General features: G+C 39.5%; 1 long non-coding RNA gene across 1 annotated transcript; it reads left to right on the plus strand.

Annotated features, from left to right (window-relative positions):
* The first annotated feature begins 414 nt into the window (after positions 1 to 414).
* Positions 415 to 27,495, plus strand: LOC130541420 (uncharacterized). The gene is made up of 2 exons (XR_008955474.1): positions 415 to 549; positions 25,904 to 27,495. It is a non-coding gene; the product is annotated as an uncharacterized LOC130541420 (long non-coding RNA).
* Positions 27,496 to 72,089: the final 44,594 nt, after the last annotated feature.

Raw genomic sequence — 72,089 nt, forward strand, 5'->3', positions numbered from 1 at the left:
TTCCTTAAACTGCAGTGATGCAGCCTTCCTCTGCCATCATGGCTCCACTGAAGATGGCCTCCCTGTGATTAATGAAGAACTAACTGCCAAATTCACCGGACGCTTTTTAATCCTTATATTATAAAAATCAAACAATTGTAAGCATTGTCAAACTCTTCCTCCTACTTGAAATTCCTCTTGCTGAATTCTGCAGTGGCATACGGCAGTTTCTCAAATAATGTTGTTTAATTCAACAATGTTTCATTATAATGTTTATGAAAAAAAATTTGATGCCCAGCTGGGGCCACTGTCTGTGTGGAGTTTGCAAGTCCTCCCCATGTCTGTGTCTGCCTGTGTTTTCTCTGAGTACTCCAGTTTCCTCCCACACATCAAAGCTGTGCACATTAGGTTTGTTGGTGTGTCTCAGTGGTCCTAGTCTGAATGAGAGTGGATGTGGGCATGAGTGTGTGCTGTGATGGGACAGCATCCTGGCCAGGGTCGGGTCCCACTTGGCTCCTGAGCTGCTAGGACAGGCTCCAGCCACCCAAGATCCTGCACTAGAATAAATAAGTAAATAATTATCTAACTTGTTTTTATTATTTTTTCTTAAACACATGCATATCTCACATTTATTTCAATGTTTAATATTAGAAGTGTTTGGAGTTTCCATTTAGAAGTATAATGATGTTTTTCTGACCAGAATATGGAGTACAAACTTAAGTCTTGTTAATATCAATTAGCCTATGGTAAAACTGGTTTTGTCACACTCACACATTGTTTTGTTTAGAGTTGCCATTTCCAAAAGCCTATTGACAATGTTAAGTGAGAACTTCCTTCACTGTCATACTCCCCCTGCTTCTCTAGCAGCTCCTCAATTTTCTCCATCTCATTCTCTTCTTTAGTCCATTTTTAAAATGTTAGTTCCAAGTATTCCATTGTGGTCTCCATATTTCAGTCTATACATTTTCCCTGACTGACCACATTTACACACTCAGTCTCATTTTCCTCCTCATGAATGACCCACAAGTGTCCAGGCTCAGCTAAGACCCCTTCCAGGTGCAGATCTGAGTTCTGCCTACGTGCGGGACAGCTCCCTCTGGGTATATCAGCAAGTACCCCCCCCAGGATCTGCTCAGAGCCCGTGAGTCCTTCTTTGTCTGTCATTAGCATCACTAAGCCTGTGGTTACTCAGGCCAGAAACCCAAGACAGCTGCTTACCTTCTGGGCAGTGAGAATCCTGTTTTCCTCAGAGGGTTGTTGTGGGACTAAAATGAGATAAGCAATACAAGTCAATTTAATACATTATCTAGCTTTTAGTAGGTATTCAGAATATGGTTTTTTTTTTTCTTTTTCTCTCTTAAAACATTATCATGGAAGTTCATTGAGTCAGAGATTAGTTACAGATGGGAGTTTTCAGACATGACTTCAGTAAACAATCAAAAAAATTACAATGTTTAAATAACAAATCAGGAACAAGGACTGTCTCCATAGCACATGAATTCACAAAGCGATTCTACAACACCTCCATTACTGATGCTCAGAAATCTGTGGTATTGGAGGACAGGAATTGTATTTTCTACTTTGTAGAAAAGGAAACTGTGCTTCTGATGGATTCAGTGACTTCACCAAAGTCACCCAGCTGGCCAGTGGCAGAGCTGGGAGAGAAATAATCAGAAAGATCAGAATCCAGTTTAAAGAGTGTATTCACATGAAAAGCTGGGAATGGCCACCTGGAAAACACAGACATCAGAGAAGTGAGGTCAGTTCTTTGAAGTTAAAAGTTAAGATTTTGCCTATAAAGGAAGAAAACAAACAAAAAAATTTAACAGGATTACAACATTTTCTATACAAGGCTGGTTTATGAGTTACAACAATTTAATTACAGTTTTTCTTTTCTGTACAACTTTTCATTTCCTTTCCAATTTAAAAGAGTATATTTAACATTCCAGTAGACTAGACGTCCCCAAGACCTGGGCTACAGATCAGTGGTCCTGGACCACTCGGCAGGAGGTGAGAGTGGGTGGGCAAGCATTACCCCCTGAGCTCTGCCTCCTGTCAGATCAGCGGTAGCATTAGATTCTCATAGGAGCACAAACCCTATTGTGAACGGTGCATGTGAGGGATCTACGATGCGTACTTCTTGTGGAACAGTTTCATCTCAAGGAACAGTTTCATCTCGAAACCATTCCTCCCACTCTACCCCTACCCATGAAAAAATTATCTTCCATGAAACTGGTCCCTGGTGTCAAAAAAAGTTAGGACTACTAGATTAGATAATGTGACAGCTGTGGTGTTTGTGTGAGAGAGGTAAGAGGGAAGTTACTCTATAACAAAAATCAACAATAAGAGGGTAGGGGTCTTCCCTTCCCTGGTGCCCTTTAGTCATTTACATTTTATAAAACAATATAGGTGAAGGAGGAGGCTAATCCATAGTAACAGAAACAAAGTTTACAGCTGCCTATGTTACAGCTGCCTATGTTGCAGCTGCCTATCACCTGACTCAGGCCCTGTGATCTTATTCCTTTAAGGCTCAAAATAATTTAAAGTTCCAACAACTTAGAGTTGGAATTACTTATTTTCACCCCTCCCAAGTATGTGTTCCTTCTGTTTCCTGTGGCCTGCCAATAACAAGGTAGGTAGGTAGTGTCTCTCTACCAAGGTAGATATTGCCCAACTGGACAGACTGACAGGCGACCATCCATCTCTGAGTTCAGTGGAGGGGGCAGTGGCTGAATTAAGAGGGTCTAATCACCGTAAAAGTCCTTGGTGGGGTTGAAGTTTATGATAATTTTTAAGACAGGGACATAGATTTGGGGAGAGAAGTGTTAGGGACTTACTAAGCCTGTGATGTGAGACATTGAATGAGACAGATGAAGGAGTAGTTTCAGGAGTATAAATCTGCCAGACACATGATGTAGACTGTTTTGCCTGTCTATGAGCTATCATTTCTGAAAGAGTGAATACAATGCAGTGCCAGGTGCCAAGGCAATTCAAAAAAAAACTAACTAAGCTCACCATTTTATAGTCCATGAAGTGGAATCATATATGTGATCTGATGTGAACCTTGCAACCACCCTTTGATATTTTAATTATTATTATTATTATTATTCCTCTTTTATAGGTCAGGAAAGTGCAAATCTCAGAGTAGAGAATTTGTAAAAGGTCATGTTCCAAGGTCAACTACCAGAGAGACAATAGACAAAAATCTAAGGCTATAGACCTAAAATCTCTTTAACTTGTTTACCATGCTACATCTGGGTCTTAACCTTTGCTCTCTCATCTTGGGCAGACGCCTGAACTTAGGTCTGTCACAAATGCAGATACTAATAACCACTCTACCTACCCCATGCCATTGTTTGTGAAATCCAGATTGATAATATATGTGGAAGCGCTCTGTAGCATCCAATGTAATATTATAGACCTGGAGAGTATTGGTATTAATGAGTTCCCATTCCTGCTGCCTTTCTGCTCCATGGCTTTCAGCTTTATCTCATGGAGGGAGGTACCATTTTCTTTGCTGGCAATACAAGGCTGGTCAAATCAATGAGCCGAGCCTTCCTCAGCCATCAGGACGATGTTTGTTCCATTCCTGCACAGGAGGCTCTGGGCTGTTTGCAGTGCTGCCCTCGTATCATGGATGTCAGAATGTCAGTGTGAGATGCCAGATACCACAGGGTAATCTCCTCTTTCTGCAGAGGAGGGGACACAGGACTGCAGTGGTGAAGTGCAACATACCCAAGGTCACTCTGATGGTTAATGGAAAAGCCATTTCTAATAAACCATCTGTGATTTTCTTTTTGAGAAGTTTACCCTCTCTTTAGGCCCTTTCTATCCACATCACTGTATTCAAACGAAGAAAAAAAATAGGCCTTCTCAGCCCCCATGTTCTACTTTCTGCCACTTTCTGTGGTCTAGTTCCAGGAAGTGGGTGATGGGGAGGGAACACAAATTAATCCTATCACTTCTTGGCAGAGTGAGCTGGCTAAAAGGTGATTTTGTTTTTATGGTATCAGCACTTTAGCAAATGTAATAGGCTTCTGATTATTTCTGTGAAAGAAGAAGACTAAAGGAAGGAAAAAGAAAAGAGGTGAACAACAAGGTGTTGATGCTTTAAAGGAATAGATGAAAGTGACAACAGCAATAATAACAATGTTAACTAACATTTGTTGAGCACTCAGTGTGTGCCTAGATGTGTGCTTACGACATTTTAATTAATCCTTGTGAAAACACTATGAAACAGTTATTATTGTTATATTTACAAAAAAAAAAAAAAGGCTGAGTCTACGTGAGGTTCAGTGACTTTGGATAGCATGACAAAATAGTAAAAGGATAGGTGAAATGTGAACCCTGACCATCCAGTGGCAGAGGTTTTATGCCAGGGCATTATGCTACATTAAAGGTAAGATAGTGAGAAGCATTCCTGTTGGGGTACCAGGATTTTCATATGACCAAGATATCCATGATGTCTGGGTAGTCTACCCCTAACAGGTAGTACACCCCTCCAGGGTACTACTAACAAGTACTACAGATACTATCTGTTAGGGATAAAGGTAGCATTATAGAGGATGATTCAGAGGCCTCAGTCATGTGCTCATTCATTCACTTTTTTTTTTTTCATTCAACAGGCATTATCCTATTGGGTTAGACATTTTAAGCAAGTGAAATAGTGCTCCCACCTATACTTGACATTTGTTGTTCTTTGGCCTTTGCTGTGGCAGGCAGAATTCTAAGATAACCTCATTGACTCTCACCCTTTTCTTATTCGCTTCCCTTAGAGTATGAGTAGAACCTGAAAATGTGATGAATGTGAGACTAGAGAGTGGACAGAGTAGATTCTGAGTATGCTTAAGATTCTTGATTGTGAAAAGATGGGAAGAGAAAGGGTGATCGCTGGGAGTGGGGACATCAGATACATGATGTGTCGGAGATACCGAAGAGAAAGGGAATTTCATGAAACAAAATCCCATAAAATTAGCAGATGAGGTGGTTACCATGGGATGGGAGTAAAGAAGAGATTACCCATGAACAGAAGTCTTACTGCCTTGTCTGTATTCTTTCTAATAAGTAGGAGTGAAATGAGGGAGAATCTCATTTGCCTAAAGAGAATGGGACATTGTAAGCTTTGTCATAAAATCTGGGGGTTTAATGTTGATGCACGTATTCATATACCTGCCACTCATTAGCCTCTATTATAACCTTAACTTGAGGGTATGTGCCTAGTAGACATTCAAACTCCTCAAAGTATTATAGTTTCTGGGTTTTTTTTTCTGGGCATCTTGTAAAATTGCACTTCTCTCTTCCCTTGCAGTTAGGCATGGCTGTAGGCGTTGCTTTGCCCACCCAGTTAAATGCCAGGCTATCTCTTTCGGGAAAACACCTTAGAACCAGTTCTCAATCACTATGTTGTCTTCTCCTCTGCCACAACAATCTGCAGTGATTTCGAGTGGGCTGTTCTGCCAGCCTGGGCACTGAAAAGAGAAACAGTACAGTTTCCAGCTCATCCATAATGAGAATTTCATGACAGTAAGAAACACATATTTCTTGTTTTAACGTATTGGGGTTTGGGAACTTTTGATTGTTACTGCTGCATAATCTAGATCATCCTGACAAAAGCAACACACAAGGAAAAAACACTTGGCTCCCCATTATTGAGATATTCCCTAAATGGATGAATGACACCATGCCATGTGCCGAGGACCATTAGAACAACAACCAAAAATGGCAACACAACAACAACAACAGCAGCAGCAAACACAATTATGTCTCCATGCGTAGCCCTCTGGGCTTCCATGGCAATTATAGTCACTGGGAGGGTTGGACTAGCTTTTCGAAGAATTCACTGCTCTCTAGAAGCAGGGACTCTCTATCAACATTTCCCATATCATTTCTCCACAGCTTGTCCTTAGGGTGAAAGAACAAGGGCTTTTATAACACATTCCACTGGCTGGGTTTATGATGCTCTGCCTCACTCCCTCTGCCCTGAAGTAAAGCTGAATTATAAAGTAGGGCTGGTCTTATCTTGGGCAGCCATGCAACAATGGTTTCTGGAGGTGAGTGTTGAAATATGTCTTGGGGCTTTGGGAAATGTTTTCAATTCAACATTCTGTGATCCTTGTCCAAAGATCCTTGATAGCATCCTTTAGGCATCACTGAAACAATCAGCACACACACAAAAAAAAACAAAACAAAATCTTTGCATTCATATGCCTTAAACTAACAAGTAAAGAAGCAAATATCTAGATAATATTTTGTAGACTAAGTAAAAATATGACTATAATTACATATATATAAATAATAATAATGTAGTCATGTACATTCATAGATAGTCATATATATTAGGGTTCAGAGTCTTTGAGAAGAATATTGCCTAGGTGTCAGAAGATCTGGGTTTTAGTCCAAGCTCATCATTAACCAGGAAACCTAAAACAAATGGCTTGGCTTTCTTTACATTCCCTATTTATATAATAAAAGCATTGACTATATAAACTAATTGTTCTCTGAGGGCTGTTAAAACTCTGACATTCTAGGATTTTATGTATTATTATGCCACAACCTCATCTAATCATAATAACAATAGCTAACATTTCAATTCCAACAACTATGGCGGATTGTTGGCAAAAATAGTGACAATTATTCCCTTCCCTTTGTCGTATGAGCTTGTAGTTCTATCAAGTGGTAGAGTCTAGGCTGGCCTTGTGGTTTTCTTTGACCAATAAAGCACAGCAGAAATGGTGTTCTACCAGTTAGAAGCCTAGGTGTCAAGAGTCTTGCATGCTTCCACTTTCTCTTTTGGAACACTGCTGCTACCTTATGGACAAGTTCAAGGTAGGCTACTGAAAGATCTGAGACATGTGACCCATTCAAACTCCATCACCCTAGCCAACAGTTATCCAACTTCCTGACAGTGTAAATGAGAACACCCTAGAGAAACCAGCCCTCAGCCCATCCACCAGCTGACCTCGGACTCATGAGCCAGTCCCGCTGAGATCTACCAATACTAGTTCAGATCAGCAGAGCCATCCAGGTGACCTGTAGACTCACACGCAAAAAGACATTGTTGTTTAAAGCCACTGAATTTTAGGTTGTTTGTTACATAGATGTAGTTATAGATAATTTATATACTATGTCAAAAATTAACTCATTTGATCCTTACAAAAAAACAATAAAGGGGTATTATTATTTTTATTTTTATAATACTCATTCTACAGAGGAAAAAACAGAGGCAATTTACTTGCCCTACTAGTGAGCAGATGAGCTGGAATTTTAACTCAGATTGTCCTGCTCTAGAACCTCCATTTTTCCTATGATAAGCACAAACTAGTAAATAATTTCTGCCAATTATAAGAAATATCTGCCACCCATATACATCTGTCTGCCAACCCACACCTCCATGTTAAAGTGAAATAAAACACATATAAAATTGCACAGTTTACATTCACATTACACATCTTCATCCACATTGTCTTTGAGTTATGGATGCCAATGATAATTTCACTTGTTATCTCTAAAGACAGTCTTTACAAATCTCCCTTACTTTCATTTATTTCAAAAAAGTTCTTGAGAAGGAGCAGCAGAAATAAACGCTTTCTCACCCAGAGAAGTTTTTTTCTAGAGATCTGGAATCTGAGGTCACCCTTTCAATGGAACACTCCTTCACTTACCCTCACCTCATTAAAGGTTGCTCTTCTTAAAGATGTTTCATAGACATTTCCACCAACTGCTGCTAAGGGCAGAGACAAGGGAAAAACTATTTCAGTGGGTGTTTCTGACCACAGCCCAAAGTGATCCCTTGTGTATATTGCATTACATAACAGATTACCACTATAACAAACCTGTATTATCTCATCGTTTCCATGGGGCTGAAATCCAGGTACACCTTAACTGGGGTCACTGGATCTCTTACAATCAAAGGGTCAGCCAGGGTTGCAATCATCTCAAGACCGGAATACAGAAGAATATGCTTCCAAGTTCATGTATCTACTCATTGGCAGGGTTCAGTCCTTGTGGATAGTCTGACTGAGGGCTTTAGTTCTTTGCTGGCTGTTTCTGCCCATCTCAGTAGGGCAGCTGAGAACATGAAAACTGGCTTCATTGGTGGGATTAAATGAGAGGAAAGAGAGAGAGAGTGTGAGAGTTTCTAGTTTTTTCTAACCCAAACTTGCAAATTTATTTCTATTACTTTTGCTGTATTCTATTCTATTCTGTTTTTTTTTAATATATACATTCATGGGGTGTAAGTGCAATTTGGTACACTGATATATTTCATTGTGGTGAAGTCAAGGCTTGCACTGGAGCAACACACATTGAACTCACCAACTGATCTCCCATCATGACCCCCATCCCACCCCAGCACCCCTCTGGGTTTTTATTGTCCATCATTCTACTCTTTGTTTCCATGTTTACACATTCTTTAGCTCCCACTTATAAGCAAGAATATTTGGTATTTTTCTTTCTGTGTCAGAGTTGTTTCACTTAAGATAATAGCCTTCAGTTCCATGCATGTCACTGTAAAAGACATTCTTTTTTATGAATGAATAGTATTTCACTGTGTATATATACCTCATTTAATCTAATCTTTCATTGATGGATACTTAAGTTGATTCTGTATCTTTGTTGTTGTGAATTGTGCTGTGATAAATATACCAGTGCAGGTATCTTTTTGCTATGATTTTTTTCCCCTTTGGGTGGATGCTCAGTAGTAGAATTGCTAGATTCTATGGTAGTTCTATTTTTAGTTGTTTGAAAAATAGCCATGCTGTTTTCCATAAAGGTTGTACTAATTTGCATTCCCACCAGCAGTGTATAAGAGCTCCTTTTTCCCCAAATTTTTGCCAAATCTGTTATTTTTTGTCTTTTTAGTAATAGCCATTCTGATTTGCTTAAAAAGGTATCTCATTGTGATTTTAATTTGCATTTCTCAGATAATTAGTGATGTTGAACATCTTTTCATATGCTTGTTGGCTATTTGTATTCTTTTAAAAAGTGTCTATTGATGTCTGTAGCCCACTTTTTAATGAGATTACTTGGGGCTTTTTGTTGAGTTGTTTGAGTTTCTTGTAAATTCTGGATATTAGACCTATATTAGTCCATTCTCACATTGCTATAAAGAAATACCTGAGACTGGGTAATTTATAAATCAAAAAGGTTTAATTGGCTCACAGTTCGGCAGGCTATAAAGGAAGCATGATGCTGGCATCTGCTTGACTTCTGGGGTGACCTCAAGAAACTTTCAATCATAGTGGAAGGTGAAGTGAGAGCAGGCACTTCACATGGCTGGATCAGGAGGAAGAGAGAGAGGGGGGTGGTGTTACACACTTTAAAAATGACAAGATCTCGTGATAACTCACTCACTAACGTGAGGACAGTACAAAGAGGATGGTATTAAACCATTCATGAGAAACCATCCTCATAAACAACTCACCTTCTATCAGGCCCCACCTCCAACATTGGGGATTACACTGTGACATGGGATTTGGGCAAGACACAGATTCAAACCATATCAAGACCCTTATTGTATGTATAGATTGAAAATATTTTCTCCCATCCTGCAGGTTGTCTGTTCACTCTATTAATTATTTCTTTTTCTGTGACTAGGGTTAGCATATACTCAAAGGACAGGAAATGCAAAAGGATGTAAATACCAGGAGGTGTAGATCATTGAGGGCCATCTTAGAAGTCTGTCTATTATACCTTGCAAGCCAGATATGTCTTTGAAGCTTTGTGATTTATCTTTAAAATGTATGAATATTTACATTATATGCAAAATGATTATGTCTACATTTATTTTAACAGAAAGATAGTATCTGAATTATTTATTATCAGGAGATGATGCATATTGTCTATTCTGTAACTTTCAGTATGCCAGGTTGCAGGCATAAGCTCTGTTTGGAGAAGCATTGCCTGGGTCATTTTCTTATCTTTTCAATTCAAATCAATCTCGTCATTTATATAAAGGAGAAATATAAGACCCAGAGGGGACAGTGAAGGTCACCGCTCTCCAAGGCAATGACAAAGTTGAAATTATATCCTGGGACTCTGGGTTTGGGGCCAGAATACTTTTTTCAAGACCTTGCTTTAGTTGTGTCTGAAGTACACCTACTAGCACTTAGCACATACTTAATTTGACTTTTCCTAACAGTACATGGCATGTGTGGCTTGTTCTCCCTGTGATGCTGTAAGGTGTTAAACTCAAGAACCAAGCCGCATTGTTCCTGGCACATTGATAGTCACATAAGACGTATTCAGAGTCCATTCCGTTTATTCTTTTTTTCTTAATGTGGGAAGTCTTCATAATCAGGATACTGTTATCTATCAGAAAACATTTTTTAATTAAAATCTCTTAGGGTAATTGCTCACACTCCCCTCATGGCTTTTCCCAGGCCCTCATCTTGCTGTCCTGATTTATGATAACAAGCTCCAAACAAGTCCTCTGACTCCAAGTTCTTCATTTCTATACATTCTCCTCCCTTCAGCTTCTATAGGGTTTTGAAAGCAGATCTTATTTTCCTGCTAAAAACACACCAGTCCTCACATTTTCTTCAAATATATATCTGATTCCTTAGGTAGACCAAGTAGGGTCTTCATGTCAGGACCCTGGCTTAGCCTGCAATTTCATCTCATCCCTCTCTTTGTCATGGGTCCTACTCTTCATCCCAACGACACTCCTTAGATATTCCCTAAAAGGCGGAGTTGTTTGTGCCTCCATGCCAATATCTATATTGTGTCCTCAGCTTTGAATCACCTTTCCTTGAGCCTCTTCTCTCTCTTACTCATTCTTCAAGATTTATTTTAAGCATCTCTAGCATTGGAAGCCTTTTATGTGTCCCTCCTCTCCCAGTCTGCACTTCCTACGAAAGCTCTAAGACATTCACTTCAGCTATTATCATTCCTCCTCTTTACATTTTCAATATCACACCCAGGCACCAATAACTACAAGAGTCACAACAAAAACCACACAGCAATGAGCTTTTTTTCACATCATTTACTAAGCTCTTCTGACACATTCAAACACTGTGCTATGTATAGTGCATGTTATCCTCTTTCTTTTACAGTAACTTTAAGAGATCAGTGTGTATAAGCTTTATGAGTAAAGTTATCTCAGAGAAGTTAAGATACACATGGTCAAAAATAGATCTCGGATGCCAGTCTAGGTCTGTCTTGTGTTCTTTTACTATACTTCTCAGATTTATATTATTGAGGCAAATTATCAGGTAAAACTGAATCAGCATGACCTTTAGGGCATTGTCTCTGCAGTATTCTTGTGAATACCCTTGTGATTGATCAAATTTATGCAACATTTGCTAAAAAACAGCAATGTTTGCTTTTCCTAATTGAATTTGAGAATTAATTTGAAATGACTCCAGGAGGGTGGCTACTAGCAGCATGGTATAGGTATCACACAGAACTGTTCTCCTGCTTGACTCCATAAAGTTCTCATCATTGCTTTTGAAACCCTCAATGATCTAGTCCATGCATCTGGATTTTGGGTGTCAGATGTTCACAACAGTGCTTTTTAACCATTAGCATGAACCTGTAGTGCTTGATAAATACAGATTACCGAACCCCACCCCCAGAGCTTCTAATTCAGTGTTCCGAGGTGGGCTCTGAGAATTTGCATGTCTAACATGTTCCCAGGTGATGTGGATGCTGCTGGTTTAGGGACCATGGATCATCTATTGAAAACAATAAGTTTACAAAAATTGTCTGGGAATGCTAGGGGAAGGGAGCCAATGGTCACACTCCACAGAATGCTTAGGCTGGTTACTGTTCCGCCCACTTAGAGAAGGTAGCAAGCACTCTGCATTCCCTCATGACAGCCAGCCTGCTTTCCTAGCAACTGAGAGTGAGTTTTTATGGTCATTTTCAGATAATTCGATTCACTGTTTCACATTATTATTAAATAAATCTGGATATATTTCTTCTTAAATGAGATAATAAGTATCTTTCTTGTTTAACCTGTTTACTTAGGACATTTATTATTTGCAGTCTAATGCATCTCAAGTGATATGGCCCTTTTATATGAGCTTCTAAAAAGCACCATCTCACCCTCCAAGCCCCACTCCCTAGAGGTGTGATTATACCTTTCTTTTTACCTTCTATACACTGAAAGAGGGTCTCGTTCTATCTATGAGTTTTAGTTCAATTTCTTCCAGCCTTGATGTTCTTATTTCATCATTGAATCATTTTAACACCTGTTCCATCAGCCTCCCCCTCTTTGTCTTGCCCTCTTTGGCATATAAACATGCTCAAGTTTTCTACTCTTAACATGAAATGCTGAGGATGCTATTCTTTACCAATTCAACTTCAAGACTAAAGACACATTTTGGCAAAGGATTCTTTACAGCCCAGGTATTGTTGACGTTTCTGAAAAGAGGTGCAGTTATTGTGGAGAGCCCTAGTGAAGCTCTGCAATGGGATTTCAGACACAGCAATATTGACCTCTGTCTCCTGGAAAGAAACAGAAGAAGTGTCAGAGTCGCTAATGTTGGGGAAAGAGAAAGAAACATGCTATTGTTTACATGAGCTGTAGTTTGTAGCTGTACACAGACCATACTTTAAGATATTGCCAGGGACTTCAAGAAGAGGAAGAGAGAGGTCTATGCATGTTCAATTTCCCACTGTAGAATTTATTCAAGAAAGTCTCACTTGTTTAAATCAGAAATGTTTTTTGTTTTAAAAAGCAAATATATGAACAGGTAAACACGCTTCTTTAGAGTTTGATTGAGGCCAGGCATTGCTTGTGCATTTTACAAGCATGGAATGATAAGGTACTTCTTGAAGGAAATGCGATGGAATGTGAATTAAAATTCAGTTGCCTTGATCCAATGAGTCATGTCAATCATAATTCCCATCTCTCTCCCCCTTTCAGAAAGATTTAACAATGTAGTGTCTCCAGTTTTGATGTCCAATTTCAAATTTGCGGCAATACATTGTCAATCCACAAAGGCAGCACTGACAGCCTTGGGACAATTCAGAAATTACTTCTTAATTGTGAAATTCAGTAGACTTACATCAGTTCCTCATTTCACCTAATTTATCTATTTCATTTGACACTATTGACTCGTCTCTTCTAGAGAAAACATTATTTCCCCTTTTCTGTTCCTCTTCTCCTTTGGCCTTGAAACGGTTCTCCTTCTGTCTGTTTCCAGTCTTTTCAGGATGTTTCTTACCATTTCCTATTTATTAAATGTTTGTATTTCACTTGACCTTGTCCCTGGTCTTTTATTATTCTTTCTGAACTTCCTGGGCAATCTTGCCCACTCTGTGGCTTTTACTCCACCAATAAGCTACCTCCCAGTCCTGGATACTCTCTAGGGCAATAATTTACCCAATGAGGCATTTTGAAAATTTGGGGAGTTTTTTTTTATTATTATGATGAATGACAGAAGGGGCCCACTGGTGTTTGGAGGGCAGGGCTTAGGTAGGCTCAACGTCCTGTAATACATTGTATAGTCCCTCCCATGAAATAGATAATTATCCTGTGCCCCACATGATTTTGAATGGCCAACCTGACACTCATGTAAGTAAAAAACCTGATTATAATTGCATGGGCCTAGAACATATGTCTAGTTTTTATAAAATGCTAAAGTATTTTTTTTTTGCTTATTTTTATTATATGCTTGAATTCCAGAAATGCAATGTATGTACAAATCAATAAGCAATTGTTGTTTTAGTTTTTCAGAACTTTACTAGGGGTAGTTGATCCAAATGGCATTACTGGATGTGGTGGTTTCTGGACACCCACCTATGACACTGCAGTGACTGGTCTCCTGTCTGGCCTGAAGTGGATCTGGACCCCACACAGTCCCCATGTACAGCTGATACCAGGGTGAAATGGATCAGGAGGCTGAGGAACTAAGCCAGCGTCAGGTGGTGCACCAGGCTGCCCAAGTAAGAGGCCCTACACATACAGGTAGGAAGGCTGTACATGGCCTTTCTTCCCTTCTGATGAGCTTGGGCGAAATATGTGGATATATAACAGATATAGATCGCATAGATGTGATCAGTGGGGCTGACAGTTCATGAGATCTGACCACCTCAGGCAACACCAAAGGATTCATCAGCAGATGCCAAGATCTTCAGATTCATAGGCTGATAATGAAGAGATGGATGGTCCTCCTTCTCCTCGTCTTTAGGACAATCTCTTCTCATTTTGGCTTCTCTACCTTCTCTTTGGTAGGTGGAGGCTTAGATGAACACAGGATGATTATGGAGCAATACTTGAAGCCCAAATGAAGCTCTGAACCCAGAGACTTCTCAAAACCTGTCATCAATGCTCTAACTCTTCTGCGGCCACCTCCTTCTACTGGAGTTTAGCCAGGTGGGAAGGTAGGGCACAGTAGAGATTGGGAGCTTCATTAAAAAGCTCTTTATCTCATGTGCCTCTCAAGCTTAAAACCCTTTAGTGACTCCTTTACCTGCTACATAAAATTCAAGTTATTTATCTTGGTCTTCCACAGTTTCCAGAGCCAGACAGCACTCAAATCCTTAATAAGCATGTGACCTTGGGAAAGATCTTTGATCACTATGCCTTGTGTTCTCTTCCAGAAAATGAGAAAACCAATATTGGACTGTACTGGACAGGAAATATGTACTATATCAGATTCTCCCTGGCCACATGCATAGAGTCTCTGTCTTTTCCCACCACTTTAAAGACATTAATAAAATGCCATACCACAGGGCATGAGATCTGGCATCCCAAGTTGCCACCAGCAAACCTAGAAGTGTGGGTGAGTTAATACTTATGGGGTAAAATTTGACTAATGGAAAATGGGAGATAGCTAACTGCCAGGCAGATAAATTCCCCCTTCTTCCCTCCCTTCCATGAATTGCTGCAAAGCATCATTTCTCCAAAATAACACAGTCTATGGGGAGACTTCCCAAGTAGCAGGTGGACACAACTGCTGTCCCTCCTCAAGGCTTGTCATGAAGCAGTGCCCAGCCTGGTAATACATCATCTTGTATTACTTCCCATTATTTCCTCTCTTGCTTCTTCCCTTGCTTCTCACTCCTAATGCCTTGAGTTTTCACCTCCCCAAATAAAACATCAGTACTTAGTTTTTGGGCTCTGTTTTCTAGGTGAGTTTGAGGGTGGAGGGAAAGGAGAACCTTAGACTAGGGCAGAAAAGGATGAATTCCACTCTAACTTCTCCTCCTCCTCCCACCTGTCCTAGCTATCTGGACTACCAAGTACCAGATATTAAGGGGCTTATCCTGTCCTGCTCTCTCCTGAGGTTGAGGGGATAATGACTATCCTGGCAACTCTGCCAGATAGTTTAGACCTCGTTTCCAGGCTCAGCAGTCTGTTTTACCCCAGAAAGCTTATAGAAAGAAAGGAACTTGGCTATGCTATCAAGTGCAGGGCTGGCATCCCAATCAGGATCAGTCCGCTTCAGAGTTTGTCTCTCTCCTAAGAGAAGATGCCGTCAGTAGGTGTTTCCTGAACCCATACTGGTGCCAAGCATGGCCACATGATGGCTACAGAGAGATGAATCAGATCTGGTTTCAAGGTACCATCTTGATCTTGGGGCAGACAGGTCCACCTAGGTGCAGTGGCCATGGAGTCGAGGAGACCCTAAAGGAAAGAGTCAGAAAGGCCTTCTGGAGGAAGTGACCCTTGAGCCCAGAAAGAGAGTGAAGTATCTAGCAATCCCTCAAATGTTGAGATAAACTGAGCAGGTAAATGAAGAGGAAAGAGGATTCCAGACAGAGAGCATTGGACCTGGCAACTGTTCAGGAGAGAGTCAGCCTGCAAGTGTCCATTCATTCATTCGGCAGATGTCTTTTGAGCTCACAATACAAGAGCACCAAGGCTATGGGGTCCCATGGTGAAGAACACCAAAACAACTAAAAAATGTGTCAACGAATAAAGACTTCTCAATGAAGTACCTGAGTCAGACCTGAAGGACTCATCGGGGTTGGTCGCACCACCCATTTCTTGAACATATGCCCTTGGTCATGCTCTGTGCTGGACACAAGAATTCAGAGGAGCATGAAGGTACCCTGCCTCTATTGTGGAGCAGAAATATCATGGACAATAATTGTAAATATGTTCAGTGCTGCCAAGGAAAAGAGCCAGACCTCAGCAGGATCAAGCTTATTCAGCTCTCTGGAGAAGTTCCACAGCCTTGGCCATACCTGCCCCTGCCCTCCCATCCCTATCCTGACTTTATCTTGCTTGGCCACCTTGGTCTGTGTCACTAGTAGCCCCAGCATACTTGGGGTGGACATCAGATGCCCTCCACCCAATCTCCAAGTGAGAGGAGTGGATATGATTGAAAGAACAGAGGCAGAAGGGGCTAATGTGTGACCTGTTCACTGGCTCCAGAGATTGAGGTCTTGGGTATCCAAACTCACTTTCATTTCCACCTGGGCACCAGGACCCTTTCATGGGGCAGGCTATCTCGGGTTCCATAGGCCAGGGCTGATCTCTGTCCCCCAGCCCACCTGTCTCACACACAGCCCTGTGGGTAGGATCAGCAGACCAGATTGCTTATTGTTGGAATGTAAGATGAGAGATCTGGTTGGTAACCTATCATTTTCTCTGAGAGATGGACATGGAGAGTACCAGAGTGAGTAAGGGTGTATGGTGTGCACTATGATGGTGGGCAAAACAGGCTCCTACCCTTGTGGAGGTCACAATAGAATGGAGGAGGGATGTTACTAGAAATGTACAAAGTGCTGGAGGACACACAGTGGAGACTTACTGCAATGGGGCCAGGGACTTAGGAAGGCATTTCTTCGAAATTGTGGTTTGAGGTCAGAGTTAAGGAAAACTAAGCAGACAAAGAAAGTGAGATAGTAATTCAAGGAGAAATAAATCTGTCCTTTAGCCAGAGATTACCCTGTGTGAGGCAGTGGCTAAGCCTTTCCCAATATCACCCAAAGTCCTGCCTCTGCCATTTCCTGGCTGTGCGACTTTGGGCAATTTACTTGTCACCTGTTGCTTCTGATAGCAAAGGGGATGGAGAGATAGAGAAGTTGAAGAGAGATAAGGTTTAAAGCGCTTCCTTTGGCTGCTATCTGGAGACTGGATTAGAGCAGGGGTTTAAGAGAGAGGAAGGGACTTCAGTGTTTTTGGTGAGAGTCAACGTGGCTTGGGCCTGGGTGTGATAGTGAAGGTAGGGAGAAGTAGAATGTGATAATTAATTAGATTTGCTTGGTGAGGGAGTGGTCAAGAATGACTCCCAGTTTTCTGGCTAGTGTTATTATAAGTAACACATAAAAAGAATGGATGAACTTCATTAATTTATTTTCTATTTATTGTGATATCTAGCATACTTGCAAAACATATTTTGTACATATTCAATTTAAATAATAATAATACTACTTAGTTACCCCTTAGGTCACCTGAGGGAAAACATTTACCAATACACTTAAAGGCTTTGAGTCCCCCATTCTTCTCTCCAGGGGTAACTGCAATCCTAAATTTTTGTTAATCTTGCCTTTCCTATTTATTGTTTTTATTCATATATATATCTATTTCTAAATGATATAGTGATATGTTTTGTGTGATTTTGAATTTTACATTTACTCAATCTGGGGTTCATTGAACTTTTTTCAATCCAAAGGTTTATAGTCTTAATAAAATGTGGAAAAAAGTAATAACAATGTTATGTAATTTGAGTCACCAATTTAACATAACTGCATCAGTTTACATTCAAAGGGATTCTGCTTATTTACACCAATGTGTCTCGTTCTCTTATTTCAAAATGAAAAACAGTTTTTAAAAAACCCATTAAGCTGAAAATCAAATGCTGTTATTTTTTTTTAAATCTAAACTGTTACATGCTTGCTTCCCTGCACACTGCTAGCCTTAGACAATAGAGGAGGGATGATACATAATTAAAATTAATAAATATTAGAAACTCCTAAATAGCATTCATTAATTGCCAGGCACTATTTTAAGGACCTGGCGTATTATAACTCAATCCTCACACTAACCCTAAAGAGATTACTATGGTACCCATTTACATACAGCACAGAGGTTGAGTTGTTTGCCTACAACACAGAGGTTAAGTAAGTGTCCCAAGGACAAATAGCTTGTTGGTGAACCAGTGTCTACACTCTTAAATCACCATTTCACATTAACTCTCAGGAAGGCAGCATCATCAAGAAAGAGCTTTGAGTGTGAGAGATTAAAGAAATGTGGGAGATGATGAATATTAGCATTCCAGAAAATCCTAGAGAGACACATCACATCAAAATACGGCCTTTAAAACCAGTTTATGCCAGTTGCAAGTGGACATGTATATTAAGAGCCAGGAAATTAGTAATTATTATGGAAAGCTTAAGTCCAAGTTGACAGAGCTTCTTGCCACACAGCCAAGAGTACAGTCTAACATGAAATGTGCCTGGTGCTACGTTTTGCCTACTCCAGGGGGCTCTCCAGACTCCATTAATCTTTGGATTATCCTTAAATTTTCCCATGACTTGGACTTTCCTTCCTAGTTATTAAGGATTGATAACTTGGCTCCCTGTTTATCTAAAGCTGGCTTCAGTTTTTCTCATGGGTTCTACCCACTGGGAGGTCCCTATGTTTAACCCACTGTAGTCCATGGACTTTCTCTCTCCATCCCAGACTTCCAGGACCCCAGCCAAGTTGCAGATCTTCAGATTTCCTTTTAGCTAAGATGAGACAAAGAATGCCACCAGATTTTCTTCTATATACAACAGAATACAAAGTGTGGGAGTGGGTGTCTCTAAAGATTCTTTCTTGCTCTAATGATGAACACTGTTTTTTCTTTGAGTGTGCAAATGGTTCCATAATTTAAGTTAATAGTGTTTATGACAATATGTAATAAATACCATAAAAAGTATAAGTCATTCTGGGTGTGTTAGCTCATTAAAACAAATGCTTGCTAGATTCTGTAGCAAGCTTTAGAAACATGTTGCTAACTCATGTAAATTGCCATGACAAATGTGCTTTAGGACCAATAAAGTGTGTACTGACTCATTAATAGTCAAATCCAACATCTCCCTGTTGGTTCCCAAGAAAAGTCAAGTGGAGATTGGTGGAAGAGAAATTGCTGCCTGAATTCTGCCAACCTTCAGGCATTCTGATTAGCATGTGTGATTTGGTGCCTGTCTTTTGTGACACTGTGCACTTGCTATATCACCCTTGTGTTTTTGATCCTGCAAGTTCTGGAAAAGCCTCGTAGCTCAACACATTCTTCCTGCCAGTGCCTGATGTAGAGTCTTTGGATTTATGCAGACTCCCCAGGCTCCTTCTGGCTCAAAAATAAATAAATAAAAAATAAATTAAAAAAAGCTTTAAGGGGCTCAGAAGGGGGTTTCCAGATTAAACTCCACACAGGTGTGTAGAAATGCAACCAGTCCCAATGGTAAACAAGCATATCTCCTGTCTCAGAAGCACCCAGGAACTACAGGCATAAATATGCAATAAAGATGCACTGACGGGAGGCAAGCTCATGTTTTATAATGCATTTCTGTCTTACACAACATCTGAGATTCCAGGCACAGTCCAGATCGTGGCTGTTTGGGTTTTGCTAGGAAGAAAGCACCTTTTTTATTACTTAGTAAAAGTATGATTGGGAGTTATAGGAATGACTGTGGAAGAGGTTGAGTGTGTTGAAATATATCTGTGTTGTTCCTTTTGCTGTCAAGCTTTGCTATTTAATTTCACATTATACAAACTGCTTAAAAACAAAGGATTAAAATATTCATTCAACAGAGTCATGTGGTCCTGAAGTTCATAGGTCTCTAAACCTCAGTTGTCTGTGGAAGGTCTCTCACCTTTTATGCTTTTACAGTTTACGGAGTTGACCTTCTCTGTTGCATCCAATGTGGATGATGTGGTTATTGTCTCATATCTGTGAAGCACATTAAATTTTAATGCACACATTCATGAGATTTCTTTGAATCCTCACCACTGGGAAAACACTGAGAAAGCATACTTCCCATTTTATGAGTGAGAAAAATGAGACTCAGGGTAGCTAAGAAAATTGCCCAATATCATACAGCAAGTAAGTGACAGATATGGACATTAAATTCATTCCTTCTAATTTTAGTCTTATGCTTGACTTCCTCCATTAAAGTGAGTGGTGGGAAGAGGGAAGTTTCCTCTTTCCTTTGGTACTTCCACCTCCTGTATCCTCACCTTTTCTTGGGAGTAGATCTTGATGATCAGAATCTGTTCACATTGGCACTGGCTCATGTAACTTTGTCTTTGCGTCAGACAGATACATGCTAAACAACAGTACATAGACAGCCAACTTTGATGCCTATTGGATGCAGAATTTACCAGGTATCTGGGAGAATAAAGGATCTATAAAATTGAATTAGTCAGTCAAAATGTTTTATCAAGTGCCTATTACGTGCTAGACATCTGGTGTCTGTATTTTAGACTGTTTGGAGAAAACAGACTTTTATAAATATATTGATTCACTCATCTTTCCATTTAATCATTTATTAGCCTAAATCTTTTAATTGCTAAATCATATAATATAGTAGCCCCCTCCAAAAAATGATAAACAAAAGAGGAAAAGAAAAAAACCTCATCAAAGGAAACAAATAAAAACCCTCTGGGCCAAATTTATTCAAATTAAGACTAAAGATTGTCTATTTGAAAGCATATCAGCTCCATTTATGTTTTCTCCAGCCCAGTAGGAATCAACTACTCACTCAAGAAATTTATATCCACGATGTAATGTTAAATTTGTATAATGACCAGAGCTAGAATTGTCTTGATATATTGGACTGCTTTCTTTGCATGCTTTTCTCATATATTTCATGCCAATGAGTATAACTTCCCTCCAGTATATTTCAATTTTTCTTTTCATTCCTAAAGTGCACAATCTCAGACAAACAGGAAAAGCTTTGACAGTAACTTTGAAAGGTTTTTTTTTCTTTAAATAAAAGCTTTTTAAAATTTACTGCTATTTCCAGTTATAGCTATCAGCCTGTACTAGTATACCTATTTGATGTAATTGAATACTTAGAAAAAATAAAATATGCTTCATAAAATGCTGGTGTAAAATTAACTGTGGCAAGCAGTTAAAAAAAACACTCCACTAAGATTTACTAGCATGGAATTTTAAAAAATTTATTCCATTTTTTATTAGATTTATATTTCAATTTTATGCTTTAATTTCTTATTAAGAGACTGCATAAAAATAAGTATGCAAAGGACTTAGTTAAACAAATAATGAAGACAACTGTGTGAATGCATTATTGTGAAAATGAAATATTTGCTAAAAATCTAGGAGACAAATAGGAAGAGCTAATGTTTACTGAGACCTTACTAAGAACCAGGCATAAAATACACATGCATTATTAACCCACTTACCTTCCCAACTTTTTGTTGTTGTTGCTTTGTTTTGAGATGGAGTTTTGCTCTTGTCGCCCAGGCTGGGGTGCAATGGCATGATCTCAGTTCACGGCAACCTCTGCCTCCCGACAGTTCTCCTGCCTCAGGCTCCCAAGTATCTGGGATAACAGGCCCCTGCCCCCACACCCAGCTAATTTTTGTGTTTTTAGTAGAGACGGGGTTTCATCATGTTGGCCAGGCTGGTTTCGAACTCCTGACCTCAGAAGATCCGCCCAACTCGGCCTCCCAAAGTGCTAGGATTAGAGGTGTGAGCCATCATGCCCGGCCCAACTATTCTTTAAGAAAGGCAGCACTGTTACCTCATTTTACAGCCTGACCATTTTGGTATATGGAAATTATGGAATTCTTGCAAGGACACTGAGCTAGTCAGTGCGAGAGCAGAGATTTGGGAATTCAAAGCCAGCTTGCCTGAATCTGGCTGTTACTATTCTTATTAAGGAATCTTGGGCCTGTTGAGATTCACCAATCACCTAATTTGGAAAAGACACTTTCATTTCCCCTCCCTTTAGCTTCTTTCTTCAACAAAGAATGGAACACCTAGGGAGTATTTACAACACATTAGATACAAAACTAAGCTACTAGCTTCCTTGTATCTACAAAACTGTTGAAACAGGCTTTTCAAGAAGGAGTGAGCGAAATGTGCGAGTTGATGGGACCCTACACATGGCCATGTTTAAAGACAAATAGAACAAAATCAATGATTGGGCACAGAAGCAGCGTATCTGTGCTCAAGTTAAATTAAAGTGACAAGGGATAGTAGAAAGTAGGTGAAGTTTGAGTTGAGGTACAGGTGGACTAAAAAAGTAGTGTGGAAAGATAAACAGAAAAAAGGAAAAAGGCAGGTGGGTGAAGACAACTACACATATTGAAGAAGCTGAAATCAGTGGGTTAGTGGGCGTGAGGATTATATTCCTCTAGGAAGAACTGGACTAAGGGAGAAGGTGTTAACAGATCATCTTCTAATCCCCAGTAGGAACTGGACTTCAACTCACTGTGACTTGGCTTCCATTATTTGATGCAGCAGGCCACCTAAGAGCGGGTTCTCTCCTCCTGCAGCAATCATTTTAAACTTTCTAAGGAATTATTTCCTGACTTCATTACGCGGCAGGTGTATTAGTTTCCTATTGCTCCTGTAACAAAACATCACAAAGTTTGTGGCTTAAAGCAGCATAAATTTATTGTTTCCCAGTTCTGGAGTCCAGAAGTCCAAGATCAAGGTGTTGGGAGGGCTGATTTCTTCCAGAGATTCTGAAGGAGGATCTGTTCCAGGCCTCTCTCATAGTCTCTGATCGCTGTAGATGAACAACCCTTGGCATTCCTTGGCTTGTAGATGTATCACTCCAATCTCTGATTCTGTCTTCACATGGCCTTCCTCATTGTGTCTGTATGTCTTTGTATATTCACATGATAGTATTCCTGTGTTTCTGTGTCTGTGTTCAAATTTTTCTCTTGTTAGAAGGACACTAGTCATATTAAATTAATGCACAATGTAATGACCTCATATTAATTTAATTAAATCTGCAAAAACCCTGCGTCCAAAGAAGATCACCTGTACAGGTACTGCAGGTTAGGACTTCAACATATGTTTTTTGGGAGGACGCGATTTGACTCCGGACAGTAGGGTGAGATCTGATGTTTCACTACCTGCTAGTTTTTCATATTTTACTTCTGAGAAAACCAAGTCTCAGGATATTCAAACATCAGGTTTTATTGGCATGATTTGATCCCAGGCCCAAGTCCTAAAGAAATTTTTCTTATTATACCATTCTGGAAAACTTCTTTTTAACTAATGCTCATGTGGTCCCCTAAAAAGCCATGGTAAAAGATGTGATTTAGGGAATGGGGCTAAGAAGGTGAGGGTTGGGGTAACAATTATTTCTATTGGTATAAATGGTACTTTACACACCTGGTACCGAGTAGACACCCAATACCTGTTTCATCAATGCAGAAAATCACACAAAGCATCAAGGACACTGATAGCAATGAAAGACTGCTTTTGAGAATACAAATATCTCACCAATAATTTTCGCACTCTCCTCCTGGTACACTGTATAGCACACTTACCTGAAAATTGGCTTCCAGATTCAATTTCTCACTAGAGGTCTGCCTTCACTTCACCACTTAATAGAAAGCTCTACAGGATGCCTTACTTTTCTGTTCTAAAGCACTATCTTTAGAACAGAAGCTATAGAATAAAAGAGATCTGGTGTCAAACCCCAGCCCATTTCCTTGCTAGCTTTGTGATCTTGGGTAATATATATTAATCTTTCTTAACCTTGGCTTCTTCATCTATAAAGTAAAGACAAAGATAACACCTGTGAGGATTAAATGAGCAAATCTATGTAAAGTGTTAGAGAATAAAAGCTGGTCAACAGAATGTGGTATGTTGTTATCATAAGTATTCCATGTACTTGGCTTGACACATTGTATGTGATTTTACATATAACGTTCATAACACTTTTTGAGGTAGGTGCTACTTTTATCCCCATTTTGTAGACAGGAACTGACACAGAGGGGCTGAGGACCTAGGTTAAGCATTCATGGCTTCAGAGGAGTAGTGAAAGGGATGGGATAGGTCGGGCTTAGGCCTGTCTGACTCTAAAGGCTTGTTTTTTAACCTCATTATCCTAATATGATGCATTATTTTAGGGAGCACAAAGAAAAGTGTTTTGGTTTAACACCAGATAGAAAACAGTCTGAATTTACCTTCACAGTGTTTGTTCAGGTATTGAGTTCTCAGACACAAGTAGAATAAAAACTAATAAATAAGCAAACAAACAAACAAGCCTGCTTTTCCTTAGTGGGAAGTGAACATGGCTAGAAACCATCTGCATCTCACTCCCACCCCAGCTCAATCCCTTCCGCATGACACTGTCGGGACTCTCATGGCCCCTCCTGGGTAAAACAATGGCCCTTTGGGTAACCACCAGCATGCAGGAACAGCAAGGTTCCAAATGGGATCCTGGCCAGTTTCAGTTACAAATAGATTTTAAGCAATTCACCAAAGCACAATATACAAAAAGTGACCAAAAACGTGTGGGAAAAGTAGGGTGAAGAATCACTGGCAAGTGAGTTACCAAATATGAACACAGGGGAAATATAGGAACAGTTATCCATATCCAAAAGAGGTTGACAAGCCAGGCTAGCAGATGTTGATAAAAAGAAGGAGCTGCAGAAACAAGGAGGGACCTCTGGAGGAAACCATTTGTGAATGGCTTTGATTTAGCTCCCCTGGGGTCCCCTCTGCAGCTCTATAAAGTAGCAGACCTCACAGTTTAAAATCAGATACCAATGCGTCAAGGGCATTCACAGGAACCCCAGTTCTGATAGCCAGCAGCTATGGTCTGAATGTCCCTCAAAACATATGTATTGGAAACTTATTCCCAATGCAACAGCATTGGGAGTTGGGTCCTAATAAGTGTTTAGGTCATGAGATCTCCTTCCTCATGAATAGATATTGCCACTATAGAAAGTGTTCATGGGAGTGGGTTCACTCTCTTCTGCTCTTCTGCCATATGAAGACATAATGTTGGTCTCTGCTTGTCTGTTTACTTGCCATGTAAGCATGCAACAAGAAGGCCCTCACCAGACACCAGACACCACAGATGCTGGTGCCTTGATCTTGGACTTTCCAGACTCCAGAACTGTGACAGATAAATCCCTTTTCTATATAAAGTTGTGCAGTCCCCAGTCATCTGTTACGGCAGACCAAAACGCACTATGACACCAGCTCTTCTATACTCACCTGTCTGACCACCTCAGAGGGACAATCAACATAAGGCCAAATGCATTTACCTTGAGGATGCTACAAAACATAAACACTACCTACTGACATAGAATGTGTGAACCTAGCTTCCCATAAGAAATTAAAGCATTTTGGTCTGCACTAAAAGCAGAATTCAATTATTATAGGAAGACTTATCATGAAGGAATAAAAAAAGAGTTATGTAATAAATGTGAGTCACAAGAGTACATTAGTGAACTTGGTTTCAATTATTCCAAGCATCAAGAGAGTTAGGGCTCTGAATTTTGTAAAAACTAGTTTATTGCGCATTTTAATTGAGGAGGTGATAAAGGCTGTAGATTTTCTGCATACTTAGTACTACTTACTTTAAAAAACTTGAAATATAAATTTGTTTATTTAATATAGGTGGATGATTTAGTCAGGAAAATATTTGAAAGGGGTTCTTTCATCTGCTTTTTCGGATTAAGGAGTTTGGTAAATCAGATGACTAAACAACTCACATCTTTAAACCCTCAATTATAATTTTTGACTGCCATGGCAGAGATATGGATTCACCAAACTTGATGCTGTTAAAAGACAGCATATATTTCAATTCGGCTGATTGGTTTCAGAAAGTAAAGCCACTCAAGAGAAAGCTGGACATGAGGATTGAACAGATGGTGACTTGAGACTATAGCCAATTCCCATTGCTAAACTACCCTGAAGTCAATGGAATCACAGCTGTCAAAGAATTGTAGAGCTATTCAGTGGAAATGAAAACCTAATTTCAGAAACAATTCATAGATTTGATGGGCATGAATCATACCTTATGTTTTTGTGTCTGCCTTTAGGTTCCAACTCTATGGGTATATCTCAGTCATTTAGCATCTGCTCTATCTTTGAGGCTGAGTTTCCAGAAGACCTGATTCAACCAGAAGCAAAAGACAGTAGCCAAGAAGATGGCACAGCATAAGAATTTTGGAAATTGATAAAAACATCCCAGAGATATCCAACAAAATTAGTAACTATGTGAAGAGATTCTGTAATATTGGGTCTATTGGGCTCTTTGGGAAGGTATTCCCTTTGGAAATGACTGAAATGGAAATTTTGAACCACTTTCAATGATACAAGTTTGGGGTTAACATGGAGATGGTGCTTCACAGAATACACCACGTTTCAATAATTGTATTCTTATCGAATTGTTTAAAATTGGTCAGTGACTAATATTAAGCCTCTAAGAACAAAATTCATTAGGTTTATTTAGCCTGTTTTTGCATTACTGCTACAAAATCCAATAGTTTAAATAGCTAACTGAATACTTTTGATGTTAAAGAGCAAAATTTCATGAAGATTTTAGATCAAGAGAGCTACCACTGAGAAAAAACAATGCAGATTTGTGGTAAAGTCCCATGAATTTGTTGAACTGCCAAGGCTTCTGATCATCACTGCTGAAGAACTTCTAATGGTGACTTCCATCTCAGCTTTCTCATTGCCAACTATTAAGAATGTCTGGATTATCCAGATGTTGCAACACAGTTATGTTTTTGGCTTCACCACTCCCTCTGGGCTGTGATTCTGTTTCTTTTTTCTTTTATTGTTGATGTTCTTTGTTTTTAATATGAGAAAGATTTGTGTATTATACTTCAGTTTTAGTTTCCTTAATCACAGACTAGACAAAAGAAAATTGGCTTGGTTTCCTATTAGGAAACCACTTAGAAACCATTATCAGAATCGTAGACCATCACTGTGAACTATGTCCAGGTGTTGTCATGAAAGTATGACATCCTAGAGTGGAAAAGCAACCTGGGTTTCCGAGACTGTTTTACTCTTTTATCTGGAATGTTGTTTTAGCTGCTATGGCTCCAACAGGGTGAACATAGCATTTTATTTAATCTAAATATCTTTCTGCTTTTTTTTTCTAAGTTGCAAAAAGTCAATGACCACATTTCATCTCTAGCCTCTCGTGAGGTTTAAATTACACAAGGAAGAAATATTTACAATGTCAAATGCTGAAGATTGTTGGGAGTCAGAAGTGATTGTTCAGAATCTGTCTTAATGACAAGTCAGAAATTAGACAAAGAGATGAAATGCTAAGCCCCCAATGTGTTCTGAAAAGTTAAATAACCATCTTACATCAGTTGGTACGTTTTTGTAAGAGTCCAGGATGCATAAGTGATAAATAAATTAATGAAAAGCACTTTTAAAAATCAACAAAAGACATGGCAGGAAATGGAAGAAAAGAGAAGCAAGGGATGCATTCTAATAGATATTAAGAACAAGCCAAAGTGCAGTATTTGCTTTAGGGTTTTACTGTTCATTGTGTCAAGACTCACAGATTTTAGATATTTTTTTTAATTGGGAAAGTAAATGAGGCAGGTAGATAAGTAGAAAAAGTTGTGTGAAACTCATCAGTACTGAAAATAAGTAGTTGTACTTCTCTGTGGATGCAGTTAAACTTATTCAAAGCTCAGTGTCCTAGTGGAAGAGTGGAAATGAACCTCACATAGTTGTTCAACTGTCCTATGAGTAGGCAAAAATTTCCACACATCATGTTTATTGATCATGATTTTTCTTTTCTTGGACTGTTATTTTAAGATCAGTACACACTTTACCTCATACCTCTACAAGAAAGTGTAGGATCTCATGGTCCTGTGTATGTGCTCTATAAAGTACATGATGAAGGAACCTTGTCTGTCTTTTGCTACACAGCCCGACATAGAATAGAACCTGACACAATGGAGTCACAAAAAGCATGTGTCAAATGAATGAATAAAGAATCAGCACGCACCATTGTGGAAGACAGTGTGGCGATTCCTCAGGGATCTAGAACTAGAAATACCATTTGACCCAGCCATCCCATTACTGGGTATATACCCAAAGGATTATAAATCATGCTGCTATAAAGACACATGCACATGTATGTTTATTGCGGCACTATTCACAATAGCAAAGACTTGGAACCAACCCAAATGTCCAACAATGATAGACTGGATTAAGAAAATGTGGCACATATACACCATAGAATACTATGTAGCCATAAAAAATGATGAGTTCATGTCCTTTGTAGGGACATGGATGAAGCTGGAAACCATCATTCTCAGCAAACTATCGCAAGGACAAAAAACCAAACACCGCATGTTCTCACTCATAGGTGGGAATTGAACAATAAGAACACTTGGACACAGGAAGGGGAACATCACACACCAGGGCCTGTTGTGGGGTGAGGGGAGGGGGGAGGGATAGTATTAGGAGATATACCTTATGTAAATGACGAGTTAATGGGTGCAGCACACCAACATGGCCCATGTATACCTATGTAACAAACCTGCACGTTGTGCACATGTACCCTAGAACTTGAAAGTATAATAAAAAATATATATTAAAAAAATAAAAAATAAAAAATAGAAAAAGAATCAACTCACTTTATTCTATTTTTTTCTAACTTTTTATCCTTCTGTTTTTCTACTTACTAGTATTTTATCTTACTTGTTTTATATGTAATTTTGAAATCCACCTCAAATCAAAAGGACACGGAAGGAAATTTCAGATTTCAGGTAGCTGTAAGTAATACTCCCAAGAACCATTGAGGGTAAGATGCAGGAGAAAGTCTGGGGTAGAATATGACTTTAGATTTATAATCAAATAGACTTGCTTATATTTTACCCCCAAATTACACAGACTTATAAACCTAGCCATTGACACAGATAGGAAGCCACAGGTTCCTCCTGGAAAGAGCTGAGCTAATCCTTTTTAATTACTTCTCACATGTTCACCTCTTAGATAAACTACTTCTCTTCTGCTGGTGTAATGGCTAATTTTATGTGTCAACTTGACTGGGCTAATGGATGCCCAGAAAGCTGATGAAACATTATTTCTGGGTACATCTGTGCAGGTATTTCTGGAAAATGTTAGCATTTGAATCAGTAGACTGAGTTAAAAAGATCACCCTCCCCAATGTGGGTGGGCATCATTCAATTTCTTGAGGGCCTAAATATCATAAATTCACTCTCTCTCTCTGAGTTGGGATATCTATCTTCTTCTCCTCTCACACCTCAGTGCTCCTGGTTCTTGGGCCTTCAGACTCAGACTGAATTATACCACTGGCTTTCATGTTTCCTCAACTTGCACATAGCCGATCATGGAATTCTTAGCCTCCATAATCTTGCAAGTCAATTCCTATAATAAATCTTCTCTTACAGTTATATTTAATAAAATATTCTCTTATAGATATATGTGGAGTACTAATAACAAAAAGGATTCAGGCTCATGGGAGCACAGGAAAGCAAAAAGAAAAAGGAGATAAGATATAAATTTGCCTTTTTCATTGTCCAGGACTCAGAGCCCTCCTGCACAACTAACTCACAATCATCCTGCACCTGACTTATCACCAGACCCTCAGCTGATAGAGAAATACAAGTTGGCTCACTGCAACTTTGACATTATCAGTACTACATGTAGCCCTCTCCAGCACAAGCACCATCCTATAAAATTCCCAGCAAGCCTTTGTCTCCTTGCAGTCAGCTCCTCTCTTTCCTCTCTTGCTTGCCTGCCCCTTGCATCCTTGCAACGTATTTTCTATATTTTTTTATTTTTATTTTTGAGATAGAGTCTTGCTCTGTCCCCCAGACTGTAGTGCAATGGCGTGATCTTGTCTCACTGCAACCTTCGCCTCCTGGGTCCAAGCGATTCTCCTACCTCAGCCTCCCAAGTAACTGGACTTACAGTTGCCCACCACCACACCTGGTCAAATTTTGTGTGTGTATTTTTTTTTTTTTTTTTTTTTTTTTAGTAGATACGCAGCTTCACCATGTTGACCAGGCCAGCCTTGGACTCCTGACCTCATGTGATCCAGCCACCTTGGCCTCCCAAAGTTCTGGGATTACAGATGTGAGCCATCATGCCTGGCCCTTGTAATGTATTTTCATAATTTCTCCAAAAAAAAAAAAATCTGTCTTTTTTTTTTTTTTTTTTACCTACAACTGTCTGGTAAATTCCTTTATTGCCCATGCCACAGGCTCCAGCTTGTTGCTACCTATTATAATATATTTATAAGAGAAAGCTATGTTTCTCTGGAGAAGCTTAAAGAAGGTTATTTTTCTCTAGAGAACCCTGATGAATATACCTGGGAAGCAGTGAGAGCTAAAAGAGGTCAACCCTCTTTGTCTAGTATAAGTCCCTTCTTTTGGAAACCAAAGCTTTCAGGGGAGTGAAAATTCTTCCAAAACAGGTATACAGAAAGAAATCGAGGAAGAGAGGGAAGAAAGAAAATATTCCAGAAAATAAAAAGACAAAATCAAGTAGTGATCTGATTATTCCATCAAGGTAGCTAGCATAAATGGCAAGCCTCTGGCCCTTCCCTCATTCCATTTCAGCAACTCCTTTCTTTCTCACATGGACTTTGGGTTTCTGTGCCAGTGTCTTTATATTCTTTCCCTCTTCCTGGGACAAGTGACATTTAAAAATTATACCCAAAACTGACAAGGATATCAAGTCTATCTATGATTTGCGGTTCAAACAGTCATTATTCCAGTATAGATATAATTACTAAACAGCTTCAACATTCATTATTCCAATATAGACATAATTACTAAACAGCTTCAAGGCCTTCAAGGTAAGAGAAAATCTATGGCTATCACTGAGAATCTATTCTTGCGCACAAGCAAATTCTAAAACCTTTTTCTTTCTTTCAGATGCTTAAGGTGGGAAGAGAAACTGGAAACCTAGAATTATTTCAACTCAATCACCAGCCATTCACTGACTTTTTACCATGTATAAATCCTGATCAACCTCAAAAAGAGTAATATTAAGTTTGATTCTTACACTTTAAAAAAAAAATATATCCAAGATACAACTATCAAAAGATGGCCCAGGATCAACTGCCAGATTAACTATATGGCCCATAGATAATGATAGAGGAGGGAACTTAAAAAACTACTTTCTTGTGCAAAAGTTATACCTGTCACAAAATAAAGATAAGGTGGAGCACTGGAATTTATGAGGCATTAAAATAACTCATTATTTTCTAAAGCCTAAAAGTTTTTTTTTTATTTTTTCTGAAAGATAAAAGAAAGTGAACATGTAAGGGTTAATCAAGAACCTGAGCAAACATTCAACAGACAGTATTCTTTACAAACTTCAAAGTTCATAAGAATATGTTTTTGCTAAGTAGTAAGGGGAGAAAATAAGAATTCAGTTAAACAAAGAATAAAGATGGCTGCAAGTTAGGAATAAACATACCAGAGGATACGACAGTATTATACTTCTTCAAATTTTGCTTCCAAGGTTTTCATTTTTCTGAAAATATAAATGAAGTTCAAGTAAATTAATATTTTTACCATGTTAATATTACTTTTCTTTTTAAAAGCTGATATTGAGTACTGAATTCTCTGAGATCTAGCAGTCCACACCTGGAAATTAGTTACTACTTAAAGCAAGAACTAATGGCTCCTAAGAGAAAATGCAGATGATAATGTCAACCGACCTCTAGAGGGCTTACTACAAATCGAATCTAGTTAATGAAGACATACCAGACATCACTCCAGGAAGCACTTGTTTTTAAAGGTGATATACAGGTATTTAAAAGACTTTTGTTTGGAGAGACTCATGCCTGACTTGCTTTTCCAAATGACAAATGAGTCTTCACTAATCTTCAGGCATAATTTGGTATTTCCAAGTCTTTTTTTTTCTTTCTTTTTGAAAAAATACCAGTTGGGAACTAGGTATTTCCAAATCTTAACTGGGGTTATTTACCATCTCTGGTGCCACCCAAGCTGTGAGCTCCTTGTGTGCCCATTGTGCCCAGCAGCAGACACAAAGTCTGGCATAGAAGCAGGCGATGAGGAAATGTGTGTTGCTTTGAATTGATCCTCTCTTTTAGTTCCAATGATGTTTAGAAAAACTCAGTACAGGATGAAGCTGACAATAATAAAAACGCATTTCACATTTTTTTGTAGTTTATAATAATTAACACACACTTTCATGCACATTATCTTAATGAAACCTTAAAACATCAGTGAGTGAGGATTTATTATCATTTACGTTGATGAGATGACTGAATCTAAGGGACTTAATGTAATAAAGTAGAGATTCAAATTTAGTTCTTTTGATTTTAATCTCAATGACCTTTTCATTGACTCATTGCTGCTTCTGATTATACAGATAATAAAGTGAAAAATCAGTAACTTTTTAATAGTTGTCCCTCAGTGTCTAGAATTGTAGAACCTGAGAGAGGGAAAAGCCATCGTGATTGCAGCTAATTAGTCAAAACGTTGACTTATGAAGGGAATTGGGGGGTGAGGCCTTAATGTATCAGCTCCTGGAGAGCTCCTTAAGCCAAATTGTTAAACTAATCAGGTGCCAGGAACAGAGATCAGACCCAAAAAGGAAAGCCATCTTCTTGGCTGACAAACTAAGGTAGGTAAAGAGACCACTAGGATGGTACCCAAGACACAGGATGAACCACGTTAGAGCTGAGCATAGAGTTTGACATGAGAAACCATCATGGAGAAGCAAAAGAGGAAGTGAACAAGATGGGATCTGGTAGACATCGAGTTAGCTCCAGTTGACTGGGTCTAACTGCAGAGGTCTAGTTTATTCCACACATGCTGTTTCCATCTTGGTGCACTGCTCAAGACTTGACATCACTCTCATTCAAATGAGATGGGAGGAGAAAGAGGGAATATAAATTATTAACCTAAAAAATGGTCCATTTTCTTTCTACTCATCAGCAAATGCATGGCAGTTAACCTGGGAATCACGCCCTAGTAAATGTATGCTTTGATAAATGACCTTTCTTCCTATTTAGAAATAAGAATAGGTTGGTGGGGCTATGTACTGTTTTCCAGAGAAACAGAACCAATAGGTTGTGTATGTGTGTTTGTTTATTTATATATATATAAATACATTTATTATAAGGAATGGAAGAATGGACTCACACAATTAAAGAGGCTAAGACCTAGTAAAGCTGATGATGTAGTTTCAGTCTGAGCCTGAGTCTGAAGGCAGGAGACAACCAATACCCCAGGTCAAAGAAGTGAGGCCTTTTATTCTATTTAAGTCTTCAACATATTGGAGGAGGCCAACTCCCATTGAGAAGGGCAATCTACTTTACTCAAGTCTACTGATTTGAGTGGTAATCTCATCCAGAAACACGCACAGACATATCCAGAAATAATCTTTAACCAATGTCTGGGCACTTCGTGGCTCAGTCAAGTTGACACATAAAATTAACCATCGCAAGCTGTTTCTAGACAAAGCAGTGAGGGTGGTATTGAAGGCTGAAATGGATGAATGGTCGCAGAGAAGAGAGGATGAAGCCCTGAAAATGGGTGCCGGTATCTTGCAATTTTGCACTGGGGTTAGAGCTGGTGTTGAGAGCATTGGGAGGGCAATAAAACAGTGGTTAAGAACATGGATTGCCTGGGTTTGACTCTTGTTTCTAACACTCACAAGCTGCATGTTTTGAAAACTTTTTGTAACCAAACTTTTTCTTTTTTTTTTTTTTGTAAAGTTGTGATAATGTAGTACCTGCCTCCTGGGTTGTAAGTTTTAAAATATTTAAATAATATATATGATTCACTCAGAGCAGTAAATCCCCAATAAATTTTGAATTTTTTATGGTAGAAGGATTTGGGGAGATAAGGTATTCTGGGAAAGTGTAGTAACTTGCATCAGCATAAAACTAGATTGAATATCACATCTCTTAGGGCAGGAGTATTTCTTCAGGGGATACTGGAAAAGTCTAAATTACACAACACATGAGTGAATCTTTGACTCACATCACTTGTTTACCTCTTCAACTTACTGTTACAAAGGAAGGAAGGTACCTGTTCTAATTTATCTATTAATTCAACAAATAGCTATTGAGAATCGACCCTATGCCATGGGATGTTCCAGGCATCAAGATACAGCAAGTTCCTGCCCACAAGGACTGTCCATTCCAGTAGGATTCACTTTAGTGGTTGTTAATGTTTATCTCTGTGCTTCCTGGCTGTTGTGCTTCTTTCACAGATGATTAAGAGGTAGAAATCCAGGCTAGGTAAGAACCCTGCAGAGGTGACAAGAAAATGGTTAATCCATTTCATTTGCTTTCTGCCTAGGTGGAAAGATCTTAGGCCTTTCCACACACTCGTTCCTTTGGACATTTTTCTTTTTTGAAAAGCTGAGCTCCATTCTGGTTCTGACTGCACATCCAGAAACCAGCGGGGATGGATACCTGAGGAAACCAGTACGCTCCACCAGTGAGCTGAGTCCTACCTTCTCTCAGTTGGAGGTCACTTACAGTAGGGCTGTGCCCTATGCTTTGTTTCTGGTGTCCTGTCTTGAGAGCCCCCAACTAGTCATAACATAAAATGGGACAGTGCCTCCTTTGTTCCCATCAAATCTGTCCACTCCAACCCAGCTGTGCTCTTCTAGAATAACTGTCTCCTTGGGCTCCTTATGGGACATCAGCAGAGTGTTCTATTCTTCAATAATCATGTCTTTCTCCAAAGGTTTTTGCCTTTCTTATTTTCTTGCTATATGCCATGCCTGGCACATTAGCAAAGACCTAATAAATGTTTGTCAAATGAATTTGAGTGGTGTTCAAGATGATCTTAGAAGGTATGTGGTAAACAACTTACATTTCCATATATTAACTTTAATGCTGTAGGAAAGATATATAACTGGATTCAAAAGATTAATGTCTTTTTAAAGACACTGAACATACAAACGGAAATTATTAATATATATATGTTCATCTGTAATGATTGCAAAGTTTTCTTCTCTAGCATAGTAAAATCTAATAAATCTGTTACTATTAAACATTAAAAATGTTTACTATATAAAAACTTCAGGTAACTTTATGGTAGCTACATCTTTTTAAACATATTATTTATTTCAAATAATTTAATAAAAATGGAATTTTAAGGAAATAAATAAAGACATTTACAGTGGTATGAAACTGACCAAAGTTTGGGAAACATTGACCCAGTGGCTAATCACACAACCTCTGTAGTTTACCTGGCTGGGTTTTAATCCTGGCTCTGACATAAACCAATTGAATGGCCTTGGGAAAGGGTTTGGCTCCTCTAGGCCTCAGTTTCCTCATTTTAAAATGGGGCTAAAATAGTACCTACCCCATAGAGTTATCGTGATGAGTAAATGAAATACATAATCCATGCAAAATGCTAAACCCTCTGGCAATCAACTGTGACTTTTCAGTAAATGGCAATTATTATTAATCATTGCTCTAATAACATAAGTAACATCTTCTCAACTCCTACTTGGTGTTCTAAATGCCATTGAATGGAAGGCTCAGGCTGCTGTTTCATTCTCAAGGACTTGCACAGGAGTTGTGGTAGGCCTGGATGTGGAGGTGGATCCCAACAAGACACATGCTTACAGGAAGGGGAGGTCATAGACTCAGAAGAAACCAAGAGAAACTGAGGTCTGGGCAGAGGTCCCAAGGTTTAGCTAATGAGCACATCTCCTAGGCTGTTGAGTGGGAAGACTGGAACCTCTTCTGAGACCCCCACAACTACTTTACTTCAGTAATTTATTTCAATTGGTACACTTGATCCGTTAAGAAAAAATGACCCTGCTTTCCTGAATGTTAAGTAGATGAGAGTTCGGTCCATATTCAATGCTAAGAAGCAGAAATTTTGCAGAGCAATAAAGAGAACACACACATAAATAAGATGAAATTTTGTTTAACCATAAAACCTGCAGTTGGTTAGTCATTACATCGTAATCTAACCTGATCTAAACAAGGCAGCGCACAGATGCCTTATAAGCTTTTTCTCTTCTACAAATATCTCATTACCATCCATAGGAGCAGTTAAAAAATATATATATAGATATTTTGTTTTTATTGCCTTTATTTCTGAAACATGAAAGGTTTTATGTTTCTAATTCCTAGACAATTTTTCATGATATTTCTGTTTATCTTGCATTCTATTTTCAAACCCTGTTTGGGGAAAAAAAATCAGTGATTTTGGGAAAGTCTAAAGTGTTTTTCAATTATAATGAGGGAATTCTGGAACTCGAGTTCTTTGCTGCCTCTGATCTTAGACAACTACTTTGCTCAACAGGAGTTAGTCTACTTGGGATTTTAGTCTCCTGGTTCCTTTAAAATTCTCTCTGGTTGCTCTTATTTCCTTTTGTTTCATTATTGCTTATTGCACTGAGTTTTAATAAAGTTTACTTAGACTGGTTTTGGTAGCAATAAATCCTTATTTAGTTGAAAGTTTTCCAACATAAGAGTTTTATTTCGCAGAAAAATAACATCCCTGCAGTCGTGCTTCTAATGATCATCACACAGATTTGAACAAAAGACTCTGAGACATAAAAACAGCAGAGGCAAACTTCATGCACATCCATCCGTAGGCAGCGTGACTTTGTCTCACAGGCCCTCACACTTAGAAGGGTTATTGCTTAGTTTAATGCTCTGCTGTCCCTGTTTTGAAATTCTTAATGATTTTTTCACGATCCCTTATGAAGCCATGGGCTGCCCCAACCCCAAGCTTGTTGCCACATGATGCTCCACCTGCTTGGAAGGTCACCATCTACATTTTCCCTTCCTGATAAACTCCTCACAGGTCATGGGTAACTCTCTGTAAAACTTTATCTCCCTTCTTAAGGCCAAGTTTGTCTCTCCACATATCCGTGTTCCCGTGACAACTCTTGCATCCCTCTAGAGGTGCACTGTTTATTCTGTACCATATGTGCACACATGACTGCTATCTGTCCCAAGTATGAACTCTAGGCCAAAGAGTAGGCCTGCATTTATCTTTGTGTTTCTCTGGAATAGTGCCTGCTTCTTGGTAGGATTCCTTAAATGTACCATAATGAGAAAAGTTTCAATAAGCATGCACACTCAGCTCCAGCAAGACGAAGCTTCTTCTTGCCCTTGGTACACTTCTCTCTCTGCAGGAGCTATAATTCTCTGTTTTGTGTTTTTTTTTTTTTTTTAATAAATGTGGAACTCTTACTCTTCTTTTAACAGACAACTAAAAGATCCTTTTTCTGAGAAGTTTTCTTTGAATGCAAAAGAAAGAAGGAATCACTTCCTCCTGTGTGGTCTCTCTGCCCTTACCCCATTGTATTTTGAGTATTTGAAAATGTCTATTTCCCCCACTTGACTGAGAGATCCTTGAAGCTCATGTTTTATTCATCTTTGTATCCCAAGCTCTGGCACGGTACCCAGCACAAAAAAGCAGAATGAAGCAAGCAAGCAGGAAAATGCAAAGGCAAAGAAACAAATCACACAGTTGCATGATCCCAAGATAATGATGTGATAGATGAAAATTCCAATTGAGCAATTGTTTTATTATCTGACATGTCATGAGTTGCTAAGTACCTTTTTCTTTATACTCCATCAGTTGAAAGAGAAATGGGGTCCTCTAAGCTAGTTGATTGTTAGCACAAACTAGAATTTGCTGGCCATACTAGTTTCATGAGTCCAGCTAGATAAGAATCCACATCTTTTTCCAAGTACAAAAGAGAAGTCTTATACTTTAAGGTAAACATATGGTTTCCTTAAAGGCTTACAGGCATACTGATTGCTATAGCTAACAAAATAAACAACAACAACAAATCAATCTTACTCTCTCCCCAGTGTGATTTCCAAACCCAACTGTTCACAGACCTTCTTTTTTTGCAACTTCTTTTCCTTCAGCTCATCTAGGTAAGTTAGTTTGCCCTGGGATGCTCCCTTTAATCCTAGCTGATGCCATTTATGCAGCCCAAAGATTCTTCAGGCATCTGGCTTTTTACATGGTGAAAACAAGAAAAATTGTTCTCTGTAGTCTTGGGTCCTGTTTTGTGATTTCATTTCCCATTTCATGCCATCACTTCTCCCAGTGGATTTACGTGACTTTAAGCTTCAGTGGCACTCAGAGGTGAATTAGAATCTGACATGAAATGCCCAGTGGGTCCCTACTCTTGTGTTCCCCATGCACTGTCACCTCACTACATGTGACTCCCTTCCTTTGTCTTAGGTTCCTCCTCTTAAAGAAAAGTTGATTAGCCCAGAGCTCACCAAGCTATGTTTCAGAATTTAGCATCTAAAAGCTCAGCTTTAGAATTGGCTGTGGCAGGTGCTGGGTAAAAATGGAGATCCGCAGCATTATTTCAGACCAATGGACCGAGAATCTCTAGCACTGGGGCCCTGGAATATCCACCTCTAATAATCTCCAGGCAGATCTCTGTGCAGTGCTGTCTAGGAGCCACTAAACAGGAATATCTCTAAATCTTTACATCTCTGCTACAAAATTCTCTCTGACGTGTGAACTGAATTCATTGATAAAATGATGTACAGGTCTCCATGTAGGAGCCCCGCTATTCATATTATTGTTTTGCATTTTACAATTCATACTGCTATCGTATAGATCACATTATTTTAAATATTTTGATCTTTGCGACAATCTTGAGAAGAAGAGAGGAAGGTCTAGACTCATCAGTCACTCTTGTAGAAAAATAAAGCCTTTGGGAGATTGAGCAATTTGATCAAAATCACACGGATCCAAGTTCAAACTCCAAGATCTTAATACAGTTGAAAGAGTGGATTGTAAGGGATCCAAGAAGGGGAAGTTCCATTGAACAAAAGAATTGTATTTCATTTTCAGGCTGCCTCCCTGTCCATTGGTAGAGGAAGGTAGCAGCAAGATTTGCCTCTGTGTGAGGGTTTGGGTGGTTTGCCAACACATGGGTACGGAATCCAAATGAACACATACTTCATGCTCCAGGCATGTCTGAAAAATTAATACTAAAGACTGGTTGTGGATTGGTAAGTTCATATGTGCCAGGCCTTGGGTTGGGTGGTATGGTTACAGAGCTAAGGCCTCACAGCCAGGATTGTAATGCTTCTCAAACTGTGACCTTTGCCCGCGTGCATCAAAAATGCTGATTCTTAGGTACTACCCTGACTGTAGACCATCTCGGAATGTTTCCCAAGAAATTGCATTTTCTATAGCTCCATCTAGTGAGTCTATAACCTCTGTTACAGTGCGGAAAACAGAATATTATTAAAAATGTCTGAAGCATTCACTCATTCATCAAACAAATATTTTTTGAGCATTTATTATGTGCCAAGCCCTGTCCTGGAGGACATCAAGGAATAAAACAATAAAAAAGTATTTTTTTTTTTTTTTGCAGCTTACCTTTTCCTTGTGAAAGAAAGAGGAACAACATCAAATAATTAATAAAGAATAAAATATGTAATAAATTAATAATAAGTAAAATAAGTTCTACAGTATGTTAACAGTAAAGAGGACAAGGAAAATAAAACAGAGAAAGAAGATAAAGGGGGTGGTGGTACAAAATTCGGTTTGAAATTTTAAATTGGGTTGCCTGCATGTGTTTCGTTGGGTTATTTGAGCAAATTCTGCAAAAAGTGAAGGACTGTTCCTGTAGATACCCAGGAGATGGCTAGAAGGGACAGCTGGTATAAAGGTATAACACCAGGCCTCACTGTGAATTCAGAAGCATCACTTCATTAACTTCCCCCAATAATGCTATTTGGTAGGCACTCCCATTTCCATCATCCAGGTAAGAAAACTGAGCTTGGGAAAGGTGAAACTTTTGCTCCATGCTATTCCACTGAAAAACCAGGTTAGAACAAAACAAATAATGCTTTCCCCAATGCACAATTTTGTGTGTGTGTGTGTATGTGTGTGTGTGTGTGTTTGGTGATGGTTGAGGGGTCGGATGTTATTTATATTAAAAGGTTGAAGTCATTTCATTTTAAAAATTCAGAAGATGGAAACCCATTCCCTGTTAACGGGTGCCAACTAATTCTAATAATGATCCTTTACAAGCCTCTGCTTGCTACAGAGTGTTAACTGTTTAGTAGCAGTTGTTTTTAAACAGCCCATAACATTGCCATTACATGAATTATACATGGCTTATAAAATGATTATTTAGTCAGTGGAAAATTAAATTCGTCAGTGTTTTCCAAATCTGAGCTAGGACATTCATCAGAAAAACTGTTAAATTTTTAATCAACTGTACTGTGGTTGATGTAGCTATCAGCCTAAATTGCTCTTTCTCTGTCATTCCCCTTGTTGCAGAATATAGTGTAGAATTACCAGCTCTACAATGCTAATTGATTTTTTTTCTTGCAAAGATTTAAGACACAGCAGCATCCCATATAACACTAAAATAAAAAAGTTGCATGAGCTTCAAGGCACATTTCACATACAATGAGTGGCAATTTAATATTTTAGGGTTTTAAAAAATGTCTTCCCTCTGATCTAATGCTTCAGACTGGAGCCCACCTCACTCTGATTTCACACTGAAAATATTCAGACCCAAACATTAAAATTAGGAAATTATATAATGTGTTAAAAGATGGTAAGTTTAATGAAAAAAAAATATTGTATAGAGGGGGTTTCTACCTGTACATCAATAACACAGCACAATGAAAGAGTGGATTCCCCAGGTGCACAAGAGTGACTAAAATTCCATGTGAATAGATAACTCACTGGGTATGTCCTGCAGACATTCAGTGATTTAGACATTTCTCACTTTCTTTATATATCTATTCTGTTCAGTGTACAATCTTCTGAGACAACGAGGGAAAATCTTATATTTTTCTTCAAGGAAATTCATTTATTTGTTAGTATAGCCTTTTAAACTTAAGTTTGCATCTCTTTAACCAAGTATTTTTCAGGTGGACACAGGCAGGGAACACAGGCAGGGACACAGGCCTGAGAACACTTCTTGACCCACATCTCTGTGTCACAAGCACAGCTGGTAAGGGGAATAAAAAATCCATCGTCTATCTTTGCCCCGACACACCACAGCTCATCCCCCTACAGCACACTGTGGGTTTCTGCACATTTCCAACCCATTCTGGATTTCTCAGGCAGGATTTACCATTAGCAAGGACAGGCTTATCTAGACTGGTGTTTCTCGCACTCAGACATGCACGCAACTCTTCTGAGAACTCTTGTTAAAATGTAGATTCTGGTTTAATTGTTCCAGAGTCCAGCCTGAGATTCTGCATTTCTAATGTACTCCTAGCTTATGCCAATGTTGCTGTTTGGTGAACCACATCTTGAGGAGCAAGGATCTTCAACAAACTTCTGGAATGGAGCTATTGATGATGGTATCAGTCCTGGGACCACAGACCAGGTTTAGATTACTATTGCATGCATGGGATAGATATTGATTCCATGAGGTATGTTTCAGTATGTATTCCAGTAGACTGAGCAAGTGTCCAGAATGGGCCCTGAGAGAGGGTGGTAGGGTGAGGTTGGGGTGGGGATAGGTAAGCGAAATTAGAGACTTCTGCACTCTCTTCTTGATGGGGCTCTGACTGAGATCAGGAAGAAAGGCAGAACTGATTATCATTACTGCTTTTCCTTCCCATGTACTCTGGTTTGGGGCCCCATCCACCTGGAGGAAGCAGTGCCTTTTGCTTATTAGCATGGTGAGAGACATCCTATGGGAAAGAGATGCACCTGCTGCAGGCCCCTCTCTGTCTGCTCCTGACTTTTTTGACCCCACCACAATCTGGAGATAAACTGTTACTGTTTCCTACACACACTGTGTACTTAAGAGATGTCTGTACATTTGCAATCACTGTCCCCTCTAACTAAAGTACCCTTCATCTTTTTTCTGCCTGATGAAATCCTATTGAACTTTCTAGAAAGATCTAAAATGGGAGGCACATCCTGTTCCCTTCCTGGACACTGCCCACCCAGGCAGAAGTAACACTCCTTCTACTGCCCCGGTGTTACCGTGGCAGCCCATTTATGGTTCTTCCTGCTTCTGTACTCAGTCCTTCCCCATCCTGTAATCAATTCTGAATCCTAAAACACGTAAATAATATAAAACTCCTCCACTTAACATCTCTACCCTGCCAGTGGCCACTCAAATACCTTCATAGAAGCCAAACTCACAGCCAGTTATAGTTGATCCTGCCTGTAATTCCAGCACTTAGGGAGGCCAAGGTGGGTGGATCTCCTGAGGTCACAAGTTCGAGACCAGCATGGACAACATGATGAAACCCTGTCTTTACTAAAAAAAAAATACAAAAAAATAGCAAGGTGTGGTGCTGGGCACCTGTAATCACAGCTACTTGGGAGGCTGAAGCAGAAGAATCACTTGAACATGGGAGGCGGAGGTTGCAGTAAGCCAAGATCATGCTGCTGCACTCCAGCCTGAGCAACAAGAGTGAAACTCCATCTCAAAAAAAAAAAAAAAAAAAAAAAAGCCAATCTCCCTATCCTGGTCTACAGCGCCCACGCAACATGGCCCTGCCTGATTTGGAGATTTCTTTCCCTACTGTACTCCCCTTCCTCACCCAGGCTCTGGTCCCACCAGCCTTCCACCTGAACCTGGAAGCAGATTAGCTTGTTTTCACTTAAGCCGTGAGCTGTTTCCTCTGCCTAGAATGTTCTTCCCAAAGAGCCTCACTTGCCAGACCTCTTCTCATTCCGGTCTCAGCTCATTCCTCCAAACTGAAAGTCCAAGCAGCCACAGGCCTCTCTCCATGTATTGTCCCATCTCGCCAGCTTCATTATTACCTGCCATTTTCTTCTTTATCATATGTCCTCTTCTACCATAATTACTAGTCCAGAGAGAGAGACAGAGACAGAGACAGACAGAAACAAAAAAAATGCTGCCTCCTCTGTGGAATGCTATGTTCCCAGAGCCTAAAGCCAGGTGTGGCATTTGGAAGGCTTCTCGTAATATTGGTTGGATAGATGAATATTGAAAGAATTTAACAAAATGATCCCCCCTTTAGAGAAACAGATCTGGGATAGAGAGCCAGTTCTGTCACTTACTAGCTATTTACCTTCCCTAAGCCTCAGTTTTCTCATTTGTAAGATGGGAATAATAAATCCCTCTATCTGGAGCTGTTTCTGAGAAATAAAATCAGATAATGCACATAACATGTTTAGCACAGCATGCTGTAAGGAGCAAGCTCAGTAAATAGACCTGTGATTTTCATTATCATTATCCACTCCTTTATTTACACATGAGGGGCAGTGGGCGTTGAGAGGAGGTGGAAAGAGTGGGTGTGAGGGCTCATGCCTAGGAGCCAACATGGGAAACATGGCCTTCTCCCAGGCTGCAGGAGATATCATAAATCAGAGAATGTTATTTAGAGAATCAGCTGAAAGTTACTAGTTATCTGATTAATGGCCATCCCACAAAGGGCTTCTGTTCCAGGATGGTGGGTTTAAGTGTATCTGGACTCAAGGGGAAGATTCTAACCTGCTGCTCTATGAATGGTGAGATATTTAAAATGGGATGTGTGGATTGGGGAGGTAATTATGTGTGTGGCAAACATATGGCAGAGGCTATATTTCTCCTGCTGAAAGAAACAAGTCCAAATATGTAACACACACACATTTTCCCTCCTATAAATACACAGATTGGAGGATGCTGTGGCAACGTTTTGTTAAGTACCACAGTCCCAGAGAAATCACTGGAAGCATGTTATCGGAGGAACAGATGGTCGGTGTCCCTCCTGGTCTAAAGGTATTTCTGGCTGTCATGTGGGTATTCTATAAATAAACCCCACTGAGAGGCAATGGAAGATAAGCAATCAGTTGCACACTCCAACTTTACACACACACAAAAAAAGTACTGGAAAAAAATTAAAGGCCGATTAGTTTTAAGATGATTCTAGCATCGAACATTAGGGCTAGAAAGGGTCTTGGAAAACCATCAAGACAATCTGCTCCTTCTAGGTGATACCTCATTTGATTAGGTTCAATTTGACTTTTAAAGACCTTCAGAGGCTGACACCAAAATTCAATCATGACATCTGTGGCATTGTTCAAACACATTGTGTGGATTCTGCCCATCTGGATCCTAATTCCTTTAGCCGCTTCCTCCCATTGCCCCCCTCAACTCTGGACTTGTTCCTGTTCTGGGTTCGAATTTCAGGTAACCCAAAGTCAGTGTTTCTGACGATCCTTCTCTGACCTCAGGAGGGGACCCATGAAGAGAGATGATGTTAACTCAGTGACAACTAACCCCCTGGTCGATTTGTATGCAATATGCTTCTTATTTTTTTCCCTCACAACTGTACTATGAGGCATGTTTTATTATTCTGATATTATGGATGAGGACTTGAAGTTCAAGATATTTGCTGTTCAACCAAGATCACACAGCTAGTCATTGGAAATGAGATGGGGGCTGTGCCCCAGGTTCTCTACCTCCTTGTCACTGCATCAGAGCTGTGCAACATTCTTATCCTTTCTAATTTCTGATGCTTTATTGCTCCATAGAAGGCTTCTTCCTGAAACTGAAGGGACAGCTATTTATTCTCTAAAGCACAACATGAAACTTGCCCATACGTGAACAAGGAACTGCTGTAGAATGAGAATCTCTATGTCTTTCCATTTATTCATCTACTTATTCATTTACTCATTCATTCATTTTTAAAAATTTTCAACAGGACAATGAGAATGAAGGACCTATTGGATACTTGCTGAAGTCAGAAACCTCTTCCCATCATGTCCCTATTACTAACTATGTCTACTCCTATTTACTTATTTCAGCTTTCTGAACCATAGTTTCCAGGTCTGTAAAAAAGTAGGAAAATCACCTGCCTGAGAGGGTGGTTGTGATGATGACAAAGGACTGTCTGTGAAGTGCTTAGTGAAATGCCAGGCTCTTCAGTCAACATCAATACTCCTTCCCTTTGGGTGCAGAATAAAGTAGAGTGAGGGCTCTTCTCATACTTGCCACGACAGCTCCTTCAATACGGGAAAAAAGTGTGTCTTTTCTCCAAATTCCTGGAGACATTTTTTATAGTTTAAGCACTGTTGCTAATTCATTTATGTATGCTCAGAACCTAGAATGGAAATGGAGCTTGTCCAAAGGAAACGCTTAATAGGTCTTTGTCAAACACTCATATTGAAAATGGAACCTAAAAACAAAATAACTATTTTTGAAAACAATTATACTCATTTTACTTCTTACAAAATAGACTTTTCTTCACACCTGAGAAATAGCTACTTTCAAAGTGAAACTTTCATATCAGATTTTTAGCTTGTGATGGAAATAGTCTCAGAAATTTCTGAAGAAATCTAGGGTATTCAAGCTGCTAGAATTTTTGTTTTTATTTTTAACATTCTTTGTTCTTACATTCAAGGAATAATTAAAATCTCTAACTTGAAGAATCTCAGTAAAATACTTTTAATTTTGTATTTAATTTTAGAAATAGTTTCTTAAGATTATTTTGTAACTTGAGTTTTGGGAAATAAAACAGCCCTATATAAATAAGAATGCACTGGGGACTTTTAAAAGTCTTTGAAGATTATTGCATTACTGTGTTACTTACAACTATGATTTACCTTATTTGGAAAGAATTTCCATCAATAGAAAAAATAACATCATATTGAAAAATTATGCTAGAATTTGATAAGTAGAGACAGTTCTTTTGGAATGCTTTTGGTTACCAACTTAGTTTTTGAAAATATATTTCTGAAATATTAACTATATCTTTTTATTTACTTTGTGCATATTTCTTTGGCCCTGCCATTCAGATTTCTGGAGTAACATGGACTCTGTGAGGAGAAAAATACTAGAATCCCATCAGAGAAAAAAGTGTCACAGTCCCAGTGGATGAAGCCCCTGTACAGATGGCAGTAGTCCTGGCCCTGTCATGGAGTCACTGGACAACTTGAGCCGAGATATTTGAGCTCTCTGAGCCTTGGTTTCCCCATATGTAAATGTTAAGCTGGACAAGTAATTCCTAAATTTTTCTCTAACACACTTAAAACATGCCCTTATTTTTCCTAACTAAAAATAATATATGTTCATGGTAGAAAAATTAAAAATTGCACAAACTAAAAACAAATTACAATCCTTCCTGAAATCATCACATTTATTTATTTATTTATTTATTTATTTATTTATTTATTTATTTATTTATTTTGAGACGGAGTCTTGCTCTGTTGCCCAGGCTGGAGTGCAGTGGCATGATCTTGGCTCACTTCAAGCTCTGCCTCCTGGGTTCATGCCATTCTCCTGCTTCAGCCTCCCGAGTAGCTGGGACTACAGGCGCCTGCCACCACGCCCAGCTAATTTTTTGTATTTTTAGTAAAGACGGGATTTCACCGTGTTAGCCAGGATGGTCTCGATCTCCTGACCTCGTGATCCACCCGCCTCGGCCTCCCAAAGTGCTGCGATTACAGGCGTGAGCCACCACCCCCGGCAGAAATCATCACCTTTCTATAAATATATGCACACATGTATGAGTGTGTGTCCACACACACACATCTCTCCCCACAAAAGCAAGTGTGATTTCTTATAAATGCCTTAGGATCCCTTAGCCTAACCACAATAAACATCTTAATCCAGTCCTTAAAATTACTTGATACCTTTGCCATTCTATTGTTTTTTAACTTTAAAAAATGTATAAATTTCCAGAAAGTTGCAAAGATAATGCAGAGAGATACCATGATCCATCACCCAGCTCTCTAGCTGCAAGAAATCTGGTTCTCATCACAAACATTTAATTCTTATAATAGATAATCCTTACAATCCTACTAAACTCATAGTTTCTGAATTGTTAACCCACATCCAAATGAGAAACAAATGAACTAAGTACATTACAGCATTTGCGTACAGTTCTTATTGTCTTTCTCTTTACAAACTATTTTGTCCAGAAAAAATAAAATTTTCAGAGTTTCTTGGGCTAGTTCTTTTCATCACCACCCACTTCAGTGTGATTTTGTTATTCCTCTCCATGCAACTACATTCATTTAGTACTGTGTCTATGGCATTTCACATTCCCTTGAGTTCACGATGATTTTAGTTATTTAATTTGGGGGTTTGCCATATTATCCTGTGATTCTAAGAGTTAGAGATACACAAAAGTTCTACTTAGAGAAGCATTTCTCTTTATCCCTACTACCTGTTCTAATTCCCTGCTGCTTTCCAGCCTCTTCTTACCCATATCCTGCACGTAACTCATCTTAGTTTTTGGCTTATCTTTCCTGTATGCCTTTTGCACAAATTATGTATATGTATATTTTCTTATATTTCTTCCTTTCTAACATAAAGGGTAGCTTATTATAGATAGACCTTTGTAATTTCCTTTTTCCATTTAACAATTATCATGAACATCGCCGCATGTTAGGTAATAAAGATCTTCCTTTATGTCTTGTTATAGCTACAATCACTGTACTGTGTAGATGTACCATTTTATTTCACTAACTCTTCTAGGTATGGGTATGAGGTAGTTCCTGATATCTTGTAATAACAAAAAATCCTCAATGCATATCCTTGTGCATATATGCATTTTCATACTGTAGGTTCCTAGAAGTAGAACTGTGTGGTTAAAAGATACGTGCGTCGTAGTTTTTTGTTGGCCATGCACTCAGAAAATGTTCTGTTTGACAAAATGTTTGAAGAAAGCCTGTTTCCTTGCAGCTTTGCTAACCAGATGTGTTGTCCTGCATTTAAAAAAATATATACACTTTATTTTTACAGCAATTTTAGGTTCACAGCAAAATGAAACGAAGAATACAGAGTTCCCCTATTTCCTCTGCCCCCAACAAGCACAGCCTTCCCCACTATCAACATCACAACCCAGAGCGGTACATTCGTTATAATCAACGAGCCTGCATTGGCACATTATTACTACTCCAACCCACAGTTTCCACCTTAGTGTTGTACATTGCTTGTGTTTTGACAAATGTATAGTGACATGTATCTGCCATTATGGTATCATGCAGAACAGTTCACTGCCCTAAAATCCTCTGTGTTCTGCCTTTTCATCTCTCTCTCCCCACTAATTCCTGGCAACCACTGGCCTTTTTACAATCCCCATAGTTTTGCCTTTTCTAAAATGTCATATAATTGGAATCATACAGTATATATCCTTTGCTGAACAGCTTATTTCACTTCATAATATGCATTTAGGTTTCCTCTATGACTTAGGTACTTACGGATGAGGACTTGAAGTTCAAGATACTTGCTATTCAACCAAGATCACACAGGTTGTCATTGGAAATAAGGTGGGGGCTATGACCCAGTTGCTCTACCTCCTTGTCACTCCATCAGAGTTTACTTAGGTTTTCATCAGACAGTACTTAGGTTCCCTCTATGACTTTTCATGCCTTGATAGCTCATTTCTTTTTAGCTACGAATCATATTCTATTGTCTGGATACACCAGAATCTACTGGTGGCATATTTACCCACTCACCTACTGAAGGACATCTTGGTTGCTTCCAACTTCTGGCACTTATGAATAATGCTGCTATAAAAATCTTTGTGCAGATTTTCGTGTGGACGTAAGTTTTCATCTCCTTTGACTAGATATCAAGGAGTGTGACTGATAGATTGTACAGTAAGAGGATACTTAGTTTTGTAAGAAACTGCCAAATTGTCTTCCAAAGTAGCTCTACCATGTTTCATTCCCATCAGCAATGAATTAGAGTTTCTTTTACTCCACATGCTCACTAGGATTTGGTGGTGTCAGTGTTTCAGATTTCAGCCATTTTAATAGGGGTAACCTGGTATCTCACTTGGTTTTAATTTTCAATCCCCTCATGACATATGATGTGGAGTGTCCTTTCATATGCTTATTTATAATCTAATCTATCTTTTTTTTTTTTTTTTTGGTGAGGTGTCTGCTGAGGTCTTTGGTCAAATTTTAAAATCAGCATGTTTACTTTCTAATCGTTGAGTTTTCAAAGTTCTTTGTATATTCTGATAAACAGTCCTTCATCCCATCTATCTTTTGCAAATGTTTCATCAAGTGTGTGGTTTGTCTTCTCATTCTCTTGTTAGTGTCTTTTGGACTTTAGAAGCTTTTAATTATAATGAAGTCCAGGTTATCAATTTTTCTTTCATGGATTATGGCTTTGGCATTTTACCTAAAAAAGCATCAACATACTCAAGTTTGTGTAAATGTTCTCCTATCTTCTAGGAGTTTCATAGTTGTGAGTTTTACATTTAGATCTATGATCTCTTTTGAGTATATTTTTGTGAGGTATAATGTCTGTGTCTAGATTCACATTTTTTTCCTGTGAATGTCCAACTGTTCTAGCACCATTTGCTGTCCTACGTTTCAGTCTTTGTAAATCTGAAAGGTGAGAGATTGTACCTCAGTGTTGTTATAACTTGGATTTCTTTAATTATGAGTCAGCTTGAGCTTTTAAATCTGTTTGAAGTCCATTTTTATATTTTGTGTGAGTTGATTTTGATTATTTGTCCCTCAATTTTTAAGAATTCTTTATGTCTCGGGAACCTTTAACCTTGTATGTGGTATCTATTACAAATATTTTCTCATTTTTTTCAGTTGTCTATTAATTTTGTGTATGGTGATTCTTGCCATGCATTTAAATAATATTTGTCCACAGTCAAATTTATCAATCTTTTCATTCCTTGTTGCCTTTGGATTTTGCATCATGGTTAGATATTCTTTCCCTGTCTTGAATTTGAGAGGAATTCACCCATGTAATACTTGTACAGTTCCATTTTTTATATTTAGATCCCTAATCCATTTGGAGTTTATCCTTGTGTAGGGTGTGAGATATGAATTTTATTTTACCTTTTCCATATGGTTACCCAATTCTCCTAGCACCATGTATTTTAAAGTCCATCTTTGCCTGGGGTTTGTCTTGATTGCTGTGTCATCTATGATCAAGCAGATTCTGGAATTTCTGCTTTCTATTTCAGGATATTTATTATCTAATAAAAGTGAGATATTAGACTTTCTTCTTTTACTTTTGCTCAAAAAATACTGTTTAAGTACAGAGCTTTTTCAACTTAATCACCAATGAACTCTTGCTTCTTAACATGCCACATAAAATAGCAGCTTACCTATTGGACTTGTCAACAGGAACTGCTGTAGGATATTGCAGCTCTTTCACCTTAGTATCCTGTAACTACAAGTTGGGGTGATGGAGATTGGTGACTTAAACACCCTTTTTCATGAAGTCCTTTAGTGTTCATAGTAGAGATTGAGATTCCCATACTAGGAAGCCAAGTCTCTTCCTATAGAACAACATTTACCAAACAGTAGCCTATTGATTGTAAGCTATGGAAGAGAGAAATATTGTCTGCCTTGATAACTAGTGTATCTTCAGGATGTAGTACAGTGCTTTGAACATAGTGGACCGTAAATTAAATCCTTGTTTAATGACTATGAAAATGAAAGAATAAATGAATGAATGGTGTATTACTGTCAAATTTCAAGTCCAGTATGGAACAGCTATAACAGGTTACTAAAAATTAAACACCTATATATCAACCATATTTAAATAAGAAAAATGGTGTTTGTATGTTCTTCTATGGGTCAGCTACCTGTGGGTGTTCTACTATGGGTTAGGCATTATACAAGGGCATTTAACTTCTATTTACTCACTGATTCTTATCATAACCCTATGAAGTCGATATTATTAACCTGCCTAATAAAGATTCAGTAATTTGTGCAAGATGACACAGCTACAAAGGGAAGCTGGGTCTCTGGATTTCAAGTCCACTAATATTTCTCAACAGCTTGTTGAGAAGTGTTAAGATTTCATTATTCCAAAAATGCAGATCCTACAAGAGTATAACGATGGTTACTACTGTTCATAACTCAACCCTTGCAATGGCTGATGTGCAATAATTTACTGATGTTTACAAACTATGTCTTCAGAAGGTGTCAGAACTTCATTGCTTCTTACAATATTATTAGCATACCCTGATCTGTAGCAGGTAATAAATAATTCAGACTGAATTTGGCAAGAGCAAATGTTTGTCCTTTCCTACTTCGTATTGACTTGGGAGGAAATTATTTTCCCTCTTCAATTGTTTACTGAAAAAAAATGCACTTATATTGCTTTCTAAGCCAGTTGTGTGGCTGGCCTTATTTTCCCCCATGCCTTGATGAATAAATTGTGCAAAATCTACTTATTCTTATAACAGGAGATCTTACTAAGAAAGCATTCAGTTAGACTCATACAATAAACCACACCATCCCATGTCTGGGTCAGATTTAAAAATCAATTCTCCGCTGCTTCCAACAAAGTTAGTTTATCATGGAAGACAAACTATCATAGTACAACTTGGGAAATGAAAAATCTTTATGTAGAACCGCTCTGGATTTTCTGACTGGTCAATAGTTATATTTAATATATGTAAAGATAGATCAAAGGCAGTTGCAAATAATGATGACATTTTCTTAGTCAGGGATTACTGAGATACTCCTGCTAACAACATGATAAAAATACACGCATTTGTGAAGAATATTTTATTGTCAGCAAAATGTGGGCCTGGATTTGGCAGTGGCCATGATGTTGAGAAAGGGAAACTGAAAATGAGTTGGACATTCTTGGTTTAATTTTCAGTTGAATGGCTTGTTCATTACATGATTTTAATCAAGTATCTTACCCTCTCTGTATCTGTAAAATGTGGACAGGTAAATGGGATTTGCATATAAAACCTTTCTATATGATCAAAAGCAATATGAAAATGTAACATTTTTTATTCTTATCGCTTTTTTTTCCCACGAAAGATAATAATACTTATATCTGCACAGCAACTTACTTGAGATATGCACAGAGTGAACCATCTAGGTATGCCCATTTTTCAAGGAAGAAACTGCAGTTGGAAAACAAGGGAGATCAGGTCTCTCTGGTCAATCTTTCAGCAATTTTTTACTGCATGTGACTCTGTGCCAGGTCCTTTTCTAGGTGCTAGGAACAGGTTGAAGAAGACTGTGCCCTACTTACCACAACTGAGGAGCTACATAAGGTTTTGGAGCTATTAAAAAAAAAATTAGTCCTAATTTTTTGACTCAAGGTGCTCATAGCACATTGGGAAAGAAAGGCTGATGTACAACCAGATAGTCATGACTGATTTGAACAAATTTATAGGAAAAGTGTTCAGAACTGAGGACATTATATTTCTCTTATTTTTCATATTCTTGGCCAAAGTCTCATTTGCTTCAATTTGCCGAAAGATCAAATACTCTCCTGAGTCCTTCTTTTCTCTCCACGAACTTGCCAAGAATTCTGGGATCAACTCTATTTCCATAAAACAGGAAGAGAGAAAAGGAAAATTATAAGGCCCCTTGGGATCACTGGTATGTGGCTATAGTACATCTTTTACTGGTCTCTGGTAATATTTTCACTCACCTTTGTGTCCTTGACTTATAGCCTGTAACATTTCACCATTTCATAGTTACAGCTCTCTGTATTACATACAAATGCATGCCACAGTTCTGACACAGATGCCTTGTGAATATCTAGGCCTGCATTGTCCAGTATGGTGAGCACTTAAGGACTAGAATACTTGCAATATGGCTAATCCAAATTGAGATGTACTGTCAATATAACATACACTGGATTTGAGAGATTTAGTACACAAAGGATAATATAAAATGGTTTATCAATAGTTTTTTATATTAGTTATTTTTTGAGATGATAATATTTTGGATATACTAGGTTAAAAAAAGGTAGTGTTAAAATTAATTTCATTTTTTGATTTTGACTTTTTAAAATGCAATTACTACTAAATTCAAGATTGCATATGGGACTTGCATAATATTTCTATTGGACATTGCTATTTTAGTCTTTGGTGTTTTCAGGTTACTTGCAGAGACTACATCTTTCCCCATGATAATTTCCTCTCTGGTGAACTTGTTCTTTATTGCTAGCACCCTTCAGTTCTGACCATCCTAATTCATCAGAGACGTTCAAATATTGACTCCTAAGAGCAAAAGGAGTCAGAATCTAGGTTCTTTTTATCTCAGGAGGTTTCTTGGCCCCTATGCAAATTTACTTGTCCTTGCCTTATCAACCAACTATGCATATCAATGGGAATTGGGAGTTCACTCTCTTGTTCATTATACATGCATCCCCCTGTCTTCCACTGAAATTTAAATCTGTTCTAGTGATTTTTTCTCAGAACAGAGACAATGTGCTGTCCCCACCCAGAAAAAGGTAATGCTCAAAGCTACATAATTTATCATGCAACATGACAAGCCACTGGATGTTTCACAGTCTGTAAAATAGGCAAAGAGCTGCATGGCAATTTGCCTAAGTCCAGAAGGTGGCTAAAATTGGGACCAGTAATAACAACAAAAAATAACCAGGAGGAGATGAAACAGTTAAGGGTGTTTAAATGGTGCCCTCAGCTCATCTAAGAAAGAGGAACAGAAAGAATGAGCTCATGGGGATCAAAGATGTGGCACTCCCAGAAGCATGTGAGAGCTTCAGGCCTAACTTGTGCATAACAGAGTTGAAGAGCTGACACGGTGCTTACTAATTAATCAGAAGCAGAAGTGCCCTGGTGATTCTATGCCACACCACCATTCCCCAGGAAAATGTTCTCCACTGGGACAAAATCCTTAAATTTTTAGAATGGCCTTATTATGGATTACAGCAAACATCTCAGCACATCTTTCTCAGCAAGGATCTCAAAACAGCATTGGGATGGCCTTATTAATAGATCCCTTACTAAAACTCAGAAAAGTTAGAGAGGCACTCAGAATCTTCCTAAAATATGAAATGTTGAAATCTGGATTTTTTACCATGACTGCAAAATGTAAGCCACTACTTGGGCTCACCTTGTTGAATCAGATTTCTTCTACTTTGCCATTTTGATGATATCACTCCCAGGTACGTTTTTTCTTTTTTTTTTTTTCCTTTTCTTTTTCCTTTCTTTTCTTTTCTTTTCTGAGACAGAGTTGTGCTCTTGTTGCCCAGGCTGGAGTGCAATGGCACGATCTCTGTAGGCTCACTGCAACATCCACCTCCCCAGTTCAAGCAATTCTCCTGCCTCAGCCTCCCAAGTAGCTGAGATCACAGGAGCCTGCCACGACGCCCAGATAAATTTTTGTATTTTTTTAGTAGAGATGGGGTTTCACCATGTTGGCCAGGCTGGTCTTGAACTCCTGACCTCCAGTCATCTGCCTAGCTATGCCTACCAAAGTGCTCACTCCCAGGTAAGTTTTTGAAGTAACTACTCTGAAAATACCAGGCAACTTTTTAATCTATTCAGTGACACTGCCTACAGTGGCCCTCCTTACCAGCTGCAAAATGTTGAGATGTTAAAAGAAGTCCTAATTTTTCAAATGAGAATGGAAAGGAGGAAGAGACCTTGACTTTATTATACTGCTTGGCTGTCATATGCCAGGAAACATAGAATTTGGGGTATGCCTATAATGCATAATTAAGGTTGGAGATTGGTAATGGTGGGATGGTTTGAAGTCCTGGGCTGAGACAACCAATGCACTAACGATGAAGAAAAGGCTCTTCTGCTCAGAATAATCTTCTCCCCACTTAAGTCTCTCCTAAAGAGGATCATCAGAGCAAATCTGTGACTAACAATTCTAAACTTGAAGTGGAGACAGATGTTCACAAATATGTATACGAATATTTAGCTAAAAATAACTAAAATAAGACAAAATGTCTTATTTTCAGTAGCTAAAAATAAACTAAATGCTCACCAACAGTTGATGGGCATAAAAGGGTGGCATATTGATTCAGTGGAATACTGTTTAGCAACGAAAAGTAACATACTACTCATAAGCATAACTAAATTGACAAATCTCAAAAAGGTTATGTTTAGTCAAAAGAAACCGGAACAAAGAACTGTATATTGTATGATTCCATTTATATGAAGTTCTAGAATAGGTAAAACAATTATGATGACAGATTGTTATTATTATTTATTAAACAATTATGACGACAGATATTAGAGCAGTAATCGTCTCTAGGGCATGAGAATTGACCAGAATGAGGTACTAGAAGGGACCTCTATAGGATGATGAAAATATTCTGTTACTTGAGGGTCTGGATGCACAAATTTATTATGCGTTTGTTAAAGCTCATCAAAATGCACATAAAATCTGCTTTTTATTATATGTAAATTGTGCCCCATTTAAAAAAATGGTAAAAGAAAAATGCTTCATACCATTTCCCAAATTTAAATGGAATTTCCTTTTACAGTAGGCATCAAGAGTCTATAGATTCACCCTGATGTTAAGAGCTTATCAATTTTATCAATCTTATTGCCTTCTCTTCTCCACGGATGCTTTTTTTTTTGAAATTGTCTTTCACTGTTTTCCTAAGAAACAGGCAGAAATTGAAAAGTAACTGAACACAAATGGGATTTTCTAACCAGAGAAAATGCCTGCCCAAGCATTGGCCTTTAAGAGAAGAGAGAACAATTCTCCCTCCATCAGATATCTAATTTCAGAGACTGTTTTAATGATAATTGGCCTTTAATGATTTCCTTCACAACTAGCAACTAACATTTGAGACAGAATTTAGAGTTTGAAAAAAAAAAAAAAATCTCAGGTTATTCCAGTCAGTTTTATAGGGACTGACATCTGAAAAAATCATCTTCTTTTTCCAACAGCAACTAAGTTAAAGATAACATGGCTTTAAAATAGATAGATAAACTGGTTTTACTACATACTTTGACCATTTTCTTCATGGTTAGTCAGCAGTTTAATCTAGCCTTTGGTTCATGTCTTCTAATTCATCACATTCACACAAAGTACATGATGACTAAGTAAATCTGAAAATAAAGTGCCCAAAGGCAGATTATTTGCCACATACTTTATGATATTTAAAATCCTGAGAAGGTAAGCAGTCTTGTCTCAGTTGATGTAAAAGTGGTCTTAAACACACATCAACTACGAAATCCTACTAATGCTAACTGATAATAATATTGATGTTCCAATTTCCTGACTTGTTGATTGCCAGTTTGGCTAGTTTTCTTTGACCTATAGTCGTAAGATGGTGATGACGTTGACGATGACAGTGGAAAAGCTTATGAAAATGTTGGCTATCAAGAAGATAGTGAGCAGTGAATTTATTTCCTACAGCAATTTTACACTAAAACTTTCACATTGTGACTTGTTTTCTCTCCATTCTTTTGCTCGTATTCTCCTACAACATCAAGATTATGTTCTGTGCCTAACAAGCCCATTCAATATTGTCTTCCACAGCTTTCAGACAAGCTCCTTTCCAATTAGTGAAACTTTTCTTCTTCCCATCAAATGATAAATACATGATTATTCTGATTTTAATATGAACATTCCAGCTTGCATGGAAATAACTCTCTAATTGCAAAAGAACAATTTATTACCTTTATATGCATTTTTTTTTAGCATTCATTGAGTATTTATGTGGCATAAGGCACTATGGTTGACAGATATAAAAGTACATACCCATTAACTAATTACTGATGCATTAATATATGTATTGATATACATAGAGATAGAGATGATAAAGCTATAGAAAAACTATGAAATCATGAGCAACTGAATTTGCTGAAATGGCTGTATTATTGGACATTGGTTTTCAAAAGTTCAAACGACTGCAGTGAAAGTTTTTATTTTAAGAGCTATCATTGAAAGAATCAACTGACCTTGCTGTTCTCTGTCTCAAGTCAGAAAATAAACAGAGAAAGTGTATCTTAGTGGTTTGCAAGTGATTCAGAGCAGGATGCTCAGCTATTAGAAAGTCATCGATTCGGCTGGAGGAAATGAGTTGGCTGAAGCACGAGATATAAGCCAATGCCCAGGATTGTGAGGTCAGGGCAGGATGCCAAGATGAACTACATTTCCTGGCAAGAATTCAAGCTCATTGCCAAAGGCCTGCTGTTATTCTGAATCCAGGTTTTGTAACCTTTTCAAAAACTCTTACCTTGATATTCAATATTTTTCATTCAACCTTTCTATTTTTCAAGATGCACGATATTAGTATGACATTTATATAAATTTAAATGCAACCTAAAAATCCACATTTTTAGGTTAAAATCCATTCACTGCTTTAAGGCTATTTTTTTTTAGGGTGACAATCAACATTGTCCATTAACTTTATTTTCAGACATATCTCTCACCCTGGAAAATAAGCAAGCTTGCCAGGAATGTTACTCAGAAAAAAAAAATTAACGGTTCAAAAATATTAAAGCCATTAGCCACTGCTGACCAGACTGCTTCAAATAATGTGTATTGGGAAGGGTCATGGCTGGATGGGAAACCAGCAGACATCAGTTCTATTCTGGGCTTGACTTCCATGTGACCTTCTCAATTCACTCAATTTTTCTGTGGTTCAGTTTGCTCAGGTTTCAAAAAAATGGAATGATAATACCAGGATGTTGTGGGGAGTCATCAGATTAGCAAGAAGCTTTGGACTCTTGAGACACACCTAATGTAGAAATAGATGATATCCAAGACTTGCCTCAGAACAATACATCTTGTATTCTATGTACTGTATTCTCCTTTTTTCTTCTCTCATTGCTTTAAAGCCCCATGAATTATTCCTTTCAGACACTGCATTGTTTTGAATTGTTGCTCAGTAACAAATGATGAGATAAATGTTTCAGGGGCGTCCATGTGAAGAGACCACCAAACAGGCTTTGTGTGAGATAAAGCTGTTTATTTCACCTGGGTGCAGGTGGGCTGAATCCGAAAAGACAGTCAGCGAAGGGAGATAGGGGTGGGGCCGTTTTATAAGATTTGGGCAGGTAAAGGAAAATTACAGTCAAAGGGTGTTTGTTCTCTGGTGGGCAGGAGTAGGGGGTCACAAGGTGCTCAGTGGGGGAGCTTTTTGAGTCAGGATGAGCCAGGAAAAAGACTTTGACAAGGTAATGTCATCACTTAAGGCAAGGACCGGCCATTACACTTCTTTTGTGGTGGAATGTCATCAGTTAAGGCGGGGCAGGGCAATTTCACTTCTTTTGTGATTCTTCAGTTACTTCAGGCCATCTGGGCATATACGTGCAAGTCACAGGGGATGCGATGGCTTGGCTTGGGCTCAGAGGCCTGACATTCCTGCCTTCTTATATTAATAAGAAAAATAAAACAAAATAGTGTTGAACTGTGGGGGTGGCAAAAATTTTGGGGGGATGGTATGGAGAGAGAGAATGGGCGATGTTTCTCAGGGCTGCTTTGAGCGGGGTTAGGGGTGGCGTGGGAACCTAGAGTGGGAGAGATTAAGCTGAAGGAAGATTTTGTGGTGAGGGGTGATATTGTGGGATTGTTAGAAGAAATATTTGCCATGTAGAATTATTGGTGATGGCCTGGATACGGTTTTGTATGAATTGAAAAACTAAAAAATGGAATAAGAGAAGGAGAAAAACAGGTATAAAAGGTCTAAGAATTGGAGGACCCAGGACATCTGATTAGAGAGTGCCTAAGGAGATTCAGCATAGTCCTGCCAGCAAAGATTATTTATTTACTTTAAGAGTTTAGAGTGGCGGTTTGGGGATAGCACCAGGAGATATCAGCTGTGATGGCTTGGAGAAACAGTGTAAACCGGCAGTGTAAACAAGAGCAGGTCATATATGAGTAGTTGAGAACGATGAATAGGAGTATGACTGGACAGAAGATAGTAGGGATGACAAATTTTTTGGGGCACAGTCTAAGTTGGTCTGGTGTCTGGAATGAGACTGGGGCCTAATAAAAAGGAGCATCTATACAGGAGCTCAAATGGGCTGTACCTTGTAGCATTCCGAGGACAGGCCTGAATTCTGAGAAGGGAAAGTGGTAAAAGTATTGTCCAGTCCTTTTTAAGTTGGTGGCTGAGCTTGGTGAGGTGTGTTTTTAAGAGACCATTAGTCTGTTCTACTTTTCCTGAAGACTGAGGACTGTAAGGGATATAAAGGTTTCACTGAATACTAAGAGCCTGAAAAACTGCTTGGCTGATTTGACTAATAAAGGCTGGTCTGTTATCAGACTGTATAGAGGTGGGAAGGCTAAACTGAGGAATTATGTCTGACAGAAGGGAAGAAATGACTGTGGTGGCCTTCTCAGACCCTGTAGGAAAGGCCTCTACCCATCCAGTGAAATTATCTACCCAGACTAAGAGATATTTTAGTTTTCTGACTCGAGGCATGTGAGTAAAGTCAATTTGCCAGTCCTGGCCAGGGGCAAATCCCAGAGCTGATGAGTAGGAAAGGGAGGAGGCCCAAACAATCCCTGAGGGGTAGTAGAATAGCAGATGGCACACTGAGAAGTGATCTCCTTGAGGATAGATTTCCATGATGGAAAGGAAATGAGAGGTTCTAAGAGACAGCCTAGTGGCTTGTAACCTACATGGAAGAGGTTATGAAATGACGACAGAATAGAATGAGCCTGTGAGGCTGGAAGGAGATATTTTCCTTGGTCTAAGAACCATTTGCCTTGTGTGGGAAGAGATTGATAGGTGGAAGTTTCAGCAGGGGAGTAGGTGGAAGTGACTGATGTGAAGGAGAAAAACTGGCCGTGAGGGACAGAAGTTGGAGAGCCAGATGCTTGTCTAGCCACCTTATCAGCATAAGCGTTGCCTAGAGCAATGGGATCTGATGCCTTTTGACGCCCCTTGCAGTGAATGACCCCAGCTTCCTTTGGAAGTAAAGCGGGCTTGAGTAGAGTTTTTATTAAAGAGGCATTAATGATGGAGGACCCTTGTGTAGTGAGAAAACCTCTTTCAGCCCATATGACCGCATGGTGGTGCAGAATATGAAAGGCATATTTAGAATCAGTATAGATGTCAATGCATAGTCCTTTTGCAAGAGTGAGGGCTTGAGTTAAGGCAACTAGTTCGGCTTGCTGAGTGGTAGTGGAGGGGGTCGGAGTGGTAGCCTCAATGATAGATGTGGAAGATACTATAGCATAGCCTGCCTTTGCTGGTGAGTGGCGATTAGGCCTGGTGGAACTGCCATCAATAAACCAAGTGTGATCAGGGTGAGAAACAGGGAAGAAGGAAATGTGGGGAAATGGGGTGAACGTCAGGTGGATCAGAGAGATGCAGTCAGGAGGGTCAGGTGTGGTATCCGGAATAATGTGAGAGGCCGGATTGAAGTCTGGGCCAGGAACAACAGTAACTGTGGGAGACTCAACAAAGAGTGAGTATAGCTGAAGGGGCCAGGAAGCAGAAAGTATATGCATCAGGTATGAGGAAGAAAATAGATTTTGGAAGTTATGAGAACCATAGAGAGTGAGTTGAGCATAGTTTGTGATTTTGAGGGCCTCTAAAACTATTAAAGCAGTGGCAGCTGCTGCACACAGACATGAGGGCTAGGCTAAAACAGTAAGGTCAAGTTGTTTGGACAGAAAGGCTACAGGGTGCGGTCCTGGCTCTTGTGTAAGAATTCTGACCACGCTAACCATGCCTGGGAAGGAAAGGAGTTGTTTTGTAGAAGTTGCTGGGGTTTGAGAGATCAGTCAGGCACGATTGGCAGGGAGAGCACATGTGTTTTTATGCGAATTATGCCGAGATATGTAACAGATGAGGAAGAAATTTGGGCTTGACTGAAGTAATGGGGGCTGTCTGTGAAGCTTTGCAGCAGTACAGCCTAGGTAATTTGCTGAGCTTGATGGGTGTCAGGGTCAGTCCAAGTGAAAGCAAAGAGAGGCTGGGATTAAGGGTGCAAAGGAATAGTAAAGAAAGCATGTTTGAGGTCTAGAACAGAATAATGGGTTGTAGAGGGAGGTATTGAGGATAGGAGAGTATATGGGTTTGGCCCCACAGGGTGGATAGGCAAAACAATTTGGTTGATAAGGTGCAGATCCTAAACTAACTTGTAAGGCTTGTCTGGTTTTAGGACAGGTAAAATGGGGGAATTGTAAGGAGAGTTTATAGGCTTTAAAAGGCCATGCTGTAGCAGGCGAGTGATAACAGGCTTTAATCTTTTCAAAGCGTGCTGCGGGATGGTATATTGGAGTTGAGTGGGGTAAGAGTGATTAGGTTTTAATGAGATGGTAAGGGGTGCATGATTGGTCGCCAAGGAGGGAATAGAGGTATCCTATACTTGTGGGTTAAGGTGGGGGGATACAAAAGGAGGATGTGAAGGAGGCTTTGAACTGGGGGAAAAGGTGGCAATGAGGTGTGGCTGTAGCCCGGGAATAGTCAGGGAAGCAGATAATTTAGTTAAAGTGTCTCGGACTAATAAGGGAACTGGGCAGGTGGGGATAACTAAAAAGGAGTGCTTAAAAGAGCATTGTCTAAATTGGCACCAGAGTTGGGGAGTTTTAAGAGGTTTAGAAGCCTGGCTGTCAATACCCACAACAGTTATGGAGGCAAGGGAAACAGGCCCTTGAAAAGAAGGTAATGTGGAGTCGGTAGCCTCCGTATTGATTAAGAAGGGGACGGACTTACCCTCCACTGTGAGAGTTACCCGAAGCTCGGAGTCCGTGATGGTCTACGGGGCTTCTGAGGCAATCGGGCAGCATCAGTCTTCAGCCGCTAAGCCAAGAAGATCTGGGAAGGAGTCAGTCAGAGAGCCTTGGGCCAGAGTTCCAGGGGCTCTGGGAGTGGCTGCCAGGTGAGTTGGACAGTCCGATTTCCAGTGGGGTCCCGCACAGATGGGACGCGGCTTAGGAGGAATCCTGGGCTACAGGCATTCCTTGGCCTGGTGGCCAGATTTCTGGCACTTGTAGCAAGCTCCTGGGGGAGGAGGTTCTAGAGGAATGCCTGGCCACTGCGGTTCAGGCCTTTGGAAGTTCTTGTGTGCTGGAGATGTGGCTGGGGTTTGTCTCACAGTGGAGGCAAGGTATTGCAACTTTTTTCTATTATTGTACACCTTGAAGGTGAGGTTAATTAAGTCCTGTTGTGGAGTTTGAGGGCCAGAATTTAATTTTTGGAGTTTTATTTAATGTCGGGAGCAGATTGGGTAATAAAATGTATATTGAGAATAAGATGGCCTTTTGAATTTTTAGGGTCTAGGGCTGTAAAGCGTCTCAGGGTTGCTGCCGAACGAGCCATGAACTGGGCTGGGTTTTTTATATTTGATGTAAAACAGTCTAAATGCTAACTGATTTGGGAGAGATTGGATAAAGAAAAAGGAGTATTAACCTTGACTATGCGTTTAGCTCCAGCCACCTTTTTAAGAGGAAATTGCTGGGCAGGTGGGGGAGGGCTAGTTGCGGAACAAAACTGTAAGCTGGACCAGGTGTGAGGAGGGGTGGTGATAAAAGGATTATAGGGTGGAGGAGCGGAGGCTGAGGAAGAATTGGGACCTAGCTCAGCCTGGCGAGGAGGGGAGAGGTCAGATGGGTCTGTAGAAAAGGAAGATTAGAAAGACTCAGCGATGCTTGGGGTTGGGACTGAGGGGACAGGCAGGAGGGAAAGGAGGAAGATTTGGGATGAGTTGCATTGGGCACAGAGACTAGGAAGGGACCAATGTGTAAAAGAATGCCTGGACGTCAGGCACCTCAGACCGTTTGCCTATTTTATGACAACAATTATTTAGATCTTGCAGGATGGAAAAATTGAAAGTGCCATTTTCTGGCTATTTGGAACTACTGTCTGTATTGGGGTCAAGTGGCATTGCAGAAGAAAATAGGGCATTTAGGTTTTAGGTCAGGTGTGAGTTGAAGAGGTTTTAAGTTTTTGAGAACACAGGCTAAGGGAGAAGAAGGAGGAATGGAGGGTGGAAGGTTGCCTATAGTGAAGGAGGCAAGTTTAAAGAAAAGGGAGACTAGAGACACGGAGGGAAGCGGTTCGGGGGTTCTTACCCTCCAGAAAAGCGAGAAAGGGGTCGAGGCACAGAGATATGAGGTTGGGGCACAGAAATAAGGGATCAGGGCAGCGAGATATAAGAGGCTGGGGTGCGGAAATAAGGGATCGGGGCACAGAGATATAAGAGGTCGGGGCATGGAAATAAGGGATTGGAGCGCAGAGATATAAGGGGTTGGGGTACTTGTCCCTCCCTCAGAAAAGCGGGACTTGCCTCTAAGGGTGAAGAAGAAGGGGTTGGGGGTTTTTTGCCCCCCAGAAAGGCGGAGAAGGGGTAGAGACACTGAGATAAGGGGTTGGGGTACTTCCCCGCTTACCGGATTTGAAATTGGTGAGATGTTTCTTGGGCTGGTCTGTCTGAGAACCTGAGGTTGTAGGTGGACCTTTCTTACGGAACAAAGAACAGGAGGACAGGGGATTGATCTCCCAAGGGAGGTCCCCCGATCCGAGTCACGGCACTAAATTTCATGCGCATCTGTGTGAAGAGACCACCAAACAGGCTTTGTATGAGCAATAAAGCTGTTTATTTCACCTGGGTACAGGTGGGCTGAGTCTGAAAAGAGAGTCAGCTAAGGGAGATAGGGGTGGGGCCATTTTATAAGATTTGGGCAGGTAAAGGAAAATTACAGTCAAAGGGGTTTTGTTCTCTGGCTGGCAGGAGTGGGGGTCGCAAGGTGCTCAGTGGGGGTGGTTTTTGAGCCAGGATGAGCCAGGAAAAAGACTTTGACAAGGTAATGTCATCACTTAAGGCAAGGACCAGCCATTTACAATTCTTTTGTGGTGGAATGTCATCAGTTAAGGCGGGGCAGGGCATTTTCACTTCTTTTGTGATTCTTCAGTTACTTCAGGCCATCTGGGCATATACATGCAAGTCACAGGGGATGCGATGGCTTGGCTTGGGCACAGAGGCCTGACAAAATGTATACTCTACTAAAATCAGTTCATTTCAATTCAGTACAACAAACATTGATGGAGTACTTATAAAAGTAGGTTATTTGATGATAATCCATAATCCCCTAATATTAAAATAATCTTCTATCTTCCATTTTTTTTCTCCAACCAAAGAAAAAAAAAACCCTAAGGTTGGTTTACTAAAAACATCTCATATTTGCTAAGTGCTTACTGGCTGCTAGGCATTTTTGTTAAGCACTTTGCTTGCCTTACCTCATTTAGTTTTCAGAATCCCAAGAGGAGTGTTTTATTAGTATTCTCATTTTGCAGACAGGAAAACTGAAAGAGATTTAGCAAAGACTCACTCAAGCAGTTAGGAGCATAACTGTTGTTCAATCTTTGAGCTCTTTGATTCTAGGCACTGACTTATATTTCCACTAAATTAGTAATTGCCAAATGTGGGTAAGCTTGTGATGTATTTGACATACTTGTTAAGGATGCAGATTCCTGCCTCTGCATGCATACACATAGTTCTAATACTATGGCTTATTTATTGCATATTATAAACATATCCGTGGATTGAGTTGCTCATCTGCTGTGAACTCAATGAAGACTGAGGGTCAGAACCAAGACTTTTTGGAAATCTAATGGGGTACCCTCCTTTCCCAAGGTTGAGATAATTACACGAGTACAACAAACCTTATGCCTTTGAGGTATTGAGTGGTTAAACAAGTGTGACTAAAGAAATCAACAAAATGCAATTGCGCTTATGTATCTCAAGAACAAGTGTTTCTTTAAGTACCCTTTAGCTACCACCCAACTCTTATTCCCATTAGTCAGTGAACTGCTATGGGAAACTGCAATGAGAGTCATCCTAAGTCAGGGTTTCTCAACCTCAGCACGCTGGTATTCTATGCCAGAGAAGTCATTATTTTGTGGGGCTGTTCTGTACATTGTATGATGTTTAGCAGTATCCATCAGGCCTAACTACTAGAAGCTAGTAGCACATCCTCCGTGTTGTGAAATTAAAAAAAAAAAATAGCCAACTTTGTCAAATGTCCCTTCAGGGGCAAATTATCCCTGTTTGAGAACCGCTGCTATATGATACATTGGGAAACCGAGGACACTGGAGAGGTCATCAGTGGAAATTGTTGTTCCACATAACATCTCTTACTTTAAAAGGATCTGTAAAGAATACAGAATATCATATTTACAAATACAAACATTGATTTTTATAAAAGAGATTTCCATGTGGATTCAATGGCTGATCCTCATCTCAGACTCCTTGAAAAGCCTTGCATTTAGGGACTTGGGGTAGAAAAACAACCCAGTCAAGAAGGGAGAGAAGATCATTCAGAAATGTAGGCTGAGACTCACAGCTTAGAATAGCTGTGCTGGTAAGGGAAGAATTTTAGGGACATAACTCCCAAAAGAGAGAAAGAAGAGGATATGGGCCAGCCATGGCCCCAGGGAGAAGCAACAATTATTGACTAGGATCAGAGGCTCAAACTGAGGCAGGCTGACCTCTGGGAGTAAGGAGGGATGGAAGGTGAGTCAGTGGAGCAGGAGAGAAAACCAATTTGGGGAAGCTTTGCTTAGGAAGGAATGAAAGTTAGGGCCTGATAGGTAAAGCAGAAGAAAAGGAAAATTTAAATACTGTCTTCACAGAATGATTCCAGAACTTGACAGGCCAGATTGTAGCACAATTAAAGGTGTAAAAAGTTGTATGGCTAAAGGAATTTAACCACTTTGAAGTTTATACACCACACAAAGCAAAGAGAGGAGGTAATTGGCCAGAACTCTAGTTTTGGTTGTTTTAGAGCATGGAAAGAAAAACAGTCACAGGATGGATCTTCCTTTCTTGCTGGCACTTCTTTGAGAAATCACAAGAAAGAAGAGGCCTTTCTAAGGCTTTGGAGAGCCAGATGGTTCTTTAAACATGGACTTTCCTCAGGCCTTTAGCCAGGGAAGTCCTGTGCTAGTAAAAATTTAACAACTGACTTTCTGGGACAAAACAAAACCCTCTAATTTGTGATGTTTACTGATCTCCATGGTGTGAATACTTTCACATGGCTCATTTCTAGCTAACATCAAGAAGTCACTGAACAAGGAATTGGGAAGAGCTGCATTCAATTGGTCTTGCTTGCCTGTGTGAGCCAGTGTGAGCTGGTTTCAGCACACCAGTGTAGTCTTGGTCTCCTCTGTCATTTTTTTCTGAATGCCGTCTTTCCAGTATGCAGGCTTTGACTAAGCATTTAGGCAGAACTGAAACATTCAAATTAATGCCATTTCAGGTACCCACTGGTCTCAAGGTGGTAGTTTCTATCTTTGTGACTTGCCATCCATACCACCCCTTTCGACGTACACTGCTTTCTAGCAGCAGAAAGCCAGCTTCAAACTTCTGTGACAAATGCGGTCCACCAAAAATTTTTAGAACAACAAAAATAAACTAGTAGGGAAAAAGTGGCCTAAATAAATGGGTCATGCAAGTAGAATTAAAATTGTAATTTTTGCTATTTGGTGATTTGGAGAAGACTTAGCTTTTATGCATTTTGGCAGAGTAGCAGCTGTTGTTATCTCTGTAACCGGGGTGTCAGAAGTAAAATGTCAAAGGTAGAGGCACTTCCTGCTTGGTTAGTCATCTGCATTTCCTGACAAAGGCCCAAGAGGAAATGGTTTCTATTCCTTGAGAAAGAAGCAAGGGAGGGGCAAGGACAGGAGTCCTGGCTGAATTCACTGTATCTGAAAGTCTTTCATTCTGCTGAATTTACATCATGAGACTGAGGCCTTGTAAAAGCTTCCTAACATAAGAAAAATGGTCTTGGATAAAACCTTCATGTTCCTTTGTCTTTTGTTTTTTGTGCATTACTAGGATTTCAGGAGTAAAATTTCATACACCAGTGTTATTAATTTAAGAATCCAAGTGGCCACACACATCATATAGTCTGATTGTCCACTTCTGAAAACTTTTGGGGAGTATTTTTAAAATAATACATTTCAAGTACCCATTGTCTCAAGGTGGTACTTTCCATTGTTGTGTCTTTCCATATATAGTGCCCCTTAGAATATACAGGAATGGTACACTCCAGCAGCAGAAAGCCAACTTGAAACTCCTGGGTCACATACAGTCTATCAAAGATTTTTAGAACAAAAAAATAAACTAATAGGAATTAGTTTATTCCTATGCTATCAAAATATATTTAAAAATTAACAGTGAATAATGAAGAGGCAAAAACCTATAACATGAGACACACCTACACAATTTTGTCTTTTTCATTCTAGCATTTTTACTATTTTTTTCTACTGTATCGTTTTATCCCCCAAGTGTTTAAAACAGTGAAATGTGTTTCCAGTTTATATTCTCTTTATGAAAAACAGCATTACTGAATAGATGCCAATGAGAAAAATAAACTATTAATATACCCTCTCTTTTTACCTCTCGGTTCCCAACTCCATAAATCAAAGATTTGAGTACAGTCTGGTACAAGAAGTGAGAGTATTTAATTCCTAAATTTGAACTCAAGTAAAGGTGTGTGGGTTGGAGAGCTCTTTGGAAAGTAGGAGCAGACCTTTTTGTTTGTTTAACAACTGGATGATATGGAGTTATCTCATTAGGCCCATGCAGGTTTAATGATGATTTACAGAGAATGCATTGGTAAGTCCCTGCAGAGGGCAAAAAAATGATTTTCCTTGACGATTTCTAAGACATTTGTAACCTCTTCTCTATAATTACCCCATTTGGTTTTGACTCTCTTAATAGCACAGGCATTTTCCTAAACATTTGCATTTTTATTCTGTTATTAATCCTCTTGCACAATGCTCAGTGATTTTTCTTGTTGGAGATCCTATTGCCAGTTTGCACTGGCTCTCACTCATACAGAGCTGGGGGTCATGAGATTTTTATCTTTTACCCCTTATAGCATCTATCCCAGTTGCTAAGAATGCCACTGATAGCTGGCATTTTCAGGATTTGACAGTCTACCTTGCCCTTTCACAAACATTTGCTAAGTTGTTCATCACCTCCCTGTGGAGGAAACAGGAGAGAATTTTATTAGGTAGGGTGATACAAGGGGAATCCACACATTGGGAACAATATTAAGTAGCCAGGTTGAAGGTACAGGTCAATCAGCAGTTGTCTTAAAGCTTTCCTAGTATTGTGCTTGCTATTCCCACTCCTTTTGTTTATCTGAAAATATTCATTATCTGTTCAGACAGTGTAATTCACTGGGATGAAGGTCAACACAGGGAATCCCGCATGCCCTTTTCTCATAGAACATTTTAAAATTACCTTTGTAGTTGTGGTTTAGCAGGACAAAACTGGAACCATTCCCCATGTGTCATCTATGTCATCTTGGTTCTCCCCTTGCCTGATGCTGCTAGAAAATGGGTCAGGTATTTATGGCTCAACATAGCATCCCTGGTGCCAGGATGATCCAGTTGGCGTAAGGCAGAAGGAAGCTCAAACAAAAAGGCAACATCACCAGATTGGTTCCGTGGGAGCATAAGCCTCTGAATTTGAGGTTCAGGTCACATTTCTTGGCATGATCTTCCAGTTTTATTTGCTAGCAGCAAGCAAGTGGGTTGTTAGAGTACTAGGACTGAAGTGGGCTAAAATAAAATTGGATTATGAAAGATATTCCAATGGTCAATGACACTTATACATTTTCATGAAATAAAACAAACAACTTTCTCCTTTGAATTGAGGTAGAATCATTTCAACATCCACTCTCATGATCCATCCATGCATGAAGTTGTCAATTTTTTTCATATTCCACAAGACACTCACTCTCTTATCATTGGCAAATTCAGAGAGCATTTACTAAAAGCTATGTCTATTAGGGAGGCAGTGGGGGTGTTGAGGGATTCTGGTAATAGTAATGATGTTATTATCACAGCTCAACTGAGCCTCAGAGTGACTTTCCTGATGTTCACAATTGGTCAAGACTAAAGATAGAGTTTGAATCCAATTCTTTTGATATCAGGCCTCCTAACTTTGAATCCAATTTTCTGTCCTCTATGGAACTGTTGGTGCCTGCATATAGAGTATTCAATAAAGGTTTGCTGAACTAGATTGAATAAAACTGCAGGCCAAAGGGAGTTTTAGCCCTGCCTTTCCAATGAAGGCAATTTCCTATTGACCAGACTCTCAGCTTTCTGCTCTGCCTCTGAGTTCATTTGATAAGAGACTTGATTTGGGCTTGTTTTAGCAGATAAGTTGAGTTAATATTTATTTTAGGAAAGTGGGATTAATGAAGATAGGTAGGGAATGAATTATACATTCTCTGAGCAACTGAAGGTCATTAGGAAAACATGCAGCTGCCAGAGATTTCCGGGTAAGGCTTGCACAGTGGGGGCTGGAGGTGATTTCCAAATGTTGTGGTTTATATTTATTGGAGTTACTTTGGAAGTGGTGAGCTGGGACAATTAGGCTGTTAATTCAGATAAAAGGGAACTTTTTAATAGAGAGAGTGACAAATCACTATGTAAATATGGAGAACGCAGCTTCCAAGACTAGCAGACAGTGCAAGGTATGGCGACGCGAGAATCATAGGATTTGAGTGTTTTGCTGACTCTGTATGAGTCAGAAACCAAAAGAGGGGCATGAGGTGAGAGAACCAACTCAACTAGCAAAAGAGACCCGGCAAGGGGAGCCATTCTAATGCAGAGTCCAAAAAGTGTATACAACTCAGGGAGCATTTAGAATAATGTTAGCACTAGAAATTTTTGTTTTGTTTTGTTCGAGAAGCAAAAAATATTGTGTAGACAGAAACTAAAGGTTGTTATTAGGTAATAATAATAGCTAGTAGATCATTCTTTATCCTCACATCTCATGTGCCAGGCACTGTGCTATGTACTTTGCATTAATCTGCACGTTAAATCTTCACAGCAGGCTGGGCATGGTGGCTCAATCCTGTAATCTCAGCACTTTGGGAGTCCGAGGCAGGCGGATCAAAAGTTTAAGAGATCGAGAGCAACCTGGCCAACATGGTGAAACCCTGTCTCTACTAAAAATACAAAAATTAGCTGGGTGTGGTGGCACATGCCTGTAGTCCCAGCTACTCAGAGGCTGAGGCAGGAGAATCGCTTGAATCTGGGCGGCGGAGGTTGTGGTGAGCTGAGATCGCACCACTGCACTCCAGCCTGGAGACAGAGCGAGATTCCACTATGTCCCAAGAAAAAAAAAAAAAAAAAAATCTCACAGCAGCCGTATAGACTAGACACAATCAAAAAATGTACAGATGGGAAAAACCTTCTAAAAATTTGATTTCTTTGCTCACATTCGTAAGCCCCAAGTGGAGAGCCAGAATGCAAACTCAGGCCCAGTTGAAGTCAATTATTTTTGTGGTTGTCATGTTGAAGAGCACTACAGAGCACACGGTGTGCCTCTTTGGAAAGGAAAACCAGAGAGGAAACATGAGTCTTGTTTTGAGTGTCCCACAGGGAAATGAATTTGAAACACTACAATTCTGGGGTTTTACGTTTCTAGAGTCCTTTTCTGTGACAGGGAAATCTTCATTTTTGTGCGAAGAAATATCCAGCCCTTATCAGCTGATTTGGCTGAGATTTAGAAACTTTTCTTTATCTGTATAAGATTGATGCAGAAACAGAGCAAATGTGGACAGGTGAGCAGCATTGACCAGATGTTCCAGTGAGAGAGCTAGTGACAACAAAGGGAGGATAAAGCTGGTGTGGGTGCTGTACATCGTCCACTTGACAAATGTTTGTCGAGTGCCTGCCATTTTCTAGGCAATGTCTTAGGCACCAGAACACAACACATGCAGCAGGGAACTTAGCCACAGTGTAAAAGGAGCAGAAGCTTTGGTGGTAGGCAAGTCCCAGCACAGTCACTAACCAGCTAAGTGGCTTTTGGGCATATGACTTAGCCCCTCCAAGCCTCCATTTTCTCATCTCAGAGAGACATAATGAAGCCCAGCTCTGAGGGTCACTGTGAAGAATAATGTACATAAAATGCCTGGCCCATAGTAGACACACAATTAAACAGTAATAATAACCCTATTAATTGTTAAGGGTTTAATTCCTCTTAGAAAGTTCATGCCCAGTTTCTTTACATTGCAACACAATGCCAACTTCCTCTAAGTCCTTGCAAGTTTTCTACAGAATCTAGATGTTTCACCGTGTTTCCTGGAGGATGCTAAGTATCAGTGGATTCCCAGGATGTTAAATTCTACATTCCAGAACTCTGCACACCTTCTACCCTCCTCTTTCCTCCCATATGGTATGGTTGATGTGATGGTTAATTCTGTTTGTCAACATGGCTGGGTCACAGGGTACTCAGATGTTTGGTCAAACGTTGTTCTTGATGTGCATGTGGGAGTTTCTGAATGAAATACTACATTGGAATTCATAGGCTGAGTAAAGCACATTGTCCTTCTTAATGGGTACAGGCCCTCAGCTAATTAGTTGAAGACCTGATTAGAACAAAAATCCTCAACTTCCTAAGAATATGAGGGAATTCCTTCTGACTGACTGCCTTGAGCTGGGACGTGTTGTTTGCCTCCCTTCAGACTTGAACTGAAACACTGGCTCTTTCTGGGTCTTGACTCCACTGGCTTTCAGACTGGAACTTACACCATTGGGTTATCAGGCCATTAAACTTACGCTGGAACTGCACCATAGGCTCCTCTAGTTTTCCATCTTGCCAACTACATATTTGGAACTTGTCACCCTCTGTAATTGTGTGAGTCAATGCCTTACAATACACACACACACACAAACAGACACACACACACACACACACACACAAACATCCTACTAGTTCTGTCTTCCTGGAGAACTCCGACTTAAACAAATGAGGGTACTGAAAAACAGAGACGGAAGTTTCCCAGAGTTAGGCTAGTGCCCAAGGAAGAAGAAAGGATAGTTCTTGGTTCTCAGTTCAGAGCTGCTTCTGTGTAATTCTTCCTGCTGCCTCATATGATAAATACTACTTCATAATTAAAGAGGAAAGAAGGCAGATTAGATATCTCCTTCACAAAACAACATGAAACCTAAATTTGGCAGCCATAACCCTACCAAAGACAGGCCCTGCAAATATCCAAGACAGGGAAGTGGCCTACCCTGTATTCAACACATACTGTGTACCCCGCATGCTCACTTATATCTCTTTTAATCCACACGAAAAATATACTCTTGTCCCCATTTTTAAATGAGGACATTGGAACTCAGAAGATAACATAATCAAGGCCACAGACCTGGTAAGTTATAAGGGCCACTTCTGCCTGAATCCGGAGCTCATATTCTCTCCATGATGACAAACTGACTCTTTAACACTGGGCCAAGGCATGGATAAGGCAGACTCCAAAGTTTCTTCCTCAAATTCCTAGAAGGAGAGAGCTTAAGAAGCATGAGGATATATGAGACAGCTGGGTTCTGTGTATGACCCTGATTTGGAGCTCCCAGCTCCTGTCTGTCCCACATATGTCTGCAAGTTACACATGAGTCTGGGAAGATGCCGGGACCTGGAGAGCAATGCTTGTTTTACAGCCAAGCACATCTGCTTCCTGCAGCCTTCCAAACCCTTTAGCTACTGACTGCTGGGCTGGTGAATTATCTCCCTTCAGACCTGGGAGGGAGCTGCCTGCATCTCCTTTCCGGGGAAGAAGGATCTCTTCTCTCTCTCTCCCCCTACTTGCCGACCCCCTCCTTGTTTCTTCCTCTCTCCTTCTCTCCTTCCCTTTCCTCTTTTAGTTTAGACTTTGTTCTCATTTTATAAAGATAAAAACCATA

The sequence above is a fragment of the Pan paniscus genome, chromosome 3 (genome assembly GCF_029289425.2).
Source record: "Pan paniscus chromosome 3, NHGRI_mPanPan1-v2.0_pri, whole genome shotgun sequence".
NCBI lineage: Eukaryota > Metazoa > Chordata > Mammalia > Primates > Hominidae > Pan > Pan paniscus.